We start from the raw sequence: 53327 nt of genomic DNA, 5'->3' as shown, positions 1-53327 counted from the left end.
GCGGCCACAGCACTGTCGGAACCCCCCAAACCCCCTGACACCGACAGTTAGGGATGCTATCAGGCAGAATGAAGAGTCCTGTCGGGTCCTTTTGGCCTGTGGGACTTCAGAGGCAGCTGATGGGTACCGGCAGTCCAAGCGGAAGGCGACTCAGGTAGTTGTGGAGGCAAAAGCCCGGACAAAGGAGGAGTTTGGTGAGACCGTGGAGCAAAACCTCCCTCTGACCTTGAGGAGATTCTGGTCCACTGTCCGGCGCCTCAGGTTGCGAAAGCAGTGCACCACCAACACTGTTTATAGTGGGGACGGTGTGCTGCTGACCTCGACTTGGGATGTGGTGAATCGGTGAGAGGAATACTTCAAAGACCTCCTCAATCCCTTTGAGGGTGGAGGGGATCTGTGTCGGTGGCATAAGGGTCAGGACTCTGCTTTTTGCAGCTGCTGTGGTCCTGTTGGCTTCATCAGAACGTGATCTCCAGCTTCCACTGGAGCGTTCTCAGCCAAGAGCGAGGCAGCTGGGTTAAGAATCAGCTCCTCTAAATGATAAATGACCTGCGCTTGTATAGCGCCTTTCAGAGTCAGAGGACTCCAAAGTGCTTTACAGTGTATCATTCATCCATTCACATACTGATGATGATGATGAGCTACGATGTAGCCACAGCTGCCCTGGGGTGCACTGACAGAGGCGAGGCGCCTCCGGTCCCTCCGACCACCACCAGCGGGCAAGGTGAGTTAACTGTCTTGCCCAAGGACACAACAGCAGAATCTCTGTCTGGGGCCGGGATCGAATGGTAAATGGCCTGTATTTGATATAGCACCTTCTAGAGTCCTGGAACCCCCCAAGGCACTTTACAACACAATCAGTCATTCACCCATTCACACACACATTCACACACTGGTGGGGATGAACTACGATGTAGCCACAGCTGCCCTGGGGCGCACTGACAGAGGCGAGGCTGCCGAGCACTGGCGCCACCGGTCCCTCCGACCACCACCAGCAGGCAACGTGGGTTAAGTGTCTTGCCCAAGGACACAACGACAGCGACAGACTGAGCGGGGCTCGAACCTGCAACCTTCCAATTACTGGACAACCCGCTCGGCCTCCTGAGCTGCTGCTGCTGCCCCCAAATCTGAGACCAAGTCGAAAAACTGAGGGCAAGTCCACTCACTCGGCTGACACCACGTTCACCCTCAGGATGCTTTACTGGTAACTGATGAGAGGAGTGCCCACCTTTTCTTCTCCAGATGATTCTTTTATCTAGATCCCCCCAAATGACTTCTTAGCAGTCCCATCCTAGGACCTTTAGCGTACCAAAAGTCGGTCCTGGGTGTGCTTTTCTTTGCTTCTTTGAGAGGTGTCCCTCTGATGGACTCATTCTTGATCCTACCCATCCTCGCCACTCCCAAAATAAAGAAAAAAAAAAGTTCTTTGATTTAAAGAGAGCCTCAACATCTGGAGCTCTGCTAATTCTGCAAATCTAACAAAAACAGCAAAATGCAGAGAAATATATTAGCATTTTTATTGTAGTCAGATGTTTAAATCACCAAACACAATTTACCACACGGTCGGTGATATCACCTTGTGGCTGAATATACACAGTGCAAAATGCTTGGCTGAGAGCTTACAGTCATACCTATTACACACTGTAAATGTACACCGCCTATACGACGTACTCACAATGGGAGCGAGACTCTAAGACTTCAAAAGAAACATCTTGGTATTAAACTCTGACGTCATGCGTCGTCACAAAGAGCTGTGAGCCTAGGTCACGAGAAGCACGGCGTTGGTGAAACATACGAGCTGTAGCGGGGGCTTTCTTTCTGTTTTGTTTATTCCTGAACAAAAAAATAAATGAAACTTCGCAGCCTGGCAGGGGTATCCATCATGAATTATTCATTCTCTTCCATTCTGGAAATGTCAGTCCACCTTTTTTATTCTTGCAGATGTAAAATTTGGAATATTTTGCTTTCAAGCAAGAGCCAGAGGAGTAAAAAGCGAGGTTGCCTTCATTTCTAGGCACTCTTTTGTTTGCATGCGGTGTGTTAACATGCTTCTGACAGCAGAGTACACAATTACACAAGACTTTTGTTGTTGTTGTAAACATCACCACTGACGTCAGGAACGAATGGATGTAGAAAAGGGTTAGCAGGTAGTAAAAGGCCCGATGCGAGCTTGAATGGTTCAGGAGGTTATTTTGTTTCTGTAGCATGAATGCAACTCTGCTGCTGCAGGGCTTTGAGCCCCGCGTTCACGCTTCGATGCTGAGGCACGTTAAATGAATCTATCTTGTCGATATTTGCGCTGAATGCATGACCGTAGTAGAAGAGCTGCTCCATGGGGATCTGACACTGCACACGTCCAACGGCAGCCTACCTCCTTGCTTTTCTTGAGGGTAAAGGCAATAAAAAAGTCACAATTATTCTTCCTTTTTGTTTTTTAAAGAACAAAGTCTCTTAAAGTACAAACTCCCAACAACCTAAAGGCAGACGACCACAGGAAAAGTCAAATTTGATCTACTATTCCAACCACGCCCGCAGTTTAGCAAACAGCATCAATCAGCTTTCTATAAATGCGTCAGAATTTCTCGTAGAGGGATCAGCTTGACCCCGACACCCTGAGCAGACCCTAATAAAACTTTTTTAACGTCCTTCAAACGAACGATCACAGAGTGACAGCAGGCGCCACGCCAAAGCTATGTACAGGTTTCTGCTCCGAGGAGCACGCTCTCACATCTTTAACTTGAGCTCAGCGATTGGGACTGAGCGATGAGCATAAGTGGCACCTGTTGATGATTGTTAAAAGAGCAAGTCACCCCCAAATCAACTTTTTTTTTCCGATAAACTACATAAATGTGTGTCTAATCGTGCTGCAGACACGTGTAGTTTAGCACTTTAGTGCATTTTAGTTAAAAATATAATTTTCTGCCTAAAACTGTCAGTGTTGTGCCGTTGTCAGGTAAAAACTCTGCACTGCAGTTGAATTTAAATCTGCCATCGCTATTGGCTAAGAGGTACCCTAGAACGTTAGCTGGTACCATATGATGTCACAATGTCGTTGTGAGCCTGTGTGTGTATTTGTTAGCGGCTCGGACCTCTCGGTTTGCTAGGCAACAGCATTTGTTGCATTTTTCAAACAGGAAGTGGGAGTGGAGTAAGAATCTGGTAGGGGGTGACTTGCTCTTTAAAGACAAAACAAGGAAACAACTCCTCCTGTAAATTGTGTAATTGATGTGCACTGCAAAAACTGAGTTCTGAGAAAGTAAAAAAAAAAATTATATTTTAGACATTTTATCATATTTAAGCCCAACAAAAAATAATTTTCCAGAAAAATAGCATTGGCTTAAAGGGACTTTACGGAGTTTTGAATTTTTATGCTCGCGATTGCCCCCTCAGGCCAAAAGCGTAACGGCAGCTTCAATAGTAGGCTCGTGCACGAGGCGCACATGCTGTACGTGCACACTCTTAACGAAAATAACAGCTGAGACAGTCCCTTGTGTGTGTGTGTGTGTGTGTCGGAGGACAGAGGACAGGAGAACGTGCAGCTAATTAATTAAATAATTTGGTTCTGTACCTTTCTCTTCAGCACAGCCGACAAAGGTTTAAGATGGGTCAGTCCTCCTGCATGCTCAGATCATTCCCTTCCCTTGCTTGAAAAATTGTTCCAAAATGAAAGTTGAACCCACATCTTTTTTTATCTGTGAATTCAATGCCGTTCGGCGAGTCTCAAATAAAAATTTGGGCATCTTACTGTAAAAAAAATATACCATTAATGTAAAAAACTCTAAAATAACTATGCTCACACCCAGAATCAAACCCGGGTCTTCTCCACATGAGTCCCACGTCTTACTAGGTGAGCTAAAGTGCCAGCAATGTCTTCTGTATCTGTAATATTTATATCCTTGATGACAGCTGAAACAACGTTCAAAGAACGGTTCGGAGCGAAAATGGCTATTTTGTTGCTAATTTGCAGGAAATATTTAGAAGAAAGTAGCTAAGGGTCCTCAGAAATGTAGCTAGGTTTGTCACTAGGCGTTAGGAACAGCGACAAAGTCACTGAGTTGGCACTGCCTCTCTCTCTGCTGCTAAAGCTACGGATAGCAAATGATACGGGCTATGTCTGAGCGTGAACGCACATGAAGCAGCCTGCTCGACCCGAGCATCTCTCTTTTTCTGTGATTTTACAGAAAAACAGGCAATCACAGTAAAAATGCCAGGGCTCATTCTACAGGACCAGGGCATTGCAGGAGAATGTATGAAGAAGAAATGTATTATTTCTATACATGTTTTGGCTGTCAAACTTCCATAATGCCCCTTTAAATAAAGTAAATATTCTTAAATATAATCCTAAATTTTATGTTTTGAGTAAAAAAAAAATCTGCCAGTGGGGTAAGAAAAAGTGGCTTGGCTAGAATTCCTAAAACCAGAAAATAAATTTAAAACTAGATTATTTTGCTGGTTTTAGGAATTCTAGTCATATATTTTCTTACCTCATTGGCAGATTTTTTTACTCAAAACAAGAAAATTTGGATCATATTTGAGGATATTTACCTTATTTTGATGAATGCTATTTTTCTATAAAATAATTATTTACTTTTTAGACTAAAAATAAGATAAAATGTAAAAAAATATGGCTTTTATTTGACTTTCTCAGAAATTAGTTTTTGCAGTCTCATCCCATAAATCACGCAAAAACTGATTTCTAAGAAGTCTGCTAACAGCCTTAGAAATTAGCTTTTGAATTGCACATCTGTCACGTGATTTATGGGAGAAGACACACTGTAAAAGGTGATTTCTAAGATTTGAAGACACTCTGCTACTAGGCCACTGAGCTGGTAATATTAGATTTATTAGCTAGTTTTGAGAATTCCAGCCTAGCAACTCATTGGCAGATTTTTAAAATTCAAAAACCAGAAAATCTGATCATATTTAAGAATAATTAACTTATTTCAAATAATGTTTATTTCTGGAAAATATTTTTTTCTATTTAGACTAAAAATAAGATAAAACGTGTCCCTTTTACTGACTCAGAAATGAGTTTTTGCAGTGCGCTGCAGCACGATCCCGTGTGTAAAGTTTTTATCATCAGTGCAGACTGAACGTAGACGTGTTACTGCAGCTCTTGTGACTGGTAGCAGAACATCTCGCCCCCCTCTTTGGCTTGAAGAGTCCGTGTTATTTGGATGAGTCATCTGAAGCTAGTTAAGACTGAGTGAACAGTGGGTATGGTCTCTTGCTGCTAACGCTTGGTTCTTCCCTGAAACTATTCAGAAGGATCTCTAGATGAGGTTCGAGTTACATGAGGTGGTATTTGGATCTGATGAAGGCTTGGAGCGAGAGGAGGAGGCCAGATGACGCCCGCGTGTCACTGCAGTTGGCATCCTCGACAGTCGTCCTCTGGTTCAGTGTTATCAGAGGAGTAGGAGCTCTCCTCGCTCACTGTGAAATAAAACAGCTGTGTTAGTGTTTTCTAAAACAAGACAGAATGAGATTGGCACAGCAGAAGGATCATAATATTCTAATGGAGCATTATTATGTCATATGATGGGCTGTGAGGGATGCTTGATGTAACGGTGTTATTACACTCCACGGAAGACGGTTAAAGGCGTTCTACACTAGATTCTTCAGTAAATCTGGTGGTCTTCAGTATAAATGAATGCCTTGTGAGCCATTTTATGTGGAAATAAAGCTCTGGCGCTCCTGTTTCAAGAAGCAGAAGCCTGTCGGGGAAGTAGGGGGTGGAAAGCAGTAGGATTGTGAGTCTTACTGATTAATAATCTCACCTCTGATTGGGTAACGCGGCTCTTCCAATGCCTTTGTTGTCATGGTCTGAGTCTGCGTCTCCCCTCATGTTTCGCCTTATGTTCTCCATCCCTCTCTAGGTTCTCCTTTTGTGTCTCCTAGCGCCCTCATGTGTCCTTGTCTGCGTCTTCCTCTTGTGTCTCCTGGTGTTCCCCATTTGTCCCCAGATCTTTAGCCCACTAGGTTTCACTCCTTAGGCATCCCCCTCCCAGGTCCTGTGCTCCCTTGGCCCCCTTTTAGTCACGCCCCTGTAGTTTTTCTTCCTGTAGTGTTTTCCTTTTGTTTCAGCTTCCCCCTTAGAATATTAGTTATGGTTGCTGCCCTTCTGGTCTTTAGGTTTTTCTCTTAGTCTTTAGATACAGCTGTTCATGTTATTAGACTCTTTAGTGTGTTTTTCCCATCGGTGTTTGTGGTTTTTCTCTCCCCTTAGATTATTAGTTATGTTTCCTGCTCTTCTTGTCTTAGGTTTTATTCTTAGGTCTTGTTAGTTTCTTCCCCGATTAGTAATTATGTTCACCTGGTCTCTCTCTCCCCACACACCTGCAGTTCATCTCCCTCTCATCCTCCCCAGTGTATATAACCCTGTCTGTGTCTCTGTGTGTTTGTCGGTCAATTGTTTCTGTCATACTCGTCTCGTTGGCTCTCTAGTGTTTCCAGTGCTTCTAGTGTCTCTAGCTTCTAGTGTTTTTGGATCTCTTATTTAGTCATTTTTGGTTTTTGGCTCCCTGCCTTTTGGATTATCCCTGAAATAAAGGATTTCATTTCATCTTCCACCCCTGCCTCGTCCATCTGGTTTTCTGCATCTTGGGTCCTAACTTCCTCCCGAACCAACTTGTGACATTTGTTTGCTTTTCTTTCTCGGGCAACAACATGTAACGTGGTGTTTTATCTCTACTAGCACGAGCCAGAATGTGTTCCTCCATGTTGTGGAGACGCTAATGCTAACGGTTAGCTTCTACTAGCTCTGCTTTCTCCTGGCGGCTCATCCAACAACAGCTTTCTGTGGTCAAAAGCCAAGGTGGTTGAGACGTAGAAGAGACCGGCTTTTCCTGACCCCTAAATATTCCCGCCTGTTTCCTTTCTGTGGCGAATGCAGGCTACATGGGATGAAGACCATTTTTAACATTCTCCTGCACGTTCAACTCAGAGCAGTCAACCTTTAAGTTGGATCCGAGGCATTGACTGTACATGAACGGTGGACAAACCCTCCGTGACATCCCCCGTAGGGTTCTGAAGAGCTAAACTGAAGCCCAACGGGTGGTTTCCACCACCTCCATCTTGGACGCGTCACGCTTTTCGCTCTACACGTTAACAGAAGTGAAAACTAACCCTGGAAACAGCACGTACGACAACAGCCTTGTGTGAAAGCTACACCAGAATGATCAACTCAGAAGAAAAAGGTCCTCCGCTACACCTTTAAGTTGTAATAAATGTTTTTTGATTGGTGTAATATCTATAAAAGTGAAAGACTTACGCCACTCATCCTGGATAGGGAGGAACGCCCTGTCGCCGTTCTCCCTGATCATCTCCTCAATCCGATCCAGCAGCAGAGACACACTCCTGTCCTTCCCGGGGGTCTTACTGTCCAGAACATGGTAATAGTTCCCGCAGTACTCCAGCAGTCTCTGCAGCTCCCGCCCCCCTCTGAGGATGTGCTCCTCGATGGGCGTGCGACCCAGCCAGTCACCACAGCTGAACAACACCATGGTGTGGAGGCACGCGCTGTCGCCAAACAGAGCCTCAATGTGGGCAAGGAGCGTCCTCCTCTTCCTGGCGGTGAGGGACGAGACGACGGGCAGGACCAGCAGCAGGGTGTGAGGTCCCGGGCGCAGGAGCGCGGCCCCTCGCTGAGACTCCTGCCGGATTCGCTTTGGGGTTCGCCTCACCGAGAACCAGTCCCAGCCCGGGGTGTCGACGATGGTGACCCGTCGGCCGCACACCAGAGCTTGCCTCCGGAGGCAAAGCTCAGTTTCCTGACCAGACTCGAAGAAACGACGGCCCAGGATGGAGTTCCCCACCGAACTCTTCCCAACGCCCTTCCAGCCCAGCAACAGCAGCCGCAGCTCTGCACAGCCGAGGACACAGAAGATGTCAAAGAAGCAGAAACACAATTAAACCCGCAGAGAACTTCTCCCAGGGGGGTGGCAGCGGGGGCAACATTACAGCAGATGCTAACTCGCCCCTTCCCAGAGTGACTCACTCTCCTACACACACCAACTCAAAACTCCCTCCCACCTCTGGGCGGTCCTCCGATCATCTGCTCCCTTTGCCTGGCGTGCTCCTCCATCCTCATCCTCTCCTCCTCCAGAGCTCTCCGGGCCTGCTCTTCCTCCAGCAGGATCAGTTCGTTCACCTCAAAGTACCAGCCTGCAACGAGCCACCGCTGCATTATTCAGAGCACTGTTTAGGATGATCCCAACAGAAGATTCTGCAAAGCTGAATCTTGACAAAACCTGCCTAACCTTGGTTGTCTGTGATCATTTCCTCCACCTTCTCCATCAGCTCAGGTACTTGAGTGTTTTCCTCCGTCTCTTTACGAGTGTTATCAAAGGCGTGGTACCTGAGAGAGTCAATAATCATTTATAAGCAGAACTTCACCTAAATCTGCACATCAAAGGACTTCTGTGGCTCAAAAAGCATCTGTGAAAGTTCCTTCAACCCTTTAATGCTTCGCGGTTCTGTCTGTCAGTCTGTGAACACGAGCTCAGCTCACCTCAAAATGGACTTTTTGTTTCTAAATATGAACAAGTCAGGAAAACATCAGGAGGTAAAAGTTCATAAGGGGAATGTGCAGAAAACATTTAAACACCCTGAAACAAAACAGTGATGTCATTCTGGTGTTATTTCATCACAAGTATTCAAACTGGACAAATAGAATAAAAGCTAGAATATGCAATAAATTCAGTTTCTCAAAAAGCATCAAAATACATAAAAATGTTTTCTATGCAAACAAAAAGAAATGTTGTTAGTCTTAGCAAAGGTGAACAGAAGGATCTGGAGTTATGGTATCTGGACATCTCTCCTCTGATTGGCTAACAACTTAACTCTACCACTGACTCTGTTTGCCCTGCAACGTGAATGTTTTATTTCCACGAATAACACGAGCCTGGAGGAATTCTGCTGTGTGGTGGAAATGCTAATGCTAACTGTTAGCTTCTACTAGATGAGACATTCTCTGTTGTTTCCTGGACTCTAAACCAACAACAGCCTTCCCCCATCATGAGTCAAGACGGGTGAGTCAATGAATGCAAATTTTTAGTGTGAAATAGATCTGATCGACCTAATCTGAGCATTTCCTAACCCAATATGTGTAATTACCTAACCCTATATGTCTGATTACCTAACCCTATATGTGTTATTACCTAAAGCTACATGTGTAATTATCTAACCTTATATATGTAATTACCTAACCCTATATGTCTGACCACCTAACCCTATATGTGTAATTACCTAACCCTATATGTCTGATTACCTAACCCTAAATGTGTAATTACCTAACCCTATATGACTAATTACCTAACCCTATATGTCTAATTACCTAACCCTATATGTCTGACTACCTAACCCTATATGTGTAATTACCTAACCTTATATGTCTGATTACCTAACCCTAAATGTTTAATTACCCAACCCTATATGTCTAATTGTCTAACCCTATATGTCTAATTACCTAACCCTATATGTGTAATACCTAACCCTATATATGTAATTACCTAAGCCTATATGTCTAATTACCTAACCCTATATGTGTAATACCTAACCCTATATATGTAATTACCTAAGCCTATATGTGTAATTACCTAACTCTGTATGTGTAATTACCTAACCCTATATGTGTTATTACCTAACCCTATATGTCTAATTACCTAACCCTATATGTCTGATTACCTAACCCTATATGTCTGACTACCTAGCCCTATATGTGTAATTATCTAACCCCATATATGTAATTACCTAACCCTATATGTCTGACTACCTATATGTCTGACTACCTAACCCTATATGTGTAATCACCTAACCCTATATGTCTAATTACCTAACCCTATACAGGGTATCTGCAGGTTTAAGGGAGACAAATGTAAGACTTTTTAAGACCTTTTTTAAGGCCACTTTGACCAAATTTAGGCTATTTTAAAAATTAAATTTAAGCTATAATTTCCAGCTATAGCCTGGAACCTTTGCTAACCATGTCGCGAACGTGGGGATTAGCCATCCTGTTACCATTAAGCTTGTGTTTCCCCATGGCGCAAACTCCCACTAGCTTAACCAGCTAATGTGCTCATTTAAAATAACCCCCTTTCACAACCAACTGAATGTGTACGGTTCTGCTTACGCCAACATCATACACAAAAAATGCTGAACACTAACTAGAAATTCACGAAAATTTTATAGAAATAAAAGAATCTTGTTTATTGGGTCTTTGGTAATTTAAGACCTTTGGAAACTGTATTTAAGGATTATTTGTCATTTTTAAGGATTTTTAAGGCCTTAAATTTGGAAAAGCTCGTTTAAGACTTTTTAAGACTTTTTAAGGACCCGTGGATACCCTGCTATATCTCTGACTACCTATATGTGTAATTATCTAACCCTATATATGTAATTACCTAACCCTTTCTGTCTGACTACCTAACCCTATATGTGTAATTATCTAACCCTATATATGTAATTACCTAACCCTTTCTGTCTGACTACCTAACCCTATATGTGTAATTATCTAACCCTATATATGTAATTACCTAACCCTATATGTCTGACTACCTAACCCTATATGTGTAATTACCTAACCTTATTTGTCTAATTACCTAACCCTATATGTGTTATTACCTAACCCTATATGTGTTATTACCTAACCCTTTATGTCTAATTACCTAACCCTATAGGTTTGATTACCTAACACTAAGTCTGAACAAGGTCTTTACAATCTCCGTTCACCTAAATAAACTTTATAGAGCTGCATCTGTTACACGACCTTTAGAAACAGATCATTTATCATTTTTGATAAATATCTACTGAAGCGGATTAGGGCCACTAAAAGTACTTGTCTCTTTTCTCAGATTTTTAAGAATAACGTGAGAAAAGTAATCTCACTTTTGTAGAAGATCGAAATGATCTAAAGAGCCACTTGTGGTGCCAGAGCTGCAGATTGCGAACCCCTGGTCTAGCCAATGAAATATTTGCCCTTTTTTCTTCAGGCGGAACAGTGAGCAGCCTCCAGCCCAGACAAGAAGGCTGACAAAAAAGCGCAGTCCCGTACTCACACTTCCACACTTGCGCCCTTCAATTGCGCGATCCCGGCCAGAGGTGCGAGCACATAGGACAAGAGTCTCTGACCTTTTTTGGCCTGTGAGCTACTGTTACACAATGACAGGAGCGCTGCCACCATTCGATTCATTCACGTTGACTTTACATGTGTGAATATTTCTAATGAAAGTAGTTCATTTTAGGACAATTAATTGATGCTCTGAATGTTTTGGCAACAATGAATTTAAATTAATTTCAAATAATTGTTTGGTGGTTTGTTTGAAAGTTGTTAATATAGATTTTTAAAACAAGTAGCACGGCGACCAGCATCCCGGCATGCGTTGCAGTTGATGACTCAATGCTCCCTGACCCAATTTGGCAATTATTTGCACACTTGTGTACCATGCAAGAGAAGCCTTACTTTCTCCAAGAGCACTTCACAGAAGACCATTGGGTGCGGTGTGAGTATTGGGATTGGGCCAAAGAGCTCGATCTCTGAGGCTGCCTGGTTATATGAAACAGTGTAGACGAAGTATGTATTCACAGCCTGGTTTTTCTCCATCCAAAGATAAATACTGAGTGTCGGCACTCTATGGATCTGAGCTATAAGATCTGAAGTTTAGCATAATCCCATGTGACGACCCCCCTCCTATTTTTGTCACTTTGCTCTTTTCTTTCAGAGACACATTACATGTAAGGGAACCATGAGATATCCTACCTGCTCCCACATCGCTCCACCAGCCACTGCAAGGCCTCCCCGGTGTTGGCTATGTGCTCCTCTATAAACACTCCTTTGGTCAGCTTGTCCACTCCGGTAAAGAGGACCATGCAGTACCTCCAGGTCCCGCCACCCAAGGCTGTCAACTGCTCCTCTGCAGCCCTCCTCTCTTTGTCGGTGAAGGGTTTGGTGATCGACACCACCAGCAGGATGGCGTGGGGTCCGGGAGGGCAGAGAATGGCCCCCATGCATGGCCCCTCGCTGTCCAGGCTTGGTGGGGGCCGCGCTGGACTGTTTGACTCTGCTCCAGCATTGTCAGTTTCAGCTTCTTCATCATCTTCATCAGGGTCGGCGGGGATGGCCCATGTCGGCGTGTCGACCACCGTCACCCGCCGACCGTAGATCTCCGTCTGACCCACATTGCTGTGCGTGGTCTCCGTCCCGGCGTCAAAGAACTCATTCCCCAGGATGGTGTTGGCGGAGGAGGTCTTGCCTGACTGAGGTCCTCCTAGGATCAGTAATCGACGCTCAGGGGGGTGACGGCACCTGTGTTCCCCTGTGGCACAGAAAGATCAGGTGAGACCTCTTCAACAGGCGTAAACCTCGGCACCACCATGCGTCGTTGGTAGAACTGTTGCCTAACAGCTAAAAGGTTGCAGATTCAAAACTAACTTTCTGTGTGCAGTTAACATGTTCTCCCCACGCATGAGTGGGTTGTGGTCGGAGGGATCAGCAGTGCCTGTGCCTCTGCCAGTATGCCACAGGGGGCTGAGGCTACGATATAGCTCATCACCATCAGTGTGTGAAAGTCACGTTGGATAAGAACGTCTTCCAGAGAAGTAAGCGCAATCACAAAGACCGCGTTCACAAAACAAAAACCGTAACAATCCCCAGGACTTTTAGGAAAACACTGAAACTGACTAAATGAAACATAACTTTCTAAAATCATGAAGCAGGCTCTCAAAAAGCAATACGCTATAATTAAGAACAGAACCCAGAACGGCATCTAAAGCACTTTGTGGGCTGAAAGACCAAGTTCACTTCTTTATTTAATACTTCAGCAGGGGTCTCTAATATAAATGAATGCCTTGTGAGTCGATCCCAATGAAAAAAGCTCTGTTACTCCTGTTTCAGAAACCAGAAGTTATCCAGAGCTGAGCAGATGACAGCAGGATTTGGGGTTTTATTTCCTGAGATCTGGACATCCTCGGATCGGCTAACAGCAACACGACTCTACCACTGACTGTTCAAACATGGGTGATATTTCTCCACAAATAACACAAGCCTGAAGGAGTTCTGCCATGTGGTGGAGTTGCTAATGCTAACAGTTAGCTTCTGCTAGCCGAGACGTTCTCTGCTGTGTCCTGCACGCTAAACTAACAACAGCCTTCCATCGAGAGACAAAATGGCTGAGCTTTTCTAATCTATGAGTCTAATCTAAGAGACACGATGGTGGCAGTGTGATGGTCCGGGGCTGCTTCCTGGACAACTTGTTGTAACTGATTAAACCATGAATTCTGCTCTCTAGCAGAACATCCTGAAGGAAAACATCTGACCTTTGACCTCAAACAGCCTTTTCATGGTGGAAAACCCTCAAGCAGAGATGAATTACAACAACGGATCGAACAAAATCCCTCGACAGTGCAGAGAGACTCATTACGACCTATTACCGAAGCTGCCTAGTGTTAAAAGTTCCATCATTAGTTTGTTCTCCGCATTTGACCCACTCCCCGGGGGAGTGGTGAACAAAAACATTGCCACCAGTTGCCACCCTCAGTTAGGCTGTCCCCCTCTCTGCCAGTCTTTAAGAATCACCTAAAAACACACCTCCTCCACCTGGCGTTTCCAGAACATGTTTGATTTTGGCCCTCGTTTATGTTGAATTTATTTCACAGTTTTCATTGGTTCACTCAATCCAAATGTGTTTCACACATTTGTCCTGTACCAGAATGTTTCATCTATCTTGTAATTTGTAATTATATATATATATATATATATATATATATACACATATATATATATACAACAATTATAAACAAAATAAACCAAAGAAGGGATGAGTGAAATGTGTTCATGACGCTGAAGCACCAAAAACAGTGTTCTTGACTGATATGCAGTAAACATAACAAAATACCAATAAAGTAATAAATGTTACGTATATACATACAAAGTTATATATGTATACATAGGAATATGTATATATGTATCATAAACAATAACAACACTAAGAAAATAAGACAAAAACATAAAAAAACAACAAAAATATGCAAATGTGATGCAATCCAATATGGCTGCCACCGGATGACGTCATAATATGCAAATTATGTGGGTGAATTTGTTCCTATCACAAAATTTGGCTCATACTGAAGATTTTTCTAATTTACAATATTCCTCTATCTCTAACCAGATTTAAGCTACACGCTCTTTAAATAGTGATATAAAAAATCATATTTTACTGAAAAAACTATGGCGCCTAAAGGGTTAAGTCTCTGGTAGGGGGTGACTTGCTCTTTAAAGCTGAGTGTCAAGCGGGGAGGCATTGGCTCCCATTTTTCAAAGTCTTTGGTGTGACCCGACTGGGATTTGAACCACGACTCATACCGCTAGGCCACTGAGCTGATCAGTGTGTTACAGCCTAGGAGTCCGTTACATTTTCACATAGGACCATGGTGGTTTGGATAGTTTCTTTTGTATTAATTCTGGTTCTATTTGTCTGATTCTGATTTGTTTTCTTACTGATCGGAAACATTTAAGTGTGACCAAAAAGAAAACCCCAGAAAAGATTTGTTTCCTCGGGTTTGAACCTGCAGTCAGAGGAAATTACCCACACTTGTCTGCCTCCTTTCATTTAAAACTCTACCCTTCTCATGTCCTCCAACCCTGCTCCCAGCATGCCTCCTCTTCCTTTCATCATCCCACCACTGGAACAAGGTCAGGATGAGTACCGCTGGGCTACTTCTGGACACAAACAGAATATGAAATGCTGACAGCTGAAGTTATGTCACTGACTGACTGGCAGGAGAAGCGAAGAACGCCCCACGAGGGCGCGGAGATGTGAGGGTGTGAGGAGCGGAGGAAAGTTTATTGATTTCTCTCTGCTACACTCTGCTGATCAGGCTTTCTGTGAGGGCTGCTGATCTCTGAATGTGCAACAGTTCCTCTCAGAGAGGAACGCCGCAGGGCTCGCCTTGGATGAAAGGATGAAAGGAGCAGAGATGATGCTGAGCCTGAGCCAAGGAGTATGGCCAAGGATAAAAACTCACTCACCAGAGTCAGAGGCAGAGGACACAGCAGCCATCTTGTGGGTAGAACCTCTGGCTTCCTCCTCCTCAGCCAACCTCCTTCTCCTCCTTCTCGCCTCCACCGTGGATGCCTTTTCCTGCTTCTTCAAAAAGCCGACTGGTGTGCAAAGGGCTGCTCCTCTGCTCCTTCCTCCTCTTTAACCCTCATTCTGCTGCAGTGTTAATCACTCACGTCCTCAGCTCTGTGCCCTGGTCTCTTACACCCTCTTTGCTGCTTCTTTCTTTTCTCTTGCGTTTGTCCCTTTCCCTCCTCGTCCTCCAGCAGTCTCTTGTTTGGTTTTATCTCTCCGAGCAAGCTGGAAGGATTGTGCAATGCAGGGAACTTGATGCCAAAACCTCACCTGCTGCAGCAGCTTCAAGAGGATGTCTCATCATTTTTTTTTCTTTTTTTGAGGCAAAGCAGGGAAAGATGTTCCTCCCACTCTGTTGTATCACCCAGCAGCAGCAGCAGCTCGGTTGGTATTCAGACTGCAGTCCGGAGGAAAGATGGATAGACAGAAAGAGGGAGGGACAGAACCAGAACAGAGAGAGAGAGAAGGAGCGAGAGAAAGAGAGAGAGAGCGACTCAGCTCTGTTTACAGCTGGATATAATGTATTCCATCGTTGCTCACACACACACACACACACACACACACACACACACACACACACACACACACACACACACACACACACACACACACACACACACACACACACACACACACACACACTTATGTAACTCCACCAATCTGTCACGCAGGAAGTAGGTGACTACATTAAGCAAATATAAACACCAAACATGACGTCATAGCTCCTATTTGTCACACATAGCAGTAAGACGTCTGACCGTTGTGTGAACATTTCTGAACACAAAAGCTTAATAAAAAAAAGAAAAACTCCGTTTCTTAGCTCGCTCGCTCCTCCTGTGGTGTTTTACGTGAACGCGTCATGAAAGCTAGTTATTTTCGCCCAGGTGGAAACAACTGTTGGCTCATTTCAAACAGATTGCTCTGGACACAGCTCAGGAGCATATACCACATGTTAAGTACATTTTATTAGTAATTATTAATGTATTTATGTCAACAATATATAATAAAACTGATAAAACACGATTTAAATGTTCACAAGCAGTGTGGGTCAGTTTTGCCGTACTGCGCTACAAGTGTCGCAAATCAGACAACGCACCGTACGCTAACTTGAACTGTCGTAAAATCATCCGCTCCTCATGTGATGCTAGCAACCCAGCTGCTGCTAACGGGCGTGTTTGTGTGTGTCAGTTTGTGTGTGTGTGTTGTATGAGCAGCTGAGGGAACACTCTTTGTACAGAAAACATGGAGGCTGACGACGAGTTTATGAAGTATCGCTCCCCGCTGGTGTCTAGATACGCTAGCAAGGAAATGGCCTTTAACTTCAGTGACAGGAAGAAATTCACCACCTGGAGGAGACTGTGGATCTACCTGGCTAAAGCTGAGAAGGTTTGACACGATGATGATCGCTCACCGACCGCGCCTTTTAACATCTAACCTCACGTGGCAGGTTTTTCTGAACTAAACTTGGTGACCTTTTCAGTCTCATCGGGTTTCCAGCTCTAAATATAGTTTAGATCCCCACAGGACAAAGGGAGTTACAGTTCATCCACAAGAAACATATAAAGTCCAAATTATCTGTAGAACTACAAACGAAGTAAATGTTCATAATGGATACATCCTCCTCCTTATTTCATGTAGAATAGTTTACAGAGAAACTTACCATTTAAAACTGGTAAAAATGCTGCATCAAATTAAAGTTAATATATTTTAGCACTCTGAATAAAACGGGTTTTATTGATCCTTCATTACCTCATTCAGTCTGGACAAGTAATTATATACACACATTTATTATCAGTAGCTTCTCACTGTGAGGAAAATAGATCAAACTGTATTTTAAATGAATTAAACTGTCCATAAAATTAAGTCTTTATATAGACGTTTCAGTACGATTGTTGATTTAAAACTACACAATGTTTTCAATCCTTCTTTAGTCTGACCCTCATTGGAAATGCGTTTGCAGCCTCTTTCATTCAATAAAGTAAAAACTTACAGTAGTTTTATCCAGTGAATCCAAACTGAGTCTTGTTTGGTTTCTTGTTTGTAAAGACGGTCGCAGAAATTTTAGAAGTTCTGGGTTTTAAATAGTTTTTTTTTCTAGAGCGAAATGATATTTAAAAAGCAGATGTGTGTTTGGACTTAATTTGGGGTTTCTCTTTTCCACGTAGGGTTAAATATAAACACATTCAATTCAAGTTTATTTATATAGCGCCAAATCACGACAAGAGTCGTCTCAAGGCACTTCACACTGTAAACATTCCAATACAGGTCAGTTCATTAAGCCAATCAGTAAAAAGTTTCCTATGTAAGGAACCCAGCAGGTTGCATCGAGTCACTGACTAGTGTCAGAGTCTTTACAGCAATCCTCATACTAAGCAAGCATGCAGCGACAGTGGAGAGGAAAACTCCCTTTTAACGGGAAGAAACCTCCAGAGAATCCTGGCTCAGCAGCCATCCACCACGACTCACTGACACACACGCACGCACGCACACACACACACACACACACACACACACACACACACACACACACACACACACACACACACACACAACATATTTACCAAGTAGTGTTTCTATGGTTACATTGTGATTTCTTAGTAAATATTCTATTTGGTGAGAGATAAACTTTATTGTATTTATCCTAGTGGATCTATAATTAAACGGGTAAACTAGTAGTAGCACATTCAGTGTCAAAGAAAGTAAAATGTTATCAGGAGAGGGAGAATGTTTAAGTGGTCAGCAACAGTGTTCAAGCTGATGGCCCCCTCCATGAGCCCACCACAGCTCAGCAGAACATCGTTGTAGCTTCTTCTAGGGAGAAAAACACTTACAGAGAAAATAAAGTTAACAGCTGAAATAGCAGGAAATAATGCAGTTAAAGAGCAGACTGTAGAAGAAAGTAGTCGAGTGTGGAAAGTGGTCAGTGTGTCCTCCAGCAGTCTAAGCCTATAGCAGCATAACTACAGAGATAACTCAGGATAACCTAGCCTATTAGATGGAGGCATGTTGGAGGCAGGGCAAGGGAGAGCCGTCTTTACCGACTCTGTTCTCCACATAAATGGTGGTTTGTTGAAGTCTTAATTTGATGAGGTTTTACTAACTCCTGGTTAGTTGTAATTGACTAGAGCTGCTTGTTTCTCCTTACCAGCATGAAAACGATTGTCTTGACTGAATCTATGGACTGATCAATAATCAGAACAATGGAAAAGTCCAAAGAACTGTGAAGGTCTAAGGAGGAGAATTCTTGATTGAACATGTTGGGGAAAGTCTCTTGGAGCTGTTTCTGAACAACTTTATTAGACGAATGTATGAAGGTTGAATGATGACTCAGTCTGTCCTCCTTAGATTAAGAGAAGTTAGTTAGGATGTGCAGGACCCCCCTAGCCTGGCAAGCCACCCTATATTAATTTAGTCAACCCCTACCAGAGTCTAACTCCACTCCCACTTCATGTTTGAAAAATGCAACAAATGCTGTTGCCTGGCAGACCGAGAGGGCGGAGCTGCTAACAAATACACACACACAGGCTCACAACAGCATTGTGACATCATAATGTACCAATTTACATCATAGCATACCTCTTAGCCTATAGCGGTGGCAGATTTAAATTCAAATACAGTGCAGAGTTTTTACCTGACAACGGCACAACACTGCCAGTTTTAGGCAGAATATTTAAATTTTAACTAAGATGCACTGAAGTGCCAAATTATTGACTACATGTGTCTGCAGCATGATTAGACACTCGTTTATTTAGTTTATCAGCAAAAAAAAGTTTATTTGGGGGTGACTTGCTCTTTAATGGACCGATACCGATATGTTAATAAATGACTAAAATCGGCCGATATCGATATTGATGCCAATACATTGTCCATCCCTAATTGAAAGCAAGATTATTTTTGCTTCGGCAAATGACGGTCCAGATTCTAGGCTAGAACCTCCCGAGTCTTAAACTGGAACCCCTGGGTCTCCATCCACAGTGAAACCAGTTTTATATCATCACAGACTGAAAGAAATCCACTTTGCAACTGAGCTGAAATCTGCAGTGGCCCTCAAGGACGATTCAAACGCCACACACACGGAGGCAGGGCGGATTGTAAACAAAGACTACGTCCCTCTTTGGCTTTTATAAAAGGAGAAAAACTGACAACCCCCCAGCCGGCTGAGAAATAAATCTGTTTTAATGTAACCTTCCTTCCAACATGATTGAGAAATTACACTGCAGAATTCTTACTAGGGCTGGGCGATATGGACCAAAACTTATATCTCCCATCTTTTTGCTGAATTCCGATATACGATATATGTCTCGATATTTTCCTCTTGTAAAATATTTTCAAGTTAAATGTCTGGAGAAATTATAAACATAAATTAGTAGTTTAAATGCATAAAAATGTATTGATTCTTATCAAACTTTAACCTTAATGCCTACTCTCTTCCAGTGACAGTCTGAGCTTTAGAAACACACACACACACACATTCTCTCTCTCTCTCTCTCTCTCTCTCTCTCACACACACACACACACACACACACACACACACACACACACACACACACACACACACACACACACACACACACACACACACACACACACACACACACACACACACACACACACACACACACACACACACACACACAGCTTTCCTACAGTCCCCCTGCTTAGATTGAGTTAGCCCTGTTGACTGTGTGGAAATAGCAGAGAATGTCTCCGTAACAAGAGACGGTCCTCTGAGACGATGGATCTTCATGACCATAGCTCGGTCTCAGTTCTTTTGCTGTTATTCTTAAACCACAGGGATTCCTAGCATTCGGTCACTTTACGACTTTGGAGCTGACCTTTAATTCAACTGTAACTTATATAAATGGGACCATGTCTTAAATGAACTCCCACCATCTTGTAGTTTTCAGATCCCTGAAGTTTTGTATTGTAACTGGTAACAAGGACAGCTTGTTCGTGTCACGATTACAGAAAGACGAACAGGATCACTGATATCAGCAGCAGGAAGATTATCTGGAAACTGTTTAAAAGGTTTAAAGTGCAGAGTTGCACGGCATACATGTATAGCGCTAAAGGAGAGGAGAGGTCCTGTTGTTTATTTAAAAAAAATAAACAACTTCCTGTGTGAACAGAACAGAAGGTACATGGAAAATCGAGGCCAACAGAAATGATAAAGCTGCAGCCAGTGGCTCATTAGAGTCACCATGGCAACCAAACACCCATGTCTCCATCCCTGATAACAAATTTAACATAAATCTATTTATTAACAATAAATAAATTTGCTCGGGTTTTCCCCAGCGCTTTATAAGCCGTCAGGCTTCACCCACCAGGCTACGCGTTTTCTCCCAAAATAAAGAATTAACTGGGATCTAAATATTTTTTGGGGAAAATATTTTATTTGGAGGTAAATATTTTGTTTTAAACAAAACAAAAATGTATTTATTTTCCAAAATAAATATTTAGCCTGGAACTAAATGGTTTTCTGGGCACGGGGTTATGGGTTATTTGGAGGCACATGTAGCACCTCTATCCTAACTTTAGTTGAGATACTCACATTTACCTAGGTTCTATAGGAGTAACATTCAAAAAGGAAGCAAGTGCTAGGTTGAACAATTAACATTTATTGCTGCACGACAAAATTTTGACAGCTCTGCTGTAACTCTCAATGAAATTTAAGGTGCCACAAGAAAATAAAAAAAGAGATAAAACAAAACCAAATCAGTCCATTCGATTGAGCTCAACCGGTTAATAATTCGGATTCCAAAATGTATGTGTGTGTGTGTGCTGTTCACGTTGTCCTTCAGTATTGCTACTCCTACTACTATCCATTTGACATTTATACAGTTTGTCAACTGTTAATTTAACCGTTAGCTTAAACGTTAGCATCTCGTGCTTAGCATTAGCATAACGCTAACATTTTTTTTCCAACACTTTAAACATAACTTAAGGACACAAACAAAATATAAATGTCACAAAACATTTCCCAAAGCTATTTTAACCTTATCAAACATCTATTTCTACGTAGTTAACAAATATATTTAGGTTTTACTCCATCACTGCTACCAATAACAGTATAGCTTAGTATGGGACTCACCGGAGTTTCAAGCAGTTAAAAGAAAAGGTAAATGCTTCTGGTCTCACTCTCTGGTAATATTCATCACATCTCTCGTCCAAAATAGACAGGTCATTGTTTTATTCACAACAGTTTGTTGTTTGTTTGTCGTCCTAAGTTAATGTCTGTAGCTGTCTGCCTTTTGTCTCTCTCTCTGCACTCAAATGCTGCTGACACTCGGCTCTTAACATGTCAGACTATGTGGATTAGTCTTATATCCTGACTTTGTACAAGGGTTACACCCTCCCTCCTTGAATCTGCATGAGTCCCTTCATGCTGTGTTCTTGGGACTACTGAGAAACTGTCATAGTCACTAAGTGTATCAAGTGCTTTATTAAAGCTGTCAAGAAGACGCTGTGCAAAGGAGATTAAAGGTTTCCCTAACTGTTCATAACGAAAGCGCCTCGGTGGTTGTCTGAGTCGCTCAGACCTACGGACAGTCGTGTCTGAGTGAATTGTCTCAATGTCACAATCATGGTTATTATCACGTTTGTCAGTACTATCATTAGTCAGTATTTCAGAGTCATGTTCATTCTCTTTGTTCTTGCTTTGGTCGTCCCTGTCTCCGGTTGTTTTTTTGTTTGTTGGCTGGTTTCCATCAACAGCCTCTCCATTTTCCGGGCTTCCTGTACATGTAGGGAATACATCAGTGGTAGGATCTACCAAAGGTCTCTCAGTGACATCGGGTCCGATAATATCCTGTGCCAAAGATTCTTGTTCAGCTGAGACACCCATATCCAGTTCTGGGCCTGATTCAAGGGGTTTTCCACCCATTCCTTCCAATACTGGGGTCACAAGTGAAATGTGGTCCTTAGGACTTTCGTAGGTGTGGATAAATCTTTTCTGTGGAAGGCTAGATAACTGGATAGGACAGTCACAGCTACCATCTTCAGACTCTGAGTCAGGCTCTTGTAGCTGGGGTTGACTGGCTCTTGTTCTGGGGCGACTAATCTTTGGTTCGACCTGTTCAGCTTCCTCTCCTTCATTCAAATCACCACAGGGAAGCAAATGATCCCTGTGCAGTGTCCGAGTAGGACCAGTGCCATTGATAGGCTGAACCTTGTAAACTGGTAGGTCTCCCATTTTGCTTAAGACTTTGAAGACAGTCGACTCCCATTTGTCGGCAAGTTTGTGTTTGCCCTTTAACCGGAGGTTTTGTACAAGCACATGGTCACCCTCCTGGAGAGTTGACTCTCTCACAACCTTGCAGAACCTGCGTTTGTTGCATTCAGCAACCTTCTGGGAGTTCTTGGCAACAATATGATAACTTTCTTCGAGACGAGCTTTAAGGTGTTTCACATACTGGGAATGACTTTTGACACCACCCCCTTGAACTGGCAACCCAAAGGCAATATCCACAGGCAGTCTCGGCTGACGTCCAAACATCAACTCATATGGGCTAAAGCCTGTGACATCACTTTTGGTGCAGTTGTAAGCATGCGTCAGTGGCTTTACAAAGTCGCGCCAGTGATTTTTCTCCTTTTCTTTCAATGTTCCCAGCATGCCCAACAAAGTTCTGTTGAACCTTTCAACAGGGTTCCCTCTTGTATGGTAAGGGCTGGTGCGAACCTTTTTAATACCAGCAACATTGCAAAGTTCTTGAATGAGCTGAGATTCAAAGTCCCTGCCTTGATCACTTAGGATGCGCTCTGGAAATCCACAGTGTACCAGAAACTGCTCCCAAAGGCACTTAGCCACCGTGGTAGCCTTCTGATTCTTTTTTGAGATGGCTACTGCGTACTTTGTAAAGTGATCTGTGATTATTAAGATGTCTTTGGTGTTCTTGTCATCGGGTTCCAGAGACAAATAGTCTATGCACACTAGTTCCATGGGGCGTGTTGTTTGAATGTTCACGAGAGGTGCAGGCTTTTCAGGAGGGGTTTTCCTTCTAACACAACGTCCACATGACTTGATCTTGTTCTCTACATCCTGAGCCATCTTTGGCCAGTAAAATCGTGCACGGAGAAGGTCAAGTGTTCTGTCTAGACCCATATGCCCCATGTCTTCATGGAGACTGGTGAGAATTATGTTTCTCAAGGACTTAGGGACCACAAACTGGCAAGTGGTTTCACCTTCTGATTGTCTTGATCTGTAGAGGAAACCATTTTTCAGTTCCAACTGTTTCCACTCTTTAAGCACAAGCTTAAGTTCCAATGAGTCAGGCTTAAGATCGTCAACTGTCTTACTCCCAGATTGCAACAGACTGACAACTTGTCCAATGACTGGGTCGGACCCCTGGTGTTCCCGGAGATTATTCTCGGTAAACGCGGGTATGATAGAGCATCCCAGCGTCTCAGAGTCTACATAGACGTCTGGTACTGCATCTGTGTGCAGTGCTAGAGACTCCACCAAGGTTGGGAAAGGTAAGTCGTTGTAGATGTCACTTATGTGTCGGCTGCACACAGCAGTGACTGCATCTGCTGGAAGGTCAAATTGGTCAATAGAAGAAGAAAGATGATGGGAGGCAAACTTCTTCATTTGCTCTTTCTCCTTGAGGGATTCCTGATCATCTGGAAGGGTGTCATGAGGGCATCTAGAAAGACTATCTGCATCTTGATTGCTCGTACCAGCACGATAGGTGATGTTAAAATCAAATGTGGAAAGCGCAGCAAGCCAGCGGTAACTGGCGGCATCAAGTTTGGCTGACTTAAGAATATACGTCAACGGGTTGTTGTCCGTTATGACCATAAACATATTTCCATAAAGATAATTGTGAAATATTTCAACAACTGACTATTTTAGTGCTAGGAATTCCAGCTTGTGGGCTGGGTAGCGTCTTTCGCTTGATGAGAGTCCTCTCCTGGCGTACGCTGTAACGTGCATTGTGTTGTCTTGATTCTGGTAGAGGGCAGCACCTAATCCAGATGTGCTGGCATCTTTGTGCAGAATGTAAGGAAGTTTTGAATTTGCAAATCCAAGGACAGGTGCTGATGTGAGCTTGTCTTTGACTGTCTCAAATGCCTCTTGGCAAGCAGGTGTCCACCGATTAGCAAAGGGCTCTTTGGGGTTGAAAAATCCAGCAGAGGAAGGTATTGCTTTCCTGCCCTTTTTGTATGGCGGATAACCTATAGTGAGGTCATTCAGGGGTTGGACTATCCTTGAATAGTCTTTAACAAAGCGGTGGTAATACCCTGCAAAACCAAGGAATGACTTGAGCTCACTTAGTGTCTGGGGTCGCGGCCATGTGTGTGAAGCCTGAACTTTTTCCAAGTCAGTTTTAACTCCTTGGTCCGAAACAATGTGTCACAAGTAACGGACTGAGGTCTGGAAAAACGTGCATTTTGCCGGCGACAACTTCAAGCCATATTCTCGCAGCTGTTGGAGAACATGCAAAAGCCGGGCTTCGTGTTCCTCTATGGTGTTTGAAAACACAATGACATCATCCAGGAATACTAGCACTTCCTTCAAGTTAAGACAACCCATACACCATTCCATTAATCGTTGGAAGGAACTAGGTGCATTTGTGATACCCTGGGACATTCGGTTGAACTCGTAAAACCCTAAGGGACACACAAAGGCGGTCTTAGCCTTGTCACATTCCTCCATCTCTATCTGGTAGTACCCAGATTTTAAGTCCATTACAGAGAACCATTTGGAACCGGCCAGGGCTGAAAAGGCCTCTTCAAGATGAGGAAGTGCGTACGCGTCGCGTATCGTCAGGGAATTCAACTGTCTGTAATCAATGTAGAGACAGACCTCTCCATTTTTTTTCCGGATTACCACAATGGGAGAAGAATATGGTGATTCCGATTCACGGATCACACCTGCCTCCAAAAGGGCCTGCAGGTGTTTTGTTAAAGCTTCGTAATCATTGGGATGTATTGATCTTGATCTCTGCTTGAAGGTTGTGCTGTCTTTCAACTGAATGTGATGTTTAACTTTGGATGTATGCCCAAAGTCTAAGTCATGCTGCACAAAGACATCAGCATAAGTGTTGAGACTCCTTGTTATTCTTTCTTTCCATTCACGTGGAAGAGGGGACTCACCAAAATCAAATGTGAGACTAGGCTCATTATTTTCCTAACAATGACTTTGTCAGACATAGAAGGATCTCCAAGATAGAGTTCAACGTTGTTGCGCCATGTCTCATAATCAGACTCCATACTAGGACAAGGAATTCTTCCCGAAAAGCATCTGAGCTTGGTGTGAGTGTGGTATTGGGAAATCACATCACTGTTCCTGATGACGTGCTCAACTACCACCCTTTGGACTTCAGGGGTGGTGGGCTGTTCTGAAGGTACATATAAGGGTCGTTTCTTAGGCGAAGGCAGTGCCTCTGCACCTACAGTGACTGAGAGTGGGTCAGGCTCACGTAAGGGAGATGAGTCAGTGGCTATGTTTGTAGGAACCGGGGTTGGTTCAGCCATTTCCTCAGCTGGGGTTCTTTCATTGGCTACTCGAGAGTCACAATCAGCATTAAATTAAGCTTGCTTTTCTGTCTGACATTGCTTAGTAGACTCCTGAATTCTGGCCAGCTCATCCAGCAAAACCTTTTCAAAATCTGCCCCACTTAGCTTGGCAACAGCTTTCAGTTCGGCCAAATAAGTGTGGGTCAAGTTTGAGCCTTTGTCGGCTGCATACAAATCAGAAAGACATTTACTGTCTAATATTACTTGGGTTGGTAGTGGGTCTGTTACAGGGCAAGGTGTCCTGCAAAAACTGTACAGGCTCACCTGACTTGAACTCAACAATGGCTGTGTCTTTAAACTGGTGTTCAGTACTGGTAACAGTAATGACCCTTTGGATGGGACCGATCCGTCCTAAATACTCAATGACTTCATTGTCTATCTCCTTACCAATTAACCTACTCACTAAGACAGAATTTGGTTCCTTTATATTCTCAGTCTGAATAACATCCATACTTCTACTTGTGACACTTATAACTGAAGGTCAGCAAAATCAATAATTAGCAACAAAGCAATGAAACATCAACTGTTCAACCATCCAACTCCTCCTGGCTGGCTCGCCATATTTATGTAGCACCTCTATCCTAACTTTAGTTGAGATATTCACATTTACCTAGGTTCTTTAGGAGTAACACTCAAAAAACCAAATCAGTCCATTCAACTGAGCTCAACCGGTTAATAATTCGGATTCCAAAATGTATGTGTGTGTGTGTGTGTGTGTGTGTGTGTGTGCTGTTCACGTTGTCCTCCAGTATTGCTACTCCTACTACCCGGGTAGGTTGCTAACTTGAGTGTCTTATCTGTGATCAGTAGATTGTTGCAATAATTCAAGGATTTCTGGGCAGGGCGCGTGGCTGGCCACACTGCATCACCAACTGCCTTCAGGATCACTGGGCTGGGCTCGCCATCCAATCTTCCAAATCACTGACAGTTCTGATCGTCCGGACAGAGGGCAAAAAAAACAACCTACACAAGAAGTGTAGGGTTGAAAGACTATCTGATTCTGTCAAATCTTATGAGATCTCATCAATTACCTTTCTTGATCTAACAAGTAACGTAAAACCAAACATTAAGGCAGTACATATGAATCCATTTGACATTTATACAGTTTGTCAACTGTTAATTTAACCATTAGCTGAAACGTTAGCATCTCGCGCTTAGCATTAGCATAACGCTAAAGTTTTTTTTCCAACATTTTAAACATAACTTAAGGACACAAACAAAATATAAATGTCACAAAACATTTCCCAAAGCTATTTTAACCTTATCAAACATCTATTTCTACGTAGTTAACAATATATTTAGGTTTAACTCCATCACTGCTAGCAATAACAGTATAGCCTAGTATGGGACTCACCGGAGTTTCAAGCAGTTAAAAGAAAAGGTAAATCCTCCTGGTCTCACACTCCAGTAATATTCATCACATCTCTCGTCCAAAGTAGTCAGGTCATTGTTTTATTCACAACAGTTCGTTGTTTGTCGTCCTAAGTTAATGTCTGTAGCTGTCTGCCTTGTGTCTCTCTCTGCACTCTAGTGCTGCTGACACTCGGCTCTTCTAAACAGGAAGTGACGTCCTGTGGAGTAAGCGCTTAACATGTCAGACTATGTGGATTAGTCTTATATCCTGACTTTCTACATGGGTTACACACATATTTAGTTTACAAACCAAAACTTTTGCTCCAAATAAAAATATTCTTTTCCAAAACAAATATTTGGCTGGGAACTACACATTGTTTTTGGAAAATATTTTATTTGAAGGTAAATATTTATGGTAGATGGCCAGGGGTGGACTGGGACCAAAATTTGGCCCTGGCATTTTTATGTACCGTCGGCCCTCGGCAGGCAAGGTTGCTGATCGCGACTCGTCTATCCCGCCAAATGTGGGGGGAGGTACAGGGTGTTGTGTGTGCTGCTCGCGGACTTTTCTATATAACCGCATGTGAGACGGGGGCTTGTTTTGGGACGGCCCAAGCTGGGCAAGTGGCCCACTTGGCTAAGAGGCCCACCTAGACAATGCCAGAATGCCAGATAGGCCAGTTCACCCCTGTAGATGGCCCGTATTTGTACACCACCTTCTTAGGGTTCTACAACCCCCCAAGGCGCTTCACAACACAATCAGTCATTTACACACTGGTGTGTAAGTAAGGGGAGAGAGAGAAAAGGAGTAGGAAAGAGGGAAATCTATGGATCTCGGGAAAACCGGAATAGGAAGAGCAGAGTAAGTACAGGGTGGTGATGCTGACTTTACAAATGGTACCTCATATAAAAACGAGCCACTTCAGGGCTCTTCTGTTATTAATAACTGATTATTAGGAAAAGTCATTTAGATGTTCAGTTAGGTTTCCGGCTCTGAGGGGACAATCTCACTTTCTGGTGTTCCTCAGGCTCTGGGTCTGCCCATCACTGACGCTCAGATCCAGGAGATGGAGAGCCACGCTGACGACGTTGACTTCTCCATGGCAGCTGAAGAAGAGCGGAAACTCAGACACGACGTCATGGCTCACGTCCACACCTTCGCCCATTGCTGCCCCGCTGCCGCGCCCATCATTCACCTCGGCGCCACCTCGTGTTACGTCGGCGACAACACCGTAAATCCCGCTGTTTAGTCAAAACAGGTTTTGATGATGATTCGCAAGTAAACATCCTCTTGTTGCTTGTTCTGCTTCTTTTCCTCAGGACCTCATTATGCTGCGTGATGGATTTGACATCCTTCTGCCCAAGGTGAGGCTCAGCTGTTGGCTGGGACACACACACACACACGCACGCACACACGCACGCACGCACACACACACACACACACCACACACACCAATCTGTGCATCTCAGCGAAGCCTCAGCTGTTTCATAACAAGTCAGCGAGGTAGAATTAATGGCTGCACTCATTAAATTAGCTCAGTTTTTGCACTTGGTGTCGAATCAGAATCATAACCGTTAAGTCAGAGCGGAAACCCATCTCCCTGCAGCTGGCGAGAGTCATCGACAGGCTGGCGAACTTCGCAGAGGAATACGCCGACCTTCCTACCCTCGGCTTCACTCACTATCAGTAAGTGTGTAGTTCATCTGAATTCACACGTCGGCGTTCAGCATGTTCAGTGCTGCCTGCCCTCTGCGCAGGCCTGCCCAACTGACCACCGTAGGGAAGCGAGCGTGCCTCTGGCTGCAGGACCTGGCCATGGACATGAGGAACCTGCAGCGGGCCCACGACGACCTTCGCTTCCGGGGGGTCAAAGGCACCACCGGCACTCAGGCCAGCTTCCTGCAGCTCTTCCAGGGAGACCACGACAAGGTGGAAACCCAAAAGCACCACCTAACGAACCAGTTTAAGGCACTTAAGAAGTTCTTTATGGTTTTTTTTGTTTTTTGTGCCACCAGGTGGAAGAGCTTGACCGGATGGTGACAGAGATGGCAGGATTTAAAAAGTACGTCGTCGTCGTCTTCCTCCGCTTATCCGGGTCCGGGTCGCGGGGGCAGCATCCCAACTAGGGAGCTCCAGACCGTCCTCTCCCCGGCCACCTCCACCAGCTCCTCCGGCAGGACCCCAAGGCGTTCCCGGACCAGATTGGAGATGTAACCTCTCCAACGTGTCCTGGGTCGACCCGGGGGCCTCCTGCCGGCAGGACATGCCCGAAACACCTCCCCAGGGAGGCGTCCAGGAGGCATTCTGACCAGATGCCCAAACCACCTCAACTGACTCCTTTCGATCCGGAGGAGCAGCGGTTCTACTCCGAGTCCCTCCCGAATGTCCGAGCTCCTCACCCTATCTCTAAGGCTGAGCCCGGCCACCCTACGGAGGAAACTCATTTCGGCCGCTTGTATCCGCGATCTCGTTCTTTCGGTCATTAGCCAAAGCTCATGACCATAGGTGAGGATTGGGACGTAGATCGACCGGTAAATCGAGAGCCTGGCTTTCTGGCTCAGCTCCCTCTTCACCACGACAGATCGGCTCAGCGTCCGCATCACTGCAGACGCCGAACCAATCCGCCTGTCGATCTCCCGACCTTTATGAATGGAGCTACTTTTGTTCTTTCTGGTTTATTAGAACGTACGTCATCCTAACGGGACACGCAGAGTAGCGAGTGTCCAAATCAAGTTAAAACGACAGAGAAAACCATTTTATTTAAACTGGTACTTTAAGCCACAGCAGGACATCTTAACTGTAGTCGTGACAACCCAAGAAAGCACAATTTATTTAATGAGGAATTCATACAATTCTTGCCAAGTTCAAGCCGGTTTTTTCTTATTTTTAAAGTACGATCGGCGAGTTTTACACGCAGGCTAGATGTAGAAGTACTCATCTACCCCTATTTCCTGCACCTGCCGCCGATAGAAAATAGAAAGAGCTTGGGTTGGAAAAGACATCGTGTAAAACTGACATTCATCAATCAGAGGAGAGATGTCCGAGATGCTCTTCGTTGGCTACCTGTTGATGTTCGAGTTGTTTTTAAACTTCTTAAGGCGCAGAATGGCTTGGCTCCAGCCTTGGGTGCTCCGCTCTGAGAGCCGGTTGCTGCTGGTGGCTCCTAGAGCTTCTCTGCAGCGGGGCCGAAGCTGTGGAACGCACCGCCCTTATCTGTTAGGCTCTCCTCATCGGTAGCGGTTTTTAAAACAAGGCTGAAGACCCACTTCTAGGGGATGGGTCTATGTGGGTTGTTGCTGACCTTTTATAAGATTTGATTCTGTTTTACTTGGTGGTTTTATTTGTTACTGTGCAGCACTTTGGTGGCATGCCTCATGCCTGAAAGGTGCTGCATAAAGGATGATGATGAATATCAGGATGTAAGACTCCAAAACAAGCTCTCCTTTGACTTCGACTCACAAGGCATTCATTTATAAAAGAGACCGCTAGCCTGGCAAGCCAGACTAAATAAATGTATTTATTTCCATTGACTGCTCTCGGCTGTGGGGCGGGTTCTACCGTTGTCTTTCAAATGTTCTCCGCATGCTACTGGACAATGAATGTGACATACTCACCGCAACAGCTATCGGTAAATGAGGCGGTCCGCAGTTGAAGGAGAAAACACATCATTTTTTCTAAAAAAAAATAAAAAGCAGTTAAATACATCTATCTGCTCCTGATTCTAATGAAGCCCAAGTTCTAATAGTCCAAAATTAAGCCATCGCCATCTTGTTTCACTCTGTTGCATCATCCCACCCACCAGGCATATAGAGTGCCCTGATTGGCCCATAAAGCGGATAAAGCTCTGTGATTTGTTCACTAAGCAGATGGCGCACTATGATTGGCCCACCGTTATGAACCAATCACAGCTCTTTATGTGTTTGAAACCTCTCTAGAGAGCTGTGATTGGCTAGCCAGAATGCTGTTGGGGGCTGCAGAGGCTCCAGTGGAGCGTTCCTAGACCAAACTTTGCAAAGCAAGAATTTGGTCTAGAGACGGCTGCAGAACGAGACAAACTTGTTCTTGTGGGCGACGGTGGCACAGGAGTTAAGTGCTCGCCCCGTAATCGCAAGGTTGCAGGTTCGAGCCCCACTCAGTCTGCCGCTGTCGTTGTGTCCTTGGGCAAGACACTTAACTGACCTTGCCTGCTGGTGGTGGTCGGAGGGACCGGTGGCGCCTCTGTCAGTGCGCCCCAGGGCAGCTGTGGCTACATCGTAGCTCATCCCCACCAGTGTGTGAATGGGTGAATGACTGATTGTGTTGTAAAGCACCTTGGGGGGTTCTAGGACTCTAGAAGGCGCTATGTCAAATACCATTTCTTCAAAAAAGTCAAAAACCGGAGTTCCAAATTCTTAAAAGTACTAATAAATAAGAGTTCAAGCTACATAAAAGCCACATTTGTTTGCTGATAATCGATAGTTAAATGATTGACCATTAATAAACGAGTCGCACTTGTACAGAACCTGTCTGAGTCAGGACTCCGAAGTGCTTTACGCTACAGCACAGTCATTCATCCATTCACACACTGGTGATGAGCTACATACTAGCCACAGCTGCCCTGGGGCACACTGACAGATGAACAAAATATGTCAAACTACCTCAGACCTGTCATGTTTTTAAAGTCTGAGTGAGACGAGACGAGACCGAAGACTTGGATGTTTGGTAATTCAGCGTCAAGTCACGACAAGTCGTCTCGAGTCACTTCAGCGTAAACATGCCAGCCAAGTTCAGTTCCTCATGCCAGTTAAACGTTTCCCATCAGCACTAATGGCAGTGACTTTAAGAGCAGCATAGTTGGTTACCAGATGGCAACGCATGCTGGGAATGTTCTTTGGGGAAATTTGACAGAAAAATCTTTAGAATTTTTCAAAATTCCAGCAAAGTCAGACAAAACTGAGACCGTTTTAGATGTTTTGGAAGCTTCCTCTCAGTTGGTCAGAGTCCAGTGGGAAACTGGCCTTGATGCTGCAATAAAATGTGGTTTGTTGCTCCCCAGAGCTTACCTTGTGACCGGTCAGACCTACAGCCGTAAGGTGGACGTCGACTGTCTGGCCAGCTTGGCCAGTTTGGGCGCCACTGTCCACAAGGTGAGCTGCTGAAGACGGAGAAATGTCTCCACCTAGTGGTGTGTCTGTGGAGTCTGGTCTCACGACTGTCTGCTTTAGATCTGTACAGACATCCGCCTGTTGGCCAACCTCAAGGAGATCGAAGAGCCTTTTGAGAAGGAGCAGATAGGTATGCTTAGATCCAGATCTCGCACCTCCGTGATTTCCTGTGAGAGCCCTGAACACGAAGACGTCTTCCCCTCCAGGCTCCAGTGCCATGCCCTACAAGAGGAACCCCATGCGTGCAGAGCGTTGCTGCAGCTTGGCCCGACATCTGGTGGCACTGATGTCCGACCCGTTGCAGACGGCCTCCGTCCAGTGGCTGGAGAGGACGCTGGATGATAGCGCCAACAGGTCAGCTGGTCAAGGCGTGCACCTTCGTGAGGATCAAGCGGTAACTAGAACGTGTCAAACCCTTTTCTCCTATGCAGGAGGATCTCCCTCCCTGAGTCCTTCCTGACTGCAGACATCATCCTCAGCACTCTGCAGAACATCACCGAGGGTTTGGTGGTCTACCCGAAAGTCATCGAGCGACACATCCGCCAGGAGCTGCCCTTCATGGCCACGGAGAACATCATCATGGCGATGGTGAAGGCAGGAGAGAATAGACAGGTGGGTGAGAGGAGGGTCGGATCGTGTTGAGAGAAGCTGAGTTCAGGTTGCCTGGCTAGTCTGGTAAAGACCCATAGACAGAGCTCAGTCGTGGGGCGGAGTCTATGGCTGTCTTTCAAACGGTCTCTGCACACAACTGAACAGCGCCAGGACCAATCAGAGCAACGAACAATGGAAGGTTAGTGACGGAAATCAGATGATCTGGCAGTCCGCCATACACGGTTGAAGTACCTCTATCTGCTCGTGTCTCAAAGAAAAGCCTGAGTCCAAGTCGTTCCAAGTTGATGCCAAAGCCTTTTCACAGCCGCCAACATCTTTAAGTTTTGCTCCATCGCCGCTCTGCTGGTGCTAAGCCCCCGCCCAACACCTCAGTACAAACATGGAGCGCTGTGATTGGCCCAGCCTAAACGTAGCTGAGCCGATGGTAGACTGCTGCGGCTACGATGGAGCGTGGCTTGACCAACCCGAAGCAAAATCTTAAGCTACTGCTGCAATAAAGGTAAATGGCCCATATTTGACACAGCGCCCTCTAGAGTCCTGGAACCCCCCAAAGCGCAGCACACAGCTACATCATAGCCACAGCTGCCCTGGGGCGCGCTGACAGAGGCGAGTCTGCCGTACACTGGCGCCACCGGTCCCTCCAACCACCAACAGCTGGCAAGGCGGGTTAAGTTTCTTGCCCAAGGGCACGACGACAGCGACGGACCAAGCTGGGCTCGAACCTGTACCTTCCGATTACGGGGCGAGAACTTAACTCCTGTGCCACCGTCGCCAGTCGTCTAGATTACCAGGCTGAAGTTCAGGAGCAGCTGCAGCAACCCCGAGACAACAGCTGGAGGTAGACATGTAAGATCAGCTGTCTTCATTGTTGTTTGTCTTCTTCAGGACTGCCATGAGAAGATCCGTGTTCTGTCCCAGGAGGCGGCTGCTGTAGTGAAGCAGGAGGGCGGGGACAACGACCTGCTGGCCAGAGTCCAGCGAGACCCCTACTTCACACCCATCATGGGCCAACTGGACGCTCTGTTGGACCCCAAGACCTTTGTTGGCCGCGCTCCACAGCAGGTATAGTCAGCCGGGGTGGTCTTTAAAGTTAAAAAGTTAAAAGTCCCATTAGTTGTCACACACACAGGTGTGTGTGCGAAATTTGTTCTCCGCATTTGACCCATCCCCTGGGGGAGCGGTGAGCTGCAGACACAGCCGCGCTCGGGAACTATTTGGTGGTTTAACCCCCCAGTCCAACCCCTTAATGCTGAGTGTCAAGCAGGGAGGCATTGGGTCCCATTTTTTCAAAGTCTTTGGTCTGACCCGACCAGGAATTGAACCCCTGATCTCCCAGTTTCAGGGCAGACACTCTACCACTAGGCCACTGAGAAAGGTAGACGAGGTCAGAATGTCTGTAGGTTTTCACCGTGGTAACGTCTCAGCCTGATGGAACGCAGCCTTTGAAAACGCGAGGCTACGACCCTTTCATGTGTCATGCTCTACGTGAGCGTGTTCTGGGTCTGAAGGACTTGTTCCAGGATGTGGTGCATACAGCGTGTCTCTCAGAGAACTAAGAGTCAGGAGATGATTATCTCCACAGGTCCAGCCGTGTTTCTTAGAGGTCGTAAAGATCTGACCGAGGTCCTCATCCAGTGCGAGACGGGTCCAACCTTCATGTTTCACATAAAACCTCCCAGTTCTTTGTTTCAATCAAAGCTGTTGTAACTTCTTCCCTTTGATGTCTCCAGGTTGCCAGGTTCCTGTCTGAAGAGGTGCGCCCCCTGCTGGAGCCATATAAGGCCAAGATGGACGTGAAGATAGAACTTGAGCTGTGACACCTACGTGCCTAAAAATGCACCTCTTTGTGCACGAAGTCGGCAGGAAACCAGCCCATCCTGATGACTGCTTATTTATACCTCAATAAACTCAGCTGTTGACTTTATTTCCTGTTTATCTGAGTGTTGTCGTCATTCTGCCGTGTTTGGTGATCAAACGGCATCTCGCAGATGAAAAAACAAAATGTTTTTAAAAACAGATGAGGCTGGTTGTGGTGAAAAGAAAAACTTGAGGGAATAGAAATTCCTTTATCTTCAATCCCCAAAAAACAATCAGTGTGATGCTACTCACCGCAGCAGGACAGAGCGCCGTGGCACGAAGTTTATCATGTACTTGTGTTACGATAATACAGAGATAATGAGCAAATAAGTTAGAGGTTTTGAGAACGTTGCACTCTAAACCTGCCACCCCTCAGCTCCGTAAGTACACATGCTTTAACTCTTGGAGTGTTTTTTTATTTTGCAGTAAATTCTATTATTTATATCCTTTAGTCTGTGAGGCTCCTGATTTTGTGAGTTTAGCGTCCTAAGAACCGAGCAGCTGCTACACTACAGTATGTGGCTGTGGGCATTAATACCCGTCTCCTTTGGCTTCTTTGGAATGGTGGGCATTTGGACAGTGTGAGTTCCGTCTATCTTAACATTTATTTTTTGTAGATATGCTTTTAAAAAGAAATCTATAAAATTTAACTTCAACGAAGTGACGTTGGTTCTGCAGTATGGATTCTGTTTCAGTGAAGCTGTTGTTGGAAAACAAACCTGAAGTACAGTTGTTGGGTTATGTTTACTTATAGTTTGTCAGTCAACGGCACATTATATTTAACGTAGTTCTCAAAATGGGGAAAAACATGCAATACCTCATTTAAAATTTTTGATGTTTTTTTCTCATTGAAAAGGTGTTCTTAGCTTTTTAAAGGACCTCCGTTTTAGACAAAGCAACTCCAATGAGACTGATAGGCTAACGACTAGTTGGCAAATATAAATACTAATGTCGTTTCCTGCCATCTAAAAAAAACAAGCATCTATGTTGTTATGTTTTTAAATATTTAGACTTACCTAAATGTAGAATAGATTATACATTTTGAAAAAAAATTTAATGGATAAATGTATAAAAACTTAGCTTAATATGATAATTTCTTAAATACATTTAGTAAACTCACTTCTCGTATTTCATGAGCAGCAAAATGTAAATGTAACTTAATGTAACATGCTGTCGCTGTTAAAACACTGTGGCAAAAAGTATTTGAAAAAGTGCTCGATATATTCTTAAAAATAGCAGTTTCAAATGTTGCCGTATGTAGCAAACAACTGCTAAATATCCTTAAAAGTATCTGTTACGAGTGTGTTTATATTTAGCAGTGGCAAAAGTATTTGTTGAAATAACTAATATACCAAAAGTTACTGGACGTTGCAATTTGCTGAGTATTAAAGTAGCTGTTAAAATTCCAAATGTTGCTAAATGTAGCAATTTGCTAAATGTTCTTAAAAGTAGCTGTTAAAATTCCAAATGTTGCTAAATGTAGCAATTTGCTAAATATTGTTAAAAGTAGCTGTTAAAATTCCAGAGGTTGCTAAATGTAGCAATTTGCTAAATATTCTTAAAAGTAGCTGTTAAAATTCCAAAGGTTGCAAAATGTAGCAATTTGCAAAATATTCTTAAAAGTAGCTGTTAAAATTCCAGAAGTTGCTAAGTATTCGTAAAGTAGCTGTTAAAATTCCAAATGTTGCTAAATGTAGCAATTTGCTAAATATTGTTAAAAGTAGCTGTTAAAATTCCAGAGGTTGCTAAATGTAGCAATTTGCTAAATATTCTTGAAGTAGCTGTTAAAATTCCAAAGGTTGCAAAATGTAGCAATTTGCTAAATATTCTTAAAAGTAGCTGTTAAAATTCCAAAGGTTGCAAAATGTAGCAATTTGCAAAATATTCTTAAAAGTAGCTGTTAAAATTCCAGAAGTTGCTAAGTATTCGTAAAGTAGCTGTTAAAATTCGAAATGTTGCTAAATGTAGCAATTTGCTAAATATTCTTGAAGTAGCTGTTAAAATTCCAAAGGTTGCTAAATGTAGCATTTTTCTCATTATTCTTATGAGACACTGTTAAAGTTACAAAAAAAAACATAAAATGTTTATAGTATAGTAGTATATACTATTGCTGAAGTCTGAAGCTATATATTGTAACACTGTTAGATTTGACTGACAACCAGATGCAACTGCAGCCTTAAGTCTTAATGATTTTGTGTTCCACGATAGATGTGCAGTAGCGGTGAAAAATGGAGCAGTCAATCTAACAAGAGGAATTCCCTTAATCAGGTTGGTGTTCTGCTCTGAGAAGGGATTTGACTTGATGTAAGAAAAAATCCAGCTCAGACATGAATAAACGAGTGCTGAATGAGGATTTCTTGCTCTTCTTTTTATAGTACATGTGCTGCTTACCCACCTCAGACCTCTATCTTCTCTCAAACGTTTAATGTTGTTGCCGTTTTAGGTAAAAATCTGTCCTAAAAGAAATCACCCACTAAGATTTTATGTTTGTTTATATATTTCCTCAAAGAAAATCTGGAATGTTTTGGATTTTTCTCGAATAATCAAATCAACCTCCCAACCCCCATCTCTCTCCTACAGCTCTGATGACCGTGGCGATCCGATATAAGCAGATTCAGGACTATGGTTGCCATGGAAAGGTCAATGTTGCAAGTGTTGTTGTAGGATCGTTAGCTCCCATTGGATTGTCTGTCACTTCCAACTTCGAGGTAATGTCCCACATTTTGTCGTTTGCATACTATTTATTGCCTCCATTGTTTGTTTTCCCTTTGCATTCTCAGCTAGTATAGTATTCTATCACCGAAATGACGTTCATTGTGCCACGGTTAATTCTAGTAGGCACAGGATGTCAGTAGAATAAATCTGTATAAATCTCTACTAGAAGAAACTTTTGCTAAGCATATTATTATTCACCCCATTTTTGTTGACTACTGCATATTTGCCCTCTGTCTCTTTAGGCATCAGTCTTCTACATACCCCACTTTATTGGTGGGCTTGTGGCATTCGTCTGTATCCTGACCTACAACTGGATACAGGTGTATTTAACCTATCGAGCACTGGTCTACAAAGGCCGAGTCTGGGTGGTACCCGTGAGGTTATTCTGCTGCATCATTTCCACCATCATGCTGGCTGGTGGTATCCTTTCAATAAGACAAACTTACAACCACGCTCTTGTGATAGTCTGATTCAGAGCAAAGTTGTCTGTTGGCTCTATTAGGAAAGATTGAGTGATGAAATTAGCTTCTTTTCTGAGTCCCAGCTTACCTATTGGTCAATCAAATAGTATTTAGGCTATGTAGAAAAGTCTTTCTTTGTAATATTAATAATAATAATAATGCATTTTTTTATGTCAGTGCTTTTCAAGACTCCTGAGGTTGCTGAACATAAAACGTATAAGTACCACAGTTTAAAAACAATGAGGTTTTTGAGGACTTAGAATTTTACCAAAAGGATTTTGAACTCTGCGGAAGCGGATTAGACGCCAGTGCAGTGGCTTGAGAACTGGTGTGATATGGTGTGAAGACAGTTATCTTGAGATGATATGGGCTGCCGAGTTCTGAACCAGTTGTAATTTGTGTAGTAGTTTTTGTGGCAAGCTGGAGAGTAGTGCGTTACAGTAATCAAGCCTGGAAGTGTGCGTCAGTGAGGGAAAATAAGGGAGTGAGGCGATTAATTTTGCATAAATGAAAGTAGGCGGAGCGGGTGATGTTCTTTATATTAGCTGAGAAGGAGAGGTTTTTATCCAGAATGACATCCAAACTCTTGACCTGTGATGAGGGGAGAACAGAAAAGTTATCAACTGAAATAGAAAATTTGGGAGTTTTACTGATTGAGGATTTTGAGCCGATGAGAAGGAATTTTGTTTTATTTCTGTAAAGTTAGAGGAGGTTGTGAGAGAACCACTTTTTTTGCTTCTTGTAGACAATTTAACAAAGAAGAAGAAGAAGGAAAAGATGCAGTTGGTTTAGAGGAGAGATACAGTTGGGTGTCATCTGCATAAAGGTGGACATTGACGTTATAGATATTTTTCAGGGGGAGAATGTAGATAGTGAAAAGAATGGGACCCAGGACAGAGCCTTGTGGCACACCACTTGTAACTGGGGAGGGACGAGATTGAAAGAGTTGTAAAAGTAAAAAATAATCACCGTTTTGCCTGTAGATAGCTTTCTGAACAGCCTTCGTAAGTCAGTAAATAACTTTTATTTATATAGCACTCATCACAGACAGAAAATCACAAAGTGCTTCACATAGATCAAAACAAAACAAATCATAAAGTCATTAAATCATAATGATCTTAAAACAGAAATAAATTAAATATGAAAACCATAAAACAAATGAAAGATGATCACAAATTTGAGTTAAAAATATAAAAATAAAAGATTTAGATAAAAACAGCTTTAAATTAAAGGGTCTTCAGCTGTTTTTTTAACGTGTCCTTTGTATGAATAGTCCAAGAAACTCCCTTAGCTAACAGCTAGCTGAAAGTGTTTAGCCACCATTATAAAACCATCATAAAACGGCGAATGCTATCTTGTTTTCTAAAAGTTTAAACAGCTTATTTTTGCATTACGCCATTATTTTGAAGGCTAAATTAGGACATTCCTTTGACATTTGAACCCTGGATGCTAGTTTTAGCTGCTGGTGGTGATATTTATGTTTGTTAATAACCATTAACACAAATAATTGTATGATGTAGAATTGATTAGGGTGCAAAGGTTTATAAAATAAAGTCAGAGACATTATGAAATTTAGTCTCTCTCGTAAAACATTTACTAAAGATGATTCTGTTTTTGCCTTTATGGTGACTCGTCCAGTAGTTCTGTTTAAACATGAGGGTGCCAGTTTTCTCCTCTCCAACCTCAGCTCTTTATTATGAGTCATGAAACTTTTGGAGCCACACATAAAAGTCTCTGATTGTTTAGAAGAAAGATGAAGATGCACAAGGTGCTTTCTCTCTAATCCGGAGCAGAACAACTTAAAATTGATCTGGAGTCGCATCCTAAACATTCCTCTTTGGAACCTTATTTCATTTCCCCGAGTTTCTTCTGGGTGACGGCACAAACTGTATTTATGTAACGCGCTGTAGGAAAAGGGAACGTGCCGACACCGAGATGTTTCAGGTTTGAAGAACAAAAAGGGAATTTCAAAGATAACCTGATATTTTTGCTCCTTTAACGAATGAATCCAATCAAACCTTTGACTCTGAAATGTGAAATATTAACGTTGATCCTTAACTCTCCTCTCAGTAGCGTTCTTGACATCTTGCCACCAAAAAGCTTTTTGTGAGTGGATCTTCGTCATGCTGGCGTTCTTGCTCTTCGGCCTGTTTGCTACGGAGTTCAGACACATAGAGCGCTGCTACCTCACCGTACAGATGCCCACACTAAAGGAGGAGTGCTGCATGCCTGCACCGGTGCATATAAACCACCACGCTTTACACATGCCCTGTTAAACCCAACATCATCTCAGAGACATCAACTGGCTTCATCATGTCTATAGATAATGTAACACTTGCCATATAAAATGTTTAGTCTTGAGATTTTTTGCCTTGTGAGTCATTTTCACCCCCAGAATTGTGTGTTTATTTTTAATGAAGCAGATCGACTCATTTGCTTTTGAGCATCAGTGATTTTTCTGCTTTTGCATGAAGGTGGATGTAAAGGTTCAATATAAGAGTGCAGTACATGCATCTGAACACATGGGGGCGCTATTCATCTTTGTTCAGGAATCCTGTTTAAACACAAAATGTTTAATAATCATAAACTCATGTTGTGAACATTTAAACACTTGTTTATATTGTTTACTCTACAGATAACCATTTTAGCCTGGGTCCATTAGAAAGTCCTTTATCTCTTTATTATGAAATGAACTTCTGATTAGAGAAGGAACCGTTCCTGCCAGGACGAGCCTGTCCTCCATCTGTCAGCTGACTCATAGTGAAGGAAGAAGGGTTTTCAGATTACTTGGCACATAAAGAAATGTGATTTCAAACAGAAGATAAGGTCTTCCAGTTCTGCAGCAAAGCGCCCAAACCAAGGTCGGCTGGTACGAGCCACTGGCAGTGGTGTCCACAAGGGGTGGCCAGAGGTGGCCATGGTCAACCCAAGAAAATTCAAGTGGCGCTTGCTGCAGAACCACAAAGGCGGAGCTGCACCAGAAGGTGGGGCTGCACAAAGTCAGCCCCGCCCATTCCATCAGAGTCAGTCCAATTCCTTCCAGTTGTCAGACTTGATAGCATTCTGGAACCAAAGAGGGTGTTCTAGCTAGTATCATCTAAAATGCAAGCTTGAGGGCGGAGTTGAGAAGTTAATTGAACAGTTTTTGTAAAGGTTCCATATAATTAAAAATCTAACTTTTGGAACTTTTTACCATGTTATGTTGTCATTTCCTCATAAGAAACACACCAAAGCCATTTTTAGCCTCATTCATGCATTTTCCTCCCATCTCAGCTTCAATTTCGTCTCCTCCCCCGAAGCGGGTCTGGTCTTGGTTCTCAAATCTGGATATTCTGTGAATTTTCTGACAAATTATTTCTGAAATGACTTCTACTGAGACACCGCCAGAAAAACCATACATCCCCATCTACGAAGACACACTGGATGGCACAATCAAATGTAACGCCACTTGCATTTTATCAGATGTAGTGGTGAAGTGGTTGTGGAGTCAGATTGGTATACAATTTTGTGCAGGTTCACCTCCCAGTAGCGGCAGTAAAAAGGTAGTTTCTAACCCTTTTTCTTCTTTTCTAGCTACACTTGCCAGTACTATGTTTACAACCATTTATTGGTATACTGTTTAAAATATAATGACTAATGTGTTTATCTTTTTTATTTAGTTGTTTATTTAGCCAGTGTGAATCCATTTGTGAGCAGTTTCAACTAAAATGCTGTTTAGGAACGACCAAATCCAAAGAACTTTTAGAGACATAAATATTTTGCAGAAAATAAACATTAAAACTAAAATATAAAAAAATTAAATGTTTCAGCTGGCTAAATAGATTGCTGCCGACCCCACCGAGAGTCGAGCCAGCATCAGCTGAGGGGAAAGCAAAATGTAAGCCAGATGATCTTGCCATTGGACCACCAGAACCCACATGAAGGCCCAAACCGCTGTTGTAACACCCTTTTGTTGGAGCGGTTGTGGGCAGATATTTGGGATATATTCAGGCTTTGTCATGTAGCAAGTTATATTTATCTTGTTTAATTGGAGCATAGAACATAGCATTAACAACTGTAAACTAGTAACAGCCGTAATTCATGTGGGTCAGGTTAGTTTGCGAAAAAGTTAAAAACAAAAACAGGAGTCAGTGGGCTAGGCCGAGTTTGCGTGAATGGGCGGGACTGACTCTGGTGCAGCTCCGCCTTTGTAGTTCTGCAGCGAGCACCCTCTCAGAAAATTGCTGACCACCCCACTATCCACACCCAGGGAAGGCCAGTGTTCTTTAATAAGTCAAATTAATGTTTTTTTTTTTTGATGAAAATGAATAAAGGAGACTTTATTGCATCAACATGGTGTGCCACCTAAAAATTTCTCTGGCCCCATGGCTAACTTTTCTGGAGGCACCACTGGCTGTTTGATTTTCTCCAAAAATGTCTTCTTTCCCTCTCTCTTCTAGGAGAAGAGTTCATTTGTCTGCAGCTCTTCCACCCCAGTCTTGTTCTAGTTGTTCTCCGAAGAACTTGACCCTTAAACAGAGGCCTGTGGCATCTGAGATGGAGCCATTACATTTTGGGGAAAAGTAGTAACTGACTATTTTTGTTGTAAAATACTGAACTCCAAACTACCAGGAAATAAATGTTAACCTTTGTGAGGTCGATGCACAGCAACAGTTGTGTCTTTCCTCCCTGGGACTGTGTTAACACACACCTGTATGCTCCTGACTGACAAAGCCCCTGTTTTTATAGGGAAGTTTAAGCTGCTATGGCAAATAAAAAAATATTAGCTCTAACGTTTTTTTTTTCAAGTCTCTTAACCAGAGGCCGACTCATATGTTTTTTTTAAGGCCGATGCTGATCCAGATTTTTAAAGAATTTTGTCGCCGATAGATTTACGTTTTAGCAGCACACTGAGTGTGAAAGAGCCCTGAACACTCACTGTGTGCAAAAATAAAATAAACAAGTCAATAAATCTAATATTTATTGAACTTCAAATGTGAAACAAACTCAAAACATAAAAAAATGGTGTGTTGGGGTCCTTCGGGTCTTTTCTGCAGTCTAGTAGTGGCGACAGTTGGCCACATATATGCCTCATTTAAAAAAATATATATCGGCTTTTAAATGTAATTTTGGCCAATATCGAAAAAGTTGGATATAATGGTCGGCTTCTACCCTTAACAACATTCTGTAGCTATACATTTATTGTGAAGATTAAAAACAAGAAAAATTCATGAAGTGGTTTTCTTGCATTTGTATAAAAACCTCCACCAATTACACGTTTTGGACCGAAATCATCTATTACCATTCCGTTGTCGGTCGCGCTGAACTGTGGTTCTGCACACTCCTGGGTCCTCCACTCAGGACACCACTGGTGTGAGAGCATGGACGTAATTTTGGGGGGGGACAGGGGGGACATGTCCCCCCACTTTTTCCAAAGTCATGTTTTGACCCCTGCACTTTTTACCATCCAAAAACAATGTTATGCTATATTAAATTGACACTAGTTGAGCTCTAGGACCAAGCAGAAAACAACCGTTAGTGTTGAAGCCTGTTTCCTATTAGAGCAAACTGTAAAGATACCCCCCACCCCATGTCCCCCCCACTTCCAAAGTGAAAATTATGTCCATGTGTGAGAGGTTCTCTGCTCAGGAACGTCAGGGAAGGAGAAACAGCTGGCTGCTACCACTTCAACTATAGGACAAACTACCAGAGTCCCAAGAAGAAAAGCACAGTTTAAGGTCACAGACAACAATAGAAGTTCGAACGTGGAAAACGTTGACTGGAGTTCAGTGCTGTCTTGTGGGGTGAGTGTTCCGTGACCGTGTTTACGTTCAAAACCTAGCTTGTTTGCACATTTGTTAGAACAACTTTAAAGACCAAATTCACTTGTTTTTCTCAACACATTTGCAGTGGTCTAGTATCAATTAATATTTGTGAGTCTATCTTTGTGGGGGAAAAAAGCTCTGGCGCTCTTGTTTCAAGAAGTAGGGGTTAGCCGGAGGAGAGGGGAGCAGGAAACAACAAGATTAGGAGTCTTTTTTTCCTGATATTCGGACATCTGTCCTCTGATTGGCTAACAGTAACGTGCCTCTATCACTGACTTTGTTGACTTTGACACGATGTATTTTTTATCTCCACAAGTAACGCAAGCCTGGATGAGTTCTGCTTTGTGGTGGAGTTGCTAATGCTAACTGTTAGCTTCTTCTACTTCAAACGTCCTCTTCTCTCTCCTGGACGCTAAACCAGAAACAGCCGTCCTTGTTGCGAGCCAAGATGGTCGAGTCCACGAATGTTAATTTGACATTATGACGAGCTTTTTGCTGGTTTGTCCAATCGGAGCGTTTGTCCTGTTTTCCGTCGGTGGCTAATGCTGGAAATCGTGGTAGAAGACCAGTCTCACGTTTAGCCTGCATGTGAAACTCAGCGGATTTCAAAAATAATAATTCTAAAAGTGAACGACAGCAACACTTGGAGTGCCGTTGAGCCTTCTTTGCTGGCGAAGGCTCAGCTGATGGGAAAATGCGTCCCTGGTTCTGTGCCAACCCGTTCTCTATAGTTTAGACAGAGATTTGTCAGGGGTCCGGTTCAAACGAGGTAAACAATGCTGCTCTCACAGCCATGCTGACAGTTGGCACACACTTTCCTCCAACTTCTATCCAAGGCTGTGTGCGTTCAGACAAATCGTCCTGGGGCTTGTTGGTACCGTCCCAGTGACACTTGGAGATAAGCAGTTCCTCATGTTTTGTTTATGTCAATAAAGATAATCAGCTGGAGATGGGAATAGCGGGCCCTTGTTGCTCCCGGGTCCTGACAGCATTCTTTCACATACTCCGTGCTGCGTGACGGACCGGTGGGGGCGGGCGCACGGATCAGGGAGGCAGCTTGGAATTTGATGGGGATTTCTCAGACGTCCTCGTGCTGCAGACAGCGTGGGGAGTTTCTTCCTCTGAGTTCAACAGTGCTGCTGCAGGTTCCTTATGGATTTATTTACTGAAGCCAATTAGCGACACAATCTTCTGCTTTCCAAACATTTTGACTGGCAGGTCTCTAAAATGCACACACACCGTTTTGTTTCATATGTCTTGAATTCTTCAGATTATTCTCATATTTTGCTCCTTGCAGGCGGTGTTGTAACTCCACCGTGCTCCTAAATTACACAGCAGCTCGTTGGGAGGAATTCCTAAGCCGAGGTTTGGCGCCAAAATACCATTAACCCCGCTGTTTTCATTAGTGGGAAGAAAAGCCTTTCTGACAAAGCACTAAAACTCATAAAATCACAAGTAGTGTTGTGCAAAGACTAATGGAGGCCCGTGACAGAAATGTCAGGAAAAGGTCTGGATCTTTTATTGGAGTGTGTGAGAACATGTTGGTTTTGATTCAAGGAGGCGCACGCTCCCTACGCCTACGCCGTAATCTCTCCTAACACCTGCTCGCGCTCGGCTCTCTCTTATCCGCGCGACAGCTTTTTACGGCCAAACAAAAGCAGCGCTTTCTCATCCTGCGGCGGAGCGGCCGCCTCTGAGTGCATTATCAGATACCGGAGCAGCAGCCCCTCAGAAGCATGGCTTCTCTTATCGTCGAAGGCCAAAATCCTGCTGCTTAGGTAGCCGGCGTCGAGAGGCTGCAGTGTGTGTGTGTGTGTGTGTGTGTGCGCAGAGGATAGCAACATCCCTCCTAAGATGGAGTAATTAAAGACTTACAGAACTCACTGCTTTATGGAGTTCTAGCCAATTTGGTCAAATCGTCATATTTTTATATATTTCATACTTATACAAGTGCGGGTCATTTATCATTTATCATTCATTTACCGGTCGATCTACGTTCCTACCCTCACCTATGGTCATGAGCTTTGGGTAGTGACCGAAAGAACGAGATCGCGGATACAAGCAGCCGAAATGAGTTTTCTCAGCAGAGTGGCTGGGCTCTCCTTTAGAGATAGGGTGAGAAGCTCGGTCATTCGGGAGGGGCTCGGAGTAGACCCGCTGCTCCTCCACATCGAGAGGAGCCTGTTGAGGTGGCTCGGGCTTCTGGTCAGGATGCCTCCTGGACGCCTCCCTGGTGAGGTTTTCCAGGCATGTGGCAGCCATCTTCAATCAGGCTGACTCAGCATGTGAATTAATCGTACATTCAATGAAGAATTTTTGAGAGTTTAATTAAATTCTTCCTGATAGTTAGTGGCACATTTCACTAACAGACACTCTGTTTTTACCCAGAATGCACAGAGTCGCGGGTGAAACCCATCGTCTCGGTGACTGGACAGCATTAGAGAGCCGGGGCTGTCCAGATGTCACACAGCCAGATCTACAGACAGATAGGGAGGAGTGGGCACCGACAGCTGTGATCTCACCCTCAGCTGCTCTCTTTGGCACTGCCATCCAGAAAACTGCCCTTTTGCTGAAAAATGCCAAGTGCACCACATTCCAGCGGCCACACAAAGCCCTCCCTCGTCTCAGCTGCCATCAGACAAGGGATAATTATATAATTAGGCCGGCCGGTGCGGACCCGCAGTGTGTTGGTGTGTCATATTTGTGTTATCAGACAATAAAGCGAGGTTGGCCTTATCAGAGGAGGCAACAGAATGTGTGTGTGTGTGTGTGTGTGTGTGTCACTCTCCAGTTGTGAGACACAGAAACTAATTGTCATCATAGGTCAGTAGAGTGACTCTATGGAGCAGCATCCTGTGATAAGTGAGGAGGTGGGGGCTTTCAGGGCCTCCACAAACCTGCAGACGCTCCCTTTGGGTTACATGATGCCCTGTTGGGGAATTCACTGATCCCCAACCATCCCGCCTCCCCCACCGAGTTGAGGAAGGACCCTTTTTCTCCCAGACGAGAATCGAGCCAGTGTGTCTTCTGGCTGGCTGTTGGCCAGCAGTCTCCCCTCGCACCGCGGCCTTGGCGTTGGGTGTGTCTCCAGTCGCACGGGACGGCACAGAATAGACTATTGTTGCTCGCAGAGGACTGGGAAGAGGGGGGTGGGGTGTCGGTGGTGGTGAAGGGGCACTCAAGATGGCGGTGGGAGAAGTGAGCTTTTAATAAGCGAGTAAAAAGCTTTTGGAAAATGCAGCGTGGCTCTTCCTCTGTTCACAGGCTGGGTCATTGGTGGAAATGAGTGTTTTGTAGACTCTACCTCAAGATGAGTGGGGAGCAGTAAAAACAGGTTGTACAGCTTTTGAAGAGAACTCAGGAGATGAGAGCGCTGATCCTTCTGTGAGGGTTCAGAATCTAAGGAGACCCAGAATTGCTGACATGCATCCAGCACTTTGATTTGTGGAGCTTTAATTGTGAAAAGGTCTGCATTTTTCTTGTCAGCCTCGCCTTTTGTAATAATTATAATTCATCGTGATTTTCATGAAAAGGTTGAAGTTCTGTTGTGCCAATGCACAAATGAAGGGTGCAGCTACACCCTAAAAAATCAAACCTTCAGCATGGTGCTCATGGCCAGTCCCACCACCCACAGAAGCTCCTACTGCAATAATGAACCCTCGTGACGTCACTAGAGCTGCCTTGTGCATGCTCCGAACCGTTGCCTCTCATGCACTATTACCACTACCGTTCCTAACGGGAGGTCCTGCAGAGATCACCATGTTCCGAAGAGTGTATAACAACCAAATCAAACACTCATGTAATAAATGCATTTGCAGTGGTCTCTAGGAGGAATGAATGCTTTGCATGTCAAACTCGGAGGAAAAAAAAGCTCCGGTTCTCCTGTTTCAGCATGGAGAATTCAGCCGGAGGAGGTATTGCTACAGACGACAGGATCTGGACCCCGAATAAAAAAACTCAGTTTTTATTGAGGAGTTAGAGCAAGTTCACCAATTTTTTTAACATATTTGTAGTAGTCTCGTAGTGTAAAGTAATTTTTTATGAATATCTCTCTGGGGAGAAAAACTCCAGCTCTCTTGTTTCAGGTAGTAGGAGTGGGGAGCCGAACGCGCAGGATTTAGAGTATTACTTCCTGATATCTGGACATATCTCCTTTGATTGGCTAACAGTAATGCAATTCTACCAGTGACTTTGTTTGCTCTGCAACGTTGATGTTTCATCTCCACAAATAACACAAGCCTGGAGGAGCTTTTGCTGTGTGGTGGAGTTGATGATGCTAAAGGTTAGCTTCTCCTAGCCGAGACGTTCTCTGCTGTTTCCTGGACGCTAAACCAACAACAGCCTTCCCCATCGTGAGTCAAGATGGGTGAGTCCATGAATGCTAGTGACAGTGAGATGTAGATCTGTCAGGATTTTTAATCCTAGAGTTTCACCGTCTGTTTTCTATCAGAAGCTAACAGGAGATCGGTGTAGGAGACTATTTTCAACCAGAATTTGACATGTAAAGAGGTTTTACCAACCAACCTCAGATACAGGAGCTCTGATTTGTGGATCAGAAAACAATGTGTCACAAGATTATTTTAACTTTATTATCTTGTCATGTGTATGAGTGTGCGAGCTTATTGGCTTGTCACGTAGACTGATTATCAGACAAATGGATCATTGCAGGACAATATTCATTTCAACCTTATTAATTTAGGCACAGATTAATCAACCATATTAATTTAGGCACAGATTAATCAACCTTATTAATTTAGGCACAGATTAATCAACCTTATTAATTTAAACACAGATTAATCAAAATATTTCATTTAACCATATTGTCCATTCATTATATGATTAATTAACTCATATAAGCTGAAAATGTTCACTTTTATTCAGAGGCAGGAGGAATCCCGGAGAAGCGATAAGAGGAAGCTTAAGGCCTTAAAACGGGAACAGTTTTGTTGACAGTGTGTTATCCTGTGCAAAGCTGCAGAGGCTTGGACTTCAGCTGATAGAATAGCAGAATCCAGCAGATTAAAGGCACTAGATGCAGACTCTTGTCTCCATATGACCGGATACTGAAGAGGTCAACCTCTAGATGAAAAACTGACCATTTCTGGACGCTACATCAGGCTGCATGAAAAACTCAGATTATGATCAGAAATAATAATAAAAAAAATTTTTTCAGTGCTCTACTCCTTTAAAAACTGCCCGTGGTCTACCCATGTGGCGATTTTGGATCACATGAAGGTCCTTAAAATGTTGGGCAGACCAGGACGTCTGTCTGTGCAGAACATATTCTGATGGGACAAAGCTGATTAAATCTTCAAAGAACCTTTTTGTTGCCTCATCTAAAATCAGATGAGTGTTTTCCTGAAACGTCTCCAAACAGTCATTAGCCCTCATTGGGCTCCAGCTGTCTGTCTGTCAGAAAAAACAGAATTTTATACGATGAAAAGTCTCATCCTCGCAGCAGCAGACACGTCCAATTACAGCCTCTGATGCACGTCTAAAAATGGCTCCAGATGCTTTTCGAGGATGTGAGAAAGTATGAGCTGTAGCAACGACTGCTGTCACCATGGCTCCCTGTTTTTAGAGGTTGGCAACAACATCCCAAGCTGCGATCGTCCCCGGAGGTTTGCCTAGCTTGAAGCTTCAATAAATAATTCCCAAAGATGAAGACAGCTGGTCAGAGGTTACAATCGCTAGTACGGCACAAGAATCTCAGATGAAATAAAGCTTCTTGTTAGCTGAAAAGTGCACAAGGAAATGTGTCGTGATAAAGCTCTCCGGTAGCGTTCTGCGCTCTCTATTGTGTTGACCTTTCTGTCCTGTTGGAGGACATCAGTGCAAGGAGAGGCAAAAACAGAGATTGTGTAGCGGTTCTGACATTTCGTGGTGGGCTGTGACCTGCTCGTAGGATCATTAGGCGTTTGCTCAGACCGACCTCTGAGGTCAGCGCCATTTGCGGTTTGAACTAATGTCTTAATGTGGCATCAGGACAAAGGCTTGTTGTGGGCGGACTGTCTCGGTGATGTCAAACCTGAAGGAAGTCAGTGTGTGTACATTTGTCACGGTCTAAAATCACCCACCTTTCAAAACGAGTTTTTCAAAACGTTTTTTTTTCTCACTAGATTGATAAGCTAATGGCTAGTTTGAGGAGGACCAAGACCAAATAGTATTGCTGCCATCTTAAAAAAACTTCATGTGTATTTTATTGAAAGTGAGTGGCTGAATTGCTGTTGTGAACACGCTTTTTTAAAACTCTCAGCATGTTGAAAATGACATTTTTCTGGCAGCAGTCTCCCTGGGGTCTCCGTGCTCCGGGCGAGACCTCTGGATCTCCGCGGCTTGGAACTCCTCCATCATCCGCGGGTCTTTGTGGGCAGGCCTGTGGTCCCTCACACACACTAAATGAACACTCCTGTAGAGAAACCTTACATACACAAGTGCGTGAACACACACAGGTGCTCACGTGGTATGGACTTGGGCTGTGGTTGGCACTAAATGCACTCTGAATTATTACCGTGTGCTTTCCAGCTAAACTTGTTACTCTTGTACATCCTGATGCGGTTGGCGCAGTGATATTTTACTTCTGTTGTACTTTCTGCCAGTCCAGAAGAGGATTCATAAACGTACTTTATAGTTTTTTTGTGACCCCCCTCCCCAACCTCTTCCTTTCCTTTCTCTCCAGTCTTTCTCTTTCACTTCACTTCACTTGGGATTTAAAACAACCAAAAGTATTTAAAGCTTTGGTATCAGGCGCTCCACCTGTGGGAGTGAAACTGTAAGGCTTGTCTCTGGCACTCCGATAATCAATTCTGACAGGAAAAAATGTCTGTTTTTGTCATTTATTTATAGATTCTTACACAACACCTTAAGCTGTTGCTTTAACTGAAGACAATCAATGACAAATAAGATGCATGGCCTGATAATATTTTGTTTACCACCTTTTCTGTTACGATATAGGTGATGTGGTCTGCTGTGCAAACACAAGTAGATGCCTTTGAAGCTGGCCTAGCACCAGAGACCCCGGACGAGCCCCCAGCCCAGTCCTCCGCCAGACCCTTCCATGGGAAACTTGACGTCAAAGGAGTTCACCTTCCAAAATAAGTAACCTTTTTCCCTCCTCTCGGCTCAGGCTCACATTTTCATATTTCCCTGGCATTTCCGGACAGCTTCTGCATTTACAAAATAAAGGCCATCAGAGTAATGATTATAATGTAGAACAATAATAAGTGGAGGAACTGAATAAAAGCCTGGAGAGGCTTGTTGACCTTTCAGAGCTAAACTGGTCCTGGCTTCTGTCTGTGCACTGCTGGGCCCATTGTGTTCCCAGACCTTATCATTGTGTTGCAGTTTCCTCTCTCTGCTGCGTGTGTGCACGTGGACATGTGAGAGGAGCTCCATGAGCGCGTCCCGTCCTGTGGATGTCTATACAGTATGTGTGTCTGTTTTGGTCAACTAAGCCAACGTGCTACAAAGGGACAAAGCCTAAAGCGATCACACTCACTGAACACACTCTGGATTTCATACAAGCAGAGCTGAGCTGGAACAGGACTCGTAGAGCTGCGTTAAACAGTCAAGTATTTTTCGATTCACTAGATTTTTCCTCAGAACACACAGAGGCAGTGGAACTGAAGGGATCTGGTTTCTGTGGCATCACATCTCAGTCAGCGCTGTTGCTTAATGCCACGGAGGAAAAGAGCCTTTAACAGTGAAGTCATTCAGTGGAAGTTAATAGCTGACGATAGCTGCAAAGTATTACTACAACTCAGGAGTGAGTGATGGGTTCTGCCTTCGCCTGATCTCTTACCAGTGGTTAGAGAGGGAAAGAGGGAGAGAGAGAGACATGGGAACCCTGCTGCCTCCACCTGTTGCCTCTCCCCTCCTCTCTGAGTTCCTCCTGGGGCTGGTGTAGGAGCAAGAAGGTCCATGATGTCACCGGCAGCTCTGTGCTGAAGGACAATACACCCACAACCCTGGGACTTTCCCTGCCCGGGCAACAGGGGGAGCTGTTGTGTCCTGGTGGTATGTCTGCTATGACTCATTGGACTCATTTCTCCCACGCAGTGCACACACACACACACACACACACACACACACACACACACACACACACTGAATGTGCGGCCTGGGAAAGGACAGCTTGCCAACTCTGGGTCATTGGAGAGATCCTATGTGAAGCGTAGGAGTTAAAGCAGCACTGAAGAGTTTTTAACGCTTAAAGATTTCGCTTTCAAACTAGTTTCAGTGGTTTTTGAGCTGCAAACCTGAGCAGCTTGACCTGCTGTCGCCCTCTGCTGACCAGAAACAGCTCTGGACAGTTTTGTGGTTTGGGTGGGAGGTCTTTACCTGCTTTATGGCAATAGCTGTTTACTGTGCTGGTGGCTCATGTAAAGGCCATTAGCTTTTTCAGTTAACGACCGCCAATAAAGCACAGTAAAAGAGAAGAATTTAGCTTTTTTGTTGAAATCATGCCTGGAAGTGAACATCGGTGTGGCCCGCGCTCGTTTGAGGCTACACTGATTGCTACTGGACTTGTAATGATATTTTTTTCTAAGAGCCGTTTAAAAATATTCCTTATTGTGATGTCACAATGAAGAAAATGAGCATAGATCCCTGCCCCCAGGGAGGCTTCAGCTCCGGACTTGAAGGAGCAGCTCTACTCCAAGCCCCTCCTGGATATGCAAGCTTCTCAACCTATAGTAGCCAATCAGTAGCCATATGGGTGTGGCCAGCAACAGCTTGTTTTAAAGTGACAGAACCCTGAAACGGCTCATTCTGGAAGGTACTAAAGATGTCAGAACAAAACCGATTCATGTGAGACGGATTTTATGCAAAGAACTTCATAAACGTGTTTGTATCGACCAAGCACAACTGTGGGACTGGAGGATTACACATCAAGATGAGTTTCTCTGTCACTGCGATGTGTTCGAGTGGGGACGTGGCATTCATACAATCGCTCACATCCCCGTGACCATCAAACTAATATAATAGTGATGTGTCGGTCACGTACAAACCGGCTCTAAGAGCCGGCTCTATGAAGTGAACGACGGGAGCCGGCTCGTCATTGGGAGCCATCACCCCCTCCCCTCTTGTTTTGGTGAAAGCTACAGGTGATTGATCAACATATGTAACTGCGTGTCCAGACTGTCCACACACAGAGCAGTAGGGGCGGGGAAGAGGGAGGATCAGACTCAGACAGACACAGCAGAGCACATGCGGGTGGAGGGAGACGCGAGGGGAGGAGGAGGAGGAAAAAGGCGAGTGAGAGAGAGAGGAGAGTGCGATGAAGACGTGAGAAAGTGGGCTGCATGGTGGCGCAGTGGTTAGCACTGTTGCCTCGCAGCACGAAGGTTGCAGGTTCGAAACTTGGCTTGGCTTGGCTGCTGCCTTTCTGCGTGGAGTTGCGTGTTCTCCCCATGCACGCGTGAGTTTCTTCCGGGTACTCCGGTTTCCCCCACAGATCACAACATGCCCTATGGGTTATAAATTGTACGTCGCTTTGGACAAAAGTGTCTGCCAAATGAATAAACATAAACATAAAATGAGCGACAGCAGTGGGGACGTTGAGATTTCTTAAAGTGTTCAGTTAATAAATCCATATAAATGATAAACATTTGATATATTGCATTTTTTACATTAGTAAATTATTTTACATATAGTTTTGCATTTTTTTGGTGATAAATGTACTTAACGCAACATAAAATCTGAGGAGCCACTTGGGAGCCAAAAGAACAGGTGTC

At 43.9% G+C, this 53327-nt stretch overlaps 3 protein-coding genes across 4 annotated transcripts; 2 read left to right on the top strand and 1 right to left on the bottom strand.

Annotated features, from left to right (window-relative positions):
• Positions 1 to 5128: 5128 nt before the first annotated feature.
• si:dkey-110g7.8 (GTPase IMAP family member 8) lies at positions 5129 to 15252 on the bottom strand. The gene is made up of 6 exons (XM_015945426.3): positions 15023 to 15252; positions 11756 to 12311; positions 8259 to 8356; positions 8032 to 8163; positions 7271 to 7861; positions 5129 to 5433 (listed from the first exon to the last, which is right to left on the bottom strand). The coding sequence occupies exons 1-6, from the start codon at positions 15051 to 15053 to the stop codon at positions 5360 to 5362; spliced, it is 1482 nt and encodes a 493-aa protein (XP_015800912.1). The 5' UTR covers positions 15054 to 15252; the 3' UTR covers positions 5129 to 5359.
• Positions 15253 to 16235: 983 nt separating this feature from the next.
• Positions 16236 to 34680, top strand: adsl (adenylosuccinate lyase). Its single transcript, XM_015945427.3, has 12 exons — positions 16236 to 16514; positions 28028 to 28231; positions 28320 to 28364; positions 28607 to 28686; positions 28758 to 28929; positions 29016 to 29062; positions 32036 to 32126; positions 32205 to 32274; positions 32351 to 32498; positions 32576 to 32756; positions 33642 to 33818; positions 34487 to 34680. Exons 1-12 carry the CDS (start codon positions 16371 to 16373, stop codon positions 34571 to 34573), a joined length of 1446 nt encoding a protein of 481 aa, XP_015800913.1. The 5' UTR covers positions 16236 to 16370; the 3' UTR covers positions 34574 to 34680.
• Positions 34681 to 34934: 254 nt separating this feature from the next.
• On the top strand, positions 34935 to 40202 carry tmem150b (transmembrane protein 150B). 2 transcript variants are annotated; one of them, XM_054750699.2, is made up of 6 exons: positions 34935 to 35194; positions 36822 to 36881; positions 36989 to 37056; positions 37194 to 37321; positions 37571 to 37748; positions 39863 to 40202. In XM_054750699.2, the coding sequence occupies exons 1-6, from the start codon at positions 35130 to 35132 to the stop codon at positions 40063 to 40065; spliced, it is 702 nt and encodes a 233-aa protein (XP_054606674.2). In that variant the 5' UTR covers positions 34935 to 35129; the 3' UTR covers positions 40066 to 40202. The 2 variants fall into 2 exon arrangements, with proteins under 2 accessions (XP_054606674.2, XP_015800915.3); XM_015945429.3 differs by having other exon boundaries at positions 39860 to 40202.
• Positions 40203 to 53327: the final 13125 nt, after the last annotated feature.

Source organism: Nothobranchius furzeri, chromosome 12 (assembly GCF_043380555.1).
Source record: "Nothobranchius furzeri strain GRZ-AD chromosome 12, NfurGRZ-RIMD1, whole genome shotgun sequence".
Lineage (NCBI taxonomy): Eukaryota > Metazoa > Chordata > Actinopteri > Cyprinodontiformes > Nothobranchiidae > Nothobranchius > Nothobranchius furzeri.
This window is presented reverse-complemented; position numbering and strand designations above follow the sequence as displayed.

Excerpts from the sequence above, each read along its gene's own strand:
- adsl (XM_015945427.3), top strand. The coding sequence starts at position 16,371 with ATGGAGGCTGACGACGAGTTTATGAAGTATCGCTCCCCGCTGGTGTCT. Across the intron at positions 16,515-28,027 it reads ACCTGGCTAAAGCTGAGAAG|GCTCTGGGTCTGCCCATCAC; the intron begins GTTTGACACGAT and ends GGTGTTCCTCAG. Across the intron at positions 32,127-32,204 it reads TGGGCGCCACTGTCCACAAG|ATCTGTACAGACATCCGCCT; the intron begins GTGAGCTGCTGA and ends TGTCTGCTTTAG.
- si:dkey-110g7.8 (XM_015945426.3), bottom strand. The coding sequence starts at position 15,053 with ATGGCTGCTGTGTCCTCTGCCTCTGACTCTG. Across the intron at positions 12,312-15,022 it reads GTCCTCTGCCTCTGACTCTG|GGGAACACAGGTGCCGTCAC; the intron begins GTGAGTGAGTTT and ends TCTGTGCCACAG. Across the intron at positions 5,434-7,270 it reads CCCTATCCAGGATGAGTGGC|TGAGCGAGGAGAGCTCCTAC; the intron begins GTAAGTCTTTCA and ends TTTATTTCACAG.
- tmem150b (XM_015945429.3), top strand. The coding sequence starts at position 35,130 with ATGTGGCTGTGGGCATTAATACCCGTCTCCTTTGGCTTCTTTGGAATG. Across the intron at positions 35,195-36,821 it reads ATGGTGGGCATTTGGACAGT|ATGTGCAGTAGCGGTGAAAA; the intron begins GTGAGTTCCGTC and ends GTTCCACGATAG. Across the intron at positions 37,322-37,570 it reads CTGTCACTTCCAACTTCGAG|GCATCAGTCTTCTACATACC; the intron begins GTAATGTCCCAC and ends CTGTCTCTTTAG.